At 31.8% G+C, this 72,089-nt stretch overlaps 6 protein-coding genes and 1 pseudogene across 12 annotated transcripts; 2 read left to right on the forward strand and 5 right to left on the reverse strand.

Annotated features, from left to right (window-relative positions):
• Positions 1 to 7,161: 7,161 nt before the first annotated feature.
• Positions 7,162 to 8,005, reverse strand: LOC101268436 (CST complex subunit STN1). Its single transcript, XM_004231079.5, has one exon. It carries the CDS (start codon positions 7,868 to 7,870, stop codon positions 7,376 to 7,378), a length of 495 nt encoding a protein of 164 aa, XP_004231127.1. The 5' UTR covers positions 7,871 to 8,005; the 3' UTR covers positions 7,162 to 7,375.
• Positions 8,006 to 9,339: 1,334 nt separating this feature from the next.
• LOC101263846 (uncharacterized) lies at positions 9,340 to 12,430 on the reverse strand. The gene is made up of 3 exons (XM_004229636.5): positions 12,158 to 12,430; positions 10,630 to 10,938; positions 9,340 to 9,696 (listed from the first exon to the last, which is right to left on the reverse strand). The coding sequence occupies exons 1-3, from the start codon at positions 12,319 to 12,321 to the stop codon at positions 9,639 to 9,641; spliced, it is 531 nt and encodes a 176-aa protein (XP_004229684.1). The 5' UTR covers positions 12,322 to 12,430; the 3' UTR covers positions 9,340 to 9,638.
• A 2,014-nt stretch (positions 12,431 to 14,444) lies between these two features.
• LOC101264154 (probable glycerol-3-phosphate dehydrogenase [NAD(+)] 1, cytosolic) lies at positions 14,445 to 19,183 on the reverse strand. Its single transcript, XM_004229637.5, has 6 exons — positions 18,667 to 19,183; positions 17,760 to 18,591; positions 16,029 to 16,250; positions 15,182 to 15,429; positions 14,829 to 14,968; positions 14,445 to 14,742 (listed from the first exon to the last, which is right to left on the reverse strand). The coding sequence occupies exons 2-6, from the start codon at positions 18,421 to 18,423 to the stop codon at positions 14,622 to 14,624; spliced, it is 1,395 nt and encodes a 464-aa protein (XP_004229685.1). The 5' UTR covers positions 18,424 to 18,591; positions 18,667 to 19,183; the 3' UTR covers positions 14,445 to 14,621.
• A 9,869-nt stretch (positions 19,184 to 29,052) lies between these two features.
• On the reverse strand, positions 29,053 to 31,033 carry CKX2 (cytokinin oxidase/dehydrogenase-like 2). The gene is made up of 5 exons (NM_001257980.1): positions 30,406 to 31,033; positions 30,186 to 30,313; positions 29,827 to 30,087; positions 29,469 to 29,731; positions 29,053 to 29,374 (listed from the first exon to the last, which is right to left on the reverse strand). The coding sequence occupies exons 1-5, from the start codon at positions 31,031 to 31,033 to the stop codon at positions 29,053 to 29,055; spliced, it is 1,602 nt and encodes a 533-aa protein (NP_001244909.1).
• An 18,547-nt stretch (positions 31,034 to 49,580) lies between these two features.
• TAO2 (aldehyde oxidase) lies at positions 49,581 to 59,855 on the forward strand. Of its 6 annotated transcripts, none has more exons than XM_069288256.1 (11): positions 49,654 to 50,007; positions 50,192 to 50,472; positions 51,386 to 53,050; positions 54,333 to 54,592; positions 54,702 to 54,911; positions 55,256 to 55,474; positions 55,610 to 56,572; positions 58,185 to 58,280; positions 58,750 to 58,848; positions 58,998 to 59,187; positions 59,432 to 59,855. In XM_069288256.1, exons 2-11 carry the CDS (start codon positions 50,322 to 50,324, stop codon positions 59,680 to 59,682), a joined length of 4,104 nt encoding a protein of 1,367 aa, XP_069144357.1. In that variant the 5' UTR covers positions 49,654 to 50,007; positions 50,192 to 50,321; the 3' UTR covers positions 59,683 to 59,855.
• Positions 59,856 to 63,030: 3,175 nt separating this feature from the next.
• Positions 63,031 to 63,536, reverse strand: LOC138339542 (uncharacterized). Its single transcript, XM_069291332.1, has 2 exons — positions 63,392 to 63,536; positions 63,031 to 63,197 (listed from the first exon to the last, which is right to left on the reverse strand). The coding sequence occupies exons 1-2, from the start codon at positions 63,534 to 63,536 to the stop codon at positions 63,031 to 63,033; spliced, it is 312 nt and encodes a 103-aa protein (XP_069147433.1).
• A 197-nt stretch (positions 63,537 to 63,733) lies between these two features.
• Positions 63,734 to 71,690, forward strand: TAO4 (aldehyde oxidase-like; annotated as a pseudogene). Its single transcript, NR_144631.1, has 10 exons — positions 63,734 to 63,968; positions 64,834 to 66,498; positions 67,016 to 67,274; positions 67,377 to 67,586; positions 67,928 to 68,146; positions 68,271 to 69,232; positions 70,144 to 70,269; positions 70,738 to 70,836; positions 70,964 to 71,153; positions 71,398 to 71,690. The product of NR_144631.1 is annotated as an aldehyde oxidase-like (transcript).
• The last annotated feature ends 399 nt before the right edge of the window (positions 71,691 to 72,089 follow it).

The raw sequence follows: 72,089 nt of genomic DNA on the forward strand, positions 1-72,089 counted from the left end.
TTATATGTATTGGACTAAAAACACAATTATTATTAAAATATATAAATCAAACCCATCGATAAACCGTGTAAATTTCCCTTAACTTTAAAAGAGAAATTATTCTCTATTAGAATTTTTTCCCTTTTTCAAAGTTGGAACTCAAGACTAGTAATCTACTGTATTTTTGTTTTCTAGAAAAAAGCTACAATGTTTAATTAATCCATCACATATATGTTTTGGGAATATTTTGTAGGTTGAATCTCCACAAACTAGGTTACTCAGAATATCCTTTTATTTCAACATGTCTGGATATAGAAGCTTCCTCTGCCGGCCTTCCCAAATAATTTCAAAAAAACGAAAAGAAACCAAACATGAAACATCAAATGAAGAAGACCTAAACAAGACATGCAATAAAAGTCTACACTTTTTATTAAAAAAACTCCCTCCGTCCACAAATGTTTGACATGTATACTTAAAATGTATGTCTAAGATTTTAAATTGTAAATTTAAACAATCAAGAAATATTTAGTTATATTTCTGCCCTTAATAATTACTTCATTTTTTCAATTAAAAATTTACGTAGACTTTTGATATTCTTGCTATAGTAAAATTATATTAATCAAATTACACTTTGTAGTGCATGACCTTACTTTGACAAACAATTATGGACGGAGCTAGGGAGTAATACGTACGAAGAAAACCATGAGTACATATATATATATATATACTCGATCCAATTCTTTTATTATTCAGTGTATGAGTAGTTGATCAGGATATTTACATATTAACCATTACATTACATGGATGCAGGCATAGCAATCGCCGCTATAATTTTTGGTTGTACTGTTTTTTCTTTCTTATCATATTTAGTCCGTAATTGGAACTTACGCAGAAAAAAAGATCAATCTCAAAGCAGTACAAGAGACGGGAACATGGTTGTTTTAGCTGGTGCTGGTGTTGCCGTTGCTGCAGCAAACAGCAACAGTACTACTGACGACGATGAGCGTAAGCGTCCTGAGGTGAGTATTGACCTAGGAGCTGCTGCTGAGGCAACTGCGAACGCTTCACAAGGTTGTTGCTGTGGTGGCGGTGGTTGTGGTGGTGGTTGTGGCGGTTGTGGTGGAGATTAAAATTCTAATAATATCATCTTATTATTTTTTTTTAATTTATGTGAACAGTTCATGAAAAATAATACTCCTACTAGGTTTTTAAAAAAAATAAGTTGTAGACAATATTTGATGGCGATACAAAATTAGATTAATTGTCTCAATTTCTATATCACTCACATTCAGTTGAGGAACTTTATATATATATATATAAAACAGTTGCTGGGTTGGCTTAACTAGATAGAAAGAAATTAAAGCAAAATGACTTGGGGGTTTAATTTTTAGAAAAATTATCTAACTATATATTCCTTTTTTCTTACTTTTTATTATTCTCTATTATTTTAAAAAATTATACAAAGTTCATATTTTCTTCATTCTTTTTTATTGTTTCAGATATATCACTCTAAACAATTATTTCACACCTAAAATTACTCCATCGTTTCAAGCATTATGATAAATTAAAATTTCATCATGCACAAAAATATCGTGTTCAAATATTAACCTTAATTTATTGAAACATAAATTAGTATTTATCATGTTCATATGTATTCTACTACCAGATATATACATTCAAACTGACTCAACTAGAAGATTATGTATTTATAGACATAATCAAATATTATTATTGATACATACACATTAATGTTTTATAACAATATTAGATTGTATCATATTCATAGTTATGTACATGACACAAAATTGATAAAGTAATAGGTTTATTATTTTTTTTTTATTTTTTGTTGTTAATCTTTTCTTGATACATTTGAGTTTGGTCTATTTTCATATCTAAATGTCTCAAGAAAATATATATGTTCATCATGTATTAGTTATTATTTTGCGATTCTTTTGAAATCGTAGCGGTTTGAGAGAGAATTAAGAGAAAGAAAGTTTATAATTTGAATTGTTTGAATTTGATATGATTTTTTAGAGAGTGACAACAATCTGATTTGCACGATTTGGAAAACTAACATTAAATTTTGTGCTGATTTTCCTTTTTAAACTCAAACAGATAAGTTGTCTAACGTTAAAAATTATGTATCCAGATGAATAAGATGTATCCAAATGCACAAATTTAAAGAGATTTTTATAAATGAAAAGAAAATAGAATAGATAATTTTCTCCTTAAACTATATTGGATTACTAAAATTTATATTTAATTCTTTTTGTAACCTTTTTTATTTGTTCTAAATATGCTATGTACTACTAAATTCGTAGAGAAATTTTGGGAGAAAATATAATAACGTTTTACTTTAATGTGAGATCATCGTAATAATGGTGTCTGCTTATAAAAGATTATAATTTGCCTTTGAATGCTTTCTATAAGATTGTAAGAATTATCACCAGGGGCATACAAGTCAGAAATGATGATTCAAATTAAATCGAAAATAAAAATTTAATTGTGGTTACGTTTGATTGATTTGGCGATTAAAAAAAAAGCAATCACTTTTGGTTTAGTTTGATATTAGAAGAAAAAATATTATTTACATATAATCTACTTTGTTGATATGTTTTTAGTTAGTTTATAGTTTCAATTTTATATATTTTATTTTAAATTTGGGCTTGTAAATTTTATATATATATAATATATATATATATATAGCTAAAAAATATTATCTATAATTATTTATAATCTACTTTGATATATTTTTAGTTAGTTTATAATTTTCAATGTTTATATATTTTATTTCAAATTTGGACTTGTAAACATTTTATTTTGTACTAAGATCCGAAGTTATTGTTATATTATTATAGTTTTCCAAATTTGGAGTTAACAATTTACTTTGTTAAGGACATATCTAAATCAATAGATGGAAGGAGGGCATTTTTGAACCAATTCTAATAGGTTAAGAGAATTTTGAGCATTTTCACTTTATCTTATTAATTTAACATAATGAACAACGTTGATATTTCAGAAAAATATATTTTGTACTCATGTGAATTTTATAGTCTTTTCGAAAATTTCGATTCACTTAACATTTTTTAAGTTTAATTTATCACACAGCTAAGTGAAAAAATATTTGATCGCCCGTATAGTTGTAAAAAATCAAAAAATTTGAAAAAAGAAACTACTAAAGCCAAAACCGAAAAAACCAACTTTATATGGTTTGATTTGGTTTTTAGATTTAACAAACCAACATAATTAATTTAGATTTTTTTAAATAAAAAACCAAACGGAATCGACCTATGTACACCCTTAATTACAGATATTTCAATATCAAATACTTGACCAAAATTTTATTATTTTAACTTTATAAAATTACTATTCAAATTTTCATATTTGCCAACTATTAAATAAATTTCATAAGTGTTTAGTTGACATCGTTGAGTTTGGAACCCTGAACAGGCTCGTTCCTCCCGATAAAATAGAAGGACAGCCGGTGTTGAAGCTCCGCTCTCCTTTGGATATCAGGAAGGAGAGGGCGTTCTAATTCTATCTGTTATTATCCCCCTCAAGCTGAGCTGAGCGGAAGCGAACGGAAGCTTGGAACTGAGGTAACCGTGCTGTCGGCTCGGAAGAGGCTTGGTGAGAATATCAGCCGGTTGTTCTTCAGTGGGTACATACTGCACAGTCATGGTGCCGGCATGAACTTCATCGCGAACAAAGAGACAATCGGTATCAACATGCTTCATTCTGGTGGAGATCTTTTTCGGGAATGATTTCGTTCACGGTGTCGAGGGCTGTGATGATGGTGGAGACCTCGTCTAAATACTCCGCCATAGTTTTCGTGCCTTTGGTAATTGTGTGGAGACAATCACGCAATTGAAAAATATGAGAGTGGGAAATTGATGCATAGCGTGTTACGAGGGCCGTCCACGGGGCTGAAGCAGTTGTGTAGGATCGGACGTGTTTCTGAACCGTGGGAGAGATGACCGCAATCAAACATGATCGGATCTGGCCATCCACGGCTTTCCAAGCGGCATGGGCCGGATTGGTTTTTTCTGATTTGTCCGTGGCGATGATGACTGCCGACGGCGGTTCTGTGCTTCCATCGACGTATTTGAGAAGGTAATTGGCCTCAAGGGCTGTAAGAACGGTGATTTTCCATGTAGGATAATTTATGTCTGATAATTTTTCGGGAATCAGGGCATGAAGATGTCTGAGAAGGAGTTTAACGCCAGAAGGAAGTGAATCGAGAGGATCCACCTCGGTTGTCATGACTGTCGCCGCCCAAGAGAAGAGAGGGAACGATCAGTGCCCTAAAGAGAGAGAAAAAAAACCTAGAGAAAAGAAGATCTAGGTTTTCTGGCTCTGATACCATGTGAAATTAGGTCTTACGCCTAACTCACACCCCAAAAGCTAGCTCAAAGGGAGGAGGATTGCCCAAGCCTTATAAGGAGTCCACCCATCTCATTAATCACCGATGTGGGACTTTTGTCATTATTTAACACCCCACCTCATGCCCAGTGCTTAGCATCTGGTGCGTGGGCAATTTTAATTTTGGGGACCCCAACATCGGGTGAGACGGGCCCTGCTCTGATACCATGAAGGAATATTGATTGTATTGAAGTGTTAACCTAATAAGGGAATACATGGGAGATATATATAGGAGATATAGAAAGGAGTACTAATCCTAATAGGACTAGGATTAAGGAGTACTAATCCTAATAGGACTAGAATTAGTACATAGTAAATACTAATATTATTTAATACTATTTATTTAATACTATCTGTTATTATTACCCAATAAATCTTGTGTATCGTCAAAACTCATCAAGTCCAACAAATAACTACTTCAAAAATTAGTAGACATATAGATGTCTTTGTCATGACAAATGACTTATGATTCAACTATGTATATATCATAAACAAGTCTCCATTAAATATTCAATCGACCATTTTTTTAATTAATTTTTTTATCCTCCCCAGGAGCTCTCATCATAGGATTCTCTGGTACGAAATGAGTCACTTCAAATAGGTTGATTGCTCCGACCAAGAATACGATTAATCCAGCATAGGCTACATGGCTCGAATTCGCAACCTTCGAATTAGAAGTGAGTGGTGCTTACCATTGGAGCAACTCCCTCTTATCCAATTGACCATATTTCATGTTAGCGATTCAAATGTTTAAAAAGTTTAATCTTTTGTGTCTTTATCGACCATTCATCACATGCGAAACTTCGTGATATTTGTATTCTCTATTTCTTGAAGAAAAAAAAAATTCATTAGCTAGAAAGCTAAATTTGGTATATCAAGTGTGAAATGATTTGATTTAAATAGCTTTTTAGTAAAATCAAAGTCATATTTATGATTACAAGGTATAAAGTATCATAATTATTTATGAAAAATATCATATGTTCAAATAATAAAATTTGTGAATACAATTTAATTAGGAAAATTGTATATAATAAGTAACTAGTAATTCAAATTAAATATTATAACCACACTGTAATTTAATAGTACCATGTAGCAAACTGCTTGTCTGTCGCTTCTATCCCTCAAACTCTCGCTCGCCACTCTCTCTTTTACTCCCCTCTCTCGCTTTTATACAAACATAAATATATAAAATATGTTTGTGTTTGTATAAAGCGAGAGAAAATTATATATATGTATATATTTTCGTTCCCCTCTTCTAGACCTTGCTTGCCTCTCTCGCTTATACAAACAGAAACAAAATATATAAATTGCATTTCTGTTTGAATAAAGCGAGAGAAAATTGATTGTATATACACATGCAAATACATGTATCTTCGTCCCATACACTTGTAATTATACTGTAAAAATATTCCCTTGCCCAATTTTCTTTTTTCTTTCTCTTTTCTCGTTTTATACACACACAAATTGTACAACTGATCTTTTGGGTACAACTGCTTTTCTTTTGTATATGTATAGCGAATTATACAATTGGTTTCTTTATATATGTATAGCGAATTATAACAACTATTTTTTTTGTATATGTATCACGAAATATACATATTTATGTTTGCTATGGAGGGCAATTATGCAAAGTATAGTTATAACATACAAATATAATTTTTATGTTTGCTATATGTGAAAAGTTACTCTTTAATTATCTACTCAATTTTGTTATTTTTAGTAACAATAAATATTAACTTTTTTCACTTTTACCTTATAAAATATCATATATATATATATATATATATATATATATATATATATATATATGATATTCTGAGTTTTGAATCTGCCTTTGAGCATGAAGCCTATTGAAAGAGAATTCACTCCTTAGAAATGAAGGATTTTTGTTCATCGCACTGTAAGAAATAGAAGCTTCCTCTGCCGGCTTTGCTTGATGGTAATTTATTTAGGATTAAGGTCACAATAAGCCAAACTTGAAATATAAAATGGAACACTAAAATAACATATCAAACCTTCGAAAGTCACATGATCATCTACTTTTTGTACGAGGAAAATAAGTATACATATATATATACTTAATCCCATATTCAGTGAAACACTTGATCAGATAGTAAGAATATGGGTGCAAGCATTGCTATTGCCATAGCATTTATGATTAGTATTGTTTTTTGTTTCTTATCTTGTTTAGTCCGTAGAAGGAATTTACAGCGAAAAAATGCTCTGTCTCAAAGCAGAACAAGAGAAGGGAACATGGTTGTTTTAGCAGGAGCCACTGCTGGTGTTGCTGGTGCTACTGTTGCTGCAAACAGCAATGGTACTACTGACGATGAACGTAAGCGTGATGAGATAAGTATTGACCTAGGAGCTGCTGCTGAGGCAACTGTTAACGCTTCACAAGGTTGTTGCTGTGGTGGTGGTTGCGGTGGAGATTAAAGACCTTCTCATCACCTTCTTATAATCACTCAATTTTATCTACTATATATCATGTCTGAATTTTTAAACGCCCTTCAACTTGATGCAAATTATTAGTTTTGTTTTAGAACTATTGGCAATCTTAATAACACTATCTACTTGATTAATTAAACTTAGATATATCCCTGATCTACTATATGACTTAGAAATGGTCTCCAATTCTTGCACGAGCATGAAAGTCTTAATAAAAAGCCGAGAAAATGGTTCAAAGCATCCCTAAACTTGACGAAAATTTCAGGGTGTATTTCACTCATGTTACAAGATCTAAGTTCAAGTAAAAGAGTGTTTTTAAAACTGTCAATAGTTTAGAAATGAAACTAATTACTCGTGTCAAATATAATATGTTTTCCATACTTTTAAAGTACATATACCTAGTTATTTCACTGTGATATAATATGAATAAAGATTGAAATTAACATGTAATTAGTTTTTCTTCTTCTAATTCTTATTCTAGCTCGTCTCATGTTTAATCATTTTGCATAATGGACACAATTTGATGTCATGTTGAAGGATCGACTAAAACTTTGTCATAACAATTTCGTGCCAACCTTAAGCAATCTAGCCAATGAAGAATCTGTGAGTTGGGATCTCTTTCAATAACAACATCAGAAACAGTAATCTGAAGATTACCTCTGTAGCTACTCATCTTCCCGCGAACTCGAGCAATAACCCCAAGCTGGACTTGAGAAGCAAAATCGGCCGCCATTTGGGCAATAAGTCGAACATTTGATGGGCAACGACGGGAGAAGTAACGCGAACTCTCATGGTTGAGCCATAGGATACAAGGGATGCAACCAGTGCCATCGTCAATATCGAATTTCATAAATCGATTCGCCTTCAAATCTCTGCTGACCACAATACCCACCGTCTCTGCGCGGGAGAGACGTCTCCCCTTGCGAGAAAAAATGGTGGGCTCCTGGGGGATTGATTGCACAGAGAGAAAATCGAAGGCCAATAGCTTGACGTGTGTATTCACAAGCTGTAAAGCATCCATTAATGGAGTCCGTCTACGATGGAGGTTTTTGCCCTCACTACTACTCCCACTGTATGCTAAATCATACAATTAATAGGAAACTTTTTGTTGATATAGTTTTGTGATTACCACATTAGCTAAGGAACTCAAAACTTGGTTTCAAATTTTAATTTTGACTTTTAACTTTTATAATGTACAAATACACAATTTAACTATCCAACTTTTAACTAAATAAACACATGAGTCGACACGATACACGTAGAACACCACGTAAGATAAAAAATAGCATGTAGGACATATGTGTCTATTTGTTCAACTTTATACAAGTTTAAGTGTTTATTTATGCACATCCAAAATTAAAAACATAAATTTGATTTGAAATCAAGTTAAAAGATCATATTATGTATTATGCCTATTATAAACTACAAATTCCAAATGATAGAAATATATTGGTATATTTAAAAGTTGAATTTGGCACAGAAATTGGAGATTTCACAAGTTAATTTGTATGTATTTTTATTTTGAGAGAGTTGTTTGGTAGTTCACAATTGTTTTGTCATATTAATGTAATGCACACACCTCAAGAAAAATTTAATACAAGAAGTAATTTGACTAATATAACTCTACTATATTAAAAATATCAAAAGTCTACATACCTTTAAAATTAAACTACACTATCATTAAGGAAAAATTTGAAAAAAGGTGTCTAATTGTTTCTTGATTATTTAAATTGACAATTAATCTTCGACCTCTATTTTTAGCTTGATTATTTAAATTGACAATTAATCTTCGACGTCTATTTTTAGCTTGATTATCTAAATGGACAATTAATTTTCGACATCTATTTTTAGCGATTGTGGACGGAGGGACTACTAAATAAATCAATATAAATTTGAAACAAAAATTATTTAACATTTACAAATTAAAAAGGTAAATATATCATTTGGATATATATATATATGTGTATATGTTGCTACGACCTTTAACACAACATGATTATCTAGGACCTTTTAACACAATCTAAGGGTCGCTTGGTTGGAAACAACATCAATTATACTGTGATATGCTAGTCCGAAATAAATTATTTCATCATGTATCTAATAACAAAGGTATTCTATTATTAATCCAAAGATTACATGATAGCAGCAAGGAGAGGCAGGATAACAATATTGCTTGGCTTGTCATGGCACAAGAGACTTTTCTGGTTATCGTTTGGGCAGTCATGTTTGATGATAATCACAACCATTATGATTCATGCTAATGTTACAATTATGTTTCCAAGGGCTATATAATGGGGGTCTCAAAACAGGTACCAAAGAGATGTGTTGAGACCAGAGACATTTTTAGCAGTGTCTATTACTTGGCTCTTCCTCCCACCTTCGACATCTTGCTTGCTAGTGGCCACCGCTGCATCCGGCTAAGAAATTTAATACACTAATAATCAAAGAGTGCAATAATCAAACAAATCTTGTGAAATACAAGGCTGAATGCAGCTGTAAACAGGGTTATTCAATTCAATATAATGCTTCACTATCTCAGATGATGTCTTGCAAGTACATATTTCGAGAACCAATCAACACACTAATAATGTATGGTCGCAGAAATTCTGTACAAAAAGTAGTCCATCACTTCAAACACAACCAGAACGGCTGATAGCCATCCTAGTATCAACATAACCAAATATCTTACAACATTTCTGTCAATTTCTTACTAAAATCTGATACAGAATCCACTGAAATTAAACTACAGTTAGGTCAACAGTGACTTCATTCTCTTACTCTGTGTGCAACTAAGACGAGGTCTTCTTCCGAAATAGCTTGCTGATGTCTTCTGTAACAATATTGCTCCTGCACAATTTCATTAAAGCATCTATTAGCCATCATAATTATAAACATATGTTACTTGCAGAAAATAAAAAATATGACTCCCTAGTTAGCTTTAGGAATCTTCTATTAAAGGATGATTACATCATATAATTCACAAGTGCTTTATCCACTTTTGGCATTAGAAAGACTATTTGTCAGGTATTACCTCAGCTATACAATACTATCCTCTAATGGAAATTTTAATCCTGAATTGTACAACTTATTCCCGTTTCTGTGGAGTTCACAGTCAATTCTTTATAATACGCACAACAAGGCAATTGCAGAAAATAGGCCTCCTATGTGCTCAAGCCTGCATTAGATTTTAGTCGTAACGACGGATTGGTGTTTTCTTTTCTTACCAAATACAAAGAATTGAGGAGTGTTCTCCTAATTCCAGCTAAGATGCACAGTATTTATGCCATAATACCAAAAGAAATTATTTGTGATGCTAATATTAGTAATGTCTGATTTATTACGAGTATAACACCTGAATGCCTTGACAAATAAAGGTAACAATTACAGAAAAATATTATGCAGCACAGAAGACTGAATTTCTTTTTTTTCTTCAATAATTACAGAAAGAATAATTACTATTATCATTGTTTCTCTTTTTGATAACTAAGCAAAGTGTTAAAAACAAGTTGAATTTCTAATTGACATGGTTGAAATGAAATAAATATAAGTTGGCCCAGTACCTAGAAGTTGGCCCAGTACCTTTGTTACATATGAGAAAGAATTCCTTATACACAAACCACCCAATAAGAGAATTGGACATTCAACTTCAGGAGGATTCGGCAAAACATATTAAGGACAAACACAAACAGTACAGAAAGTGATACATGATATGATTTGCATAAATAGACGAACTTAATACAGAACATGCAACAAGTATCAAAATTTCAGTATACAACTGACCTTCCGGTAAGTTGAGGTGGGAGCAAAAGACCACCTCCTGTTTCAGGGACATTCTTCATGTTAGGCAAAGTTCCTTTAGGAATCTTACTGCGTGGATAAGTGGATGCTGATACATTTATATCCCGCTTCCTTGTTGCATTTTCAGCCATGGCTGCTGCAACTCGGGAAGAATGGTCAGTATTGAGTCCAAGATGGCCTGGCATTGTAGGTGAATTTAATAGAAGTGATGCATCAGGGAGTTTCAGTTTAGAGGACTCCGATAAATTTGACAAGTGTAATGCTTCTTTATTCAATGATGAACTAGTCCTCCTGCATATGCAATAAAATATAATTGAAGCATGGCCATATAACAAATCATCCTATTACCAAAAGTTCCTCATCTAAATGTAATCCATAGTTTTCAGTTTTCACTAGATCATAAAATGTGAAGAAATAAGATTGTATGCTTCGACTAATAACCAAGCAACATACTTATATTTATAATTGAGTTGCATGTCAGATCTTCAGATATTTTCCCATTTCAAACTAAGCAAATTTATTAATGATTGAATAGTCCAAGCACATACAAGTCAACAGCTTTATAGCACACTACTGCATTGACCAGTCTCCAGTATTCGCTTGGGATATTCTCAGCCAACAGAAGTCATTCTTTTTAACACATAATCTACACTTCACTATTACCTTCGAAGTGCTCTTGGGTGTCCAAACTCCAAATTCCACTAAACTAACAAATCCCCTGCTAGCAAACTTATACCAGTCGTCCCTGTCCCATAATCTCTCCACCTTCTATAGAAATTTTGTGCTATGTGGGACAATACTCAGATTCGCTTTATTCTAGAAAATGCAGGAATATGGGATTGTTTTATCAGTAGGGGATGGGGGATGATAACTCGGAAAATATGCCTTGTATAAATGAAGGCTAGAATCATTCTCTTAACCCTGTCCATCCATCTTCTTTTCCCTACTCCGACATCCTGCCCGTCCTCATCCCTTTGACCTGGCAAACTGGCAGTCCCTCTCCTTATAAATCATTCAATTAAGAAATGCTCCATCACTATAGCATTGAGCAAGAACACTTCCTTATTCCAAGCAATGTCAAAGGACTTGCTGCTTCAATTTACCAAAAATCGTTATAATGTAACACTTGTTCATCAGTTCACGATAGTATTCTTTTTCATAGCTCATCGAGTATAAAAAGTTCACTTTTTTTTTTGGTTCTACAATTTCCACCCCTTTATTATCAAACCACAATCCAAGCCCTGGAACACTACATTAAAAAAACAAAAAAAACATTACCCATTACGTAAAACAACTAAAACCCACAAATTCTCTTCAAAATCCAAGTCGTAGAACACTAGAAAAAAGAAAAAACTTAACCCATTAGACAAAAGAACTAAAACCCACAAATTCTCCCTCAAATAGGGATGATCTTTTAATGGAGAACAAAACCCTAGTGAAGAAGACCCAAATAGAAAAACTAACTGGCTGTAAAGGATACTAATTTCATTCATAAAGAAAAGAAAGTTACTGGTTTTGAGGCTGAGGAAGATGGCGATTGTCGTTTGTGGTTGGTAATGGATCCAAAGGGGGACGAGGGGTGAGTTCTTCCGCTTTGCTGAGTTGTTTGTTTTCTTGGGGTTGTTCGTGAAGCTCTTCTTCTTCGTCAGAGGATGCATAATCAACCAAAGACATCTCCTGTATTTTTTCCGATCCTTTCTCCAAACTCTTCCGACTGACGATTTGTCAAAGTATCTCAAGTTTTAATATTTGGAAATTTTAAAAAAAAATATAAATTATCCCTAGTTTTTATATTTTATATAAAAAAAATATATATTTACCATTTATTAATTTCAATGAATATTTGTTTATTATCTTCTTCGAAAAAGTATTAGTTCTACTTTGAGGGATAAAATTGAGAAAAAGAAACAATTTGTGTCTAATGGATTATAATTGTAATTGAATTAGTGACAAATTTGTATCGTCTTACCCATATTGTTATTTTATTATTATTGATTTATATCAGTTATATTATAAGGTTATTAGAAAATGATCGTATAAACTTAAAGATATTTTTAATAATTATTAAAATTTATAAATCATATTTTTCGAAATAGTTTATGATTTGCTAAGAATATTTGAGAACTTGGGGTGAAACCTTAGCTAGGTTTTAATTTATCTTCTCATTTGTAAGTTTATGTTTACTTTTTCTTATTTTAATTAATTTCTCTCCAATAACTATTTTAAATTAATTATCATTAATCATATATTATTATAAGCATGAAACTCAAAACTTAAAAGTTGAATTACTATTTTGTCCCTCTAATAAATTAAAACTTTTATAATTTTCATATATATAATCTTCTTATTCTCATTCCCTAATCTTGACCTTTCAAATTTCTAACACAAATGTAAATAAAATAAAAATGAGTAATTATTCCTTATAGACAAGAAATTAGAGTAAATTCATGTATCTTTAAAATTAAATTTCATCTCTATCTTTTTTATATTTATTTTAACAAAGTAGATTCATGTATCTTTAAAATTAAATTTCATCTCTATCTTTTTTATATTTATTTTAACAATAATTCATGTGACTTTTCATGTTTCCAAAATTTTGTTCTATAAATTTAACTTTTTCAAGAAAAACTTTTATTTATCACTCCTATAATTCTTGTGTGTAGGAACTCTAAACATGTGAAATAATGTCACAATTTGATGTGAAAGTTGTGAGATTCCCTTCTGCAGTCACGAGAATAGACAAGAATTCAATTACTGAAGCATCGGAGCTTGATGTGTTAGTTCTATACTTATTTGTAGTAAGAATTATAATAAGATTTTTTTGTCTTTTTTCCTATAGTTGAATTCTTGTTTTATTAGCAAATTGCTCTAAATTCATATTTGTATTTTGTATGTTCGAATGTTCAGTTTCACTATGGAGACAAAAATAAAATAAAATGTCTAATTATCTTGCTCATCTGTATCTTTTTTTTTTTGCTTCGTACTTATAATTTTACATATACATTAATTTTCATCTTTAAGAATGAATGTGATAAAATAGGATGTTTACTCTTTTCTTTTCTTTTTATGGAAAAAAAAAGGTGAAACATATAATATTAGATTAATTGTGGATAAGTTATGTATGAAGAGAAAATTAAATTTTATATAAAAATAGTAGTTATTCATAAATATTCTGATTTTCAAAATATAAATAATAAGACTTTTTACATCATAGTTTTAAATATTTATAGTTAACTAATTAGTTTAAAGTGTTTGTGAATAAAAATTTAATACAATACTTTAAACACATTCATTATAATTATCAGGAGATTCAAAGGGCAAAGTAAAAAATTGAAAGGTTTTGTTTTCCTTTCATTCAAAGTTAATCTTACACTATTTCAACATTATTCTACCAATAAAACGGAACTATCGAGAGATTTAATTTAGATAGTTGTTATTTTTCCTTTTTGCTTTGTAAACTTATTTTTGAATTATAAACGAAGTTTATTTTATTAATTTTTCATATTATTATTTCGATGCATTCACTAGGGGACAGAAAATTGGAGTGTCACAATTAGTAGTTAAACAAAATAAGAAATCTCAATTAGACATATTTTATTATTTAGTAATATTATCTTTTAAAAAATAATATATTCATGGGTTACACGCTCAAAGCGCGTGCTCAGAAACTAGTCATTATAAAAGTATTTATAACTTGATCAATTACCTTTTCATATATATATATATATATATATGATATAGTTCTTGGTTAAATTCATTTGAGAACTCTTCTTGTTTCTTCCCAAAAAAACAAAAAGAAGTGTGAAAGATTGAATAAATTGAAGAAGATGGTACAACATGAATTCTCATGCTACAAGATAGCTCGTCCAATTGTCTAAAGGACCATGTTACAAAATTGATTGAACATACAACACCTAATCTCGAAAGCAACTGTCAAATGAAGAAATGGAATAGTAGGTGATGCTGGTGTGCTTCTACTGCCCAAGTAATGAAGGTCTATAGATGGCATGGCTTTGTGCAATCTCAATACGATCACGTGGATCATTCATAGTTTCGTCTCTCAGGGCCTGAAGAATCGCCTCTGATGAAACCTCCCTGTAGTTCCAATGGCAACAACAGTTGGATTAATTACTTTCTTACTTATAAAGGGGGAAGCAGGGCCAGAAGTTTATGAGGTGTACCTCATTATTAGTATTTTGTACAATGTCTTCAATAAAGGACAAAGTTCAACAGGAGCTACATGTTTGTTTTCATCAGGATGAAAAATATTTAAACTGGACTGACTAAGTAGCTCATAGAAGGCTTTTACTGCTGAAACTCCCTGCACAAATCGATACAGGTTAGCGTTTTCACATGGTACGCAGCTCAAGTTTTGTATTTTGCAATGTTATAGAGAGAGCAATTTCAAGGTGCATGTCTGATCCTCAAAAACCTATCGACTTATTAAGTTAGAAAGAGTAAATTATCATTAGGAATCTATTTTCAGCCACATGCTCATAGCTAGTTACTGTAAGCTAAGCATTATAGAATGTACCTGTATCATCCCCTTTCCCTTGATGCTGTCACCCATTTCAAGGTTTATTTCCCCTTTGGCCAACTTTTGGCCGTACCAAGCATTACGACCTTTCAACAGGGTCACATATGTATCAGCCAGAAGTGGACCTGCAAGCTTCTCGGGTCCTTCAGCCAGGAGATGTGTAATGAATATCATCTCAGATGTACAATGTGCGAAGTACACTGACTTGCTTGTGGCACTTTCATTGGTAAGAGCTGCTACCATACCTATCGAGTAGAAAATAGTGTCAACATGTGGTTTTATATGTAACTAAGCAACAGAGTCTAACACCTAATGCAAATCTTTCAACTATGATGTTCCAATAAAGATCAAACTATTGCATCATACTGCCATAACCAGGGGACATAGAGCATTTATAATGTTATTCATGATATCATGCAGTATGAAAAAAGTCTCAGCCACATTGTGGATGCCCTGGCATCCTTAATAAATTTACTAATGAGAATTCTCTGGGAATTACTCTGATTTCAAATTGACAAGAAACTCAGGAATTTGGTTCTTAACTTTCCCCGAGACTCTGATATGCTCATGTGAGTTCAAGTATTTGACTAAAGATGTCACAATGCTTAAACTGTGGGAAGCTGCAATTTATCACCACCACAATGCTGAAAGCTCCTAAGCTCCAAAATAAGAAGGAAGGAAACAAAGAACGATAGTGGAAATAACGAGATGATCGTAGTGCACACTCAGTCGAGCCCAGAGACAACTCGATGAGCCAATTCTAAAAAATCTATGCACTATGCATTTTTTAACAGATGATACGTAAATTAAAACATTGCACCAGGAAAAAAAAAAGAGATTGTACCAGCTCCAATGGCGTATACATTCTTTAGACCACCCATGACCTCATGAGTTACCAGGTCACCATTGTCCCATACGATAAAATGTGGCTGCCTCAAAAATCTCGCTAGTGCTTTCCGCCACTTCTCAGCTCCACATATCCGGGCATTGGCATATTCTCTGTTATAAATTTCTGATGCAATATTAGGTCCACCAAGATACAAGATGTTTTCTATTGGAACTCCAGCTGCAAATAATAGGTGTCACATGAGCAACAAGTAACACTAATAAAGAACTTAACGATCATATATTTTTGAAGTTCAAATTCAACCATATACGTCATAGCCTTGTCGTTTTAGCTATCAACGGTACAGAATGGTTGAAGAACCAAAGTGACTTGATCAGGTTGTAAATAAATAATATTTGCATATCCAAGGACTTCAAAATACAATTATATACACACACAGGAAGTAAAGATAAATTAATATATCTCAACATTAAATCTAACTGGATATTAACAAGAGAAAATAACACAATCAAACAAATCCCACAATTGGGGTCTAGGGGAGAAGACAACACAATCATTGCAAAAAATGGGAAAACGTGCATACAAGTACTTACATGTGATCTAAGTAGTTAGAGCAGAATCTAAACCTTTGAAACTCTTCCATTAGGATCATATATATACCCCAATACAGATTTTAACTCAGAAATAAATGTCTGCTCTTTAGGATGAAGTAAAGGCATGAACCATGCTTATGTTCCTAAATCTTTCTATAGTGACCTCTCAACCAATCAGTTAAGAAGAATTAAGTGTAATGAGAACAATAAAGGTCAAGAACTCCATTTTATTTTGTTTTCCATAACCGAGACATCTATGAGGGCAAGTGATAAACAGGTTTAAACTCGATAATCATAGACCTGCCCCTCTACCCTTCTCCACCTAAATATCAGCTTTTGTCTGTGACAAAGTTCGAACCTGTGCCATGTGCTTGACCCACAGATCACTTGTTTCAGTCTTAGCACTAGACTAAAGCTCTGGATGCATAAAAGTCAAGAATCATAACAAAGGTTATACTAAGCAACTATTATTAAGCATCCATTCTTTTTTCCATCAAGGTGTTGCTGAAAGGCGAACTGCTCATTATGCTTGCAGTACTTGGCAAAAGTCACTTAAAAGAATATTTTTATACCAAAAACAAAAAAACACATCTGATATACCATATTACTCATTCTGCCGCCACATAAGGATGAATAGTTTTTCTTTGACTATTTAAAATTATGACCATGACAACTATTTGACTCATCAAACCTGAAATTTGATGCTCCCTCTAGTTCCATTTATACTGGCTGAGTTGTATAGAAGTAAATTAATCAAGAATTGTTTTCTAACTAAGTTTGTTGGAAGCTATTAATTCAAGTTAACATCAGAAACAAACGTGTAGAATTCTTTTTAAGTCTCTAAAGATTCATTTATCAAATACTCCTAGGAACAGTCATTAATTTCACAACTCCAAATAGAAAAGAAGCTATCAGAAAGTAGAAGAGGCAAGATTGCCCTTGTTGCAAACAGGAAAAATAAAATCATTTCTTCCATTTAACCATGTCAGCTCCCAAGAACTTCAACTTAAAAACCATAATAGAAATTGAGTCAGCTGCAGTAAATTTCGCACCAACAAAATTATAAACAACGCAATGGAAATGTAAAGTACAAGTCTGGAAAAATAACTCAACAGTATGGAAAAAAGTCTCTTACTTGCTTTGTTAATCATTTGTGTTGGGGTAACAATCCGGGGTTCAGGTCCTAGTTCAGCCTCTATGCCCTTTGCCAAAGATATAATGACTGGAACAGTAATACGTTCCTTCCAGTACCGACTAATTTCTTGAAATACATCCCTGGTTTCTGTTGATGGCAAACCATTGATAACAATATCAGCATCCCACACAGCCTCCTGCAAATTAGTGACTACCTTTAAAGGGCAAAGTGGCGTATCAATCATATTCGAACAAAAGCCATCTTTCAAAATCTCATCAGCATGTAGTGTCCTATCACCTAATCTTGCCTCAACATACTTCAAGTATGCACACCGTCTTATCAACCTCCTCAACACATCCTCCCTTGAATTGATCACCTCAAATAAATGCTCTGCAGTAGCTTTATCAACATCTCTTCCAGCTCTCCTCCATATTCTTATTTGTACCTTCTCTCGAAGATTACCATACGCATCCTGCAACATTGCTACAAAAACACTACCCCATGCTCCTGCTCCAACACCTACAATTCTCAACGGATCACCATCCGCTTTACCAAAAATTCGACGTAGCTCATCGACTTTCTCCTCCACAGAAGAACCATTAGTACTTTGAATCAACCCATTCGGGTAAACATGACTCATTACTCCTTCCTCAGATCCAACCATCTTATTTTCTATCAAATTTCAAACTACTCCCAATACACCAACAACCCAATCTATCAATCAATTGCAAATACACAAACTACAACTCTTCTCAACCTTTTAAAGCAAATGCATAAACAAGAAGCAGTAATGTTCCACCAATTTCGCCAACATACAAGATCTAGCACTCTCCTGGAAATAAATCAACCCCTAATTTCGTAATTATATCAAAATACTCAAAATGAAGAAAAGTATACAGCTTTATACCTGGGTTTTCAAGAAAATGAAGACAGCCTTATCAAAATCAAATCTTTGGCACTTATGACCAGAATTGTGTGTTACTGAAGCATTCAAGAACTACAACAAAACTAATAAATGGACGATTTTTTCACATGGGTTTCATCAGAAAACATGGATAATTACACCTAGATGGGTTATTCTTGAATCAGAGTAATAAAAAAAACTTTGAAACCTCCGTCACAACTTTAGGTAAACAACCCAAAAGTTGTTAATAGTGGAAAAGAAGGCGGCAACAGGTATTGGGGTTCGAAGTTTGTAGTATATAAATAAATGTTCAACCAAAACCGATCCAGATGAAGAATCTAGCGAGCTCACGCCTTTCAAGAAATGAGTTGGCAAAAACAAAAAAAATAAATTGGCAAAGTGTGAAAAATATGGATTTGGCAAGTGTGAATGAAGTCAGTGTCTTTGCCCTCTACTTGTTTTCTTACTTTTCAACAACCTGGGAAAACTTCTCATAATTCGGTGAATTTTTTGGTTGACTGACTTGGTTTGGCTTTTTTAATTATTAAATTAAAATATTTGTGTAAAATTTTTAAATTTATAAATCAAATTAAATTAATAGAATTTGAATTTTTTTGAATTCTTCAATCTCGAGTTGATTTGGATTTTTCAAATATCAAACAAATCAATTCAAATATAGCTGGATTTTTTTTCCAATATCAAACCACTAGTCGGGGTCTTGATTCGATTTATAATTTGGTTCGATTTTGTACACACGTAAGGTTGAGATTGATTATGTTATTTTAAAATTATAAGGTAGGATTGTTTTCTTTAAATAAAGTCAAAAAGAATGATACTTTTTTTAGCATGTTTCAAATATAATTATTTCTTTCTGTTTTTGTTAATATTTTAATTTTAACTTTTTAAGTGGCATGCTTAAGGCTACAAGATTAAAGTACAAATTAGTATTTGACATAACTTTGATTTAGGATCACGTGATTCAAAAGTCTTCTTTGTTTTTTTAAACTCCGTGTCAAGTCAAAGTAAATCATTCTTTGTGAAATGGACGGATTAATGTTTTAGAGGAAAATGGTCGAATAGATAGATAAATCGTATTGGGTTATGGTTATTTAATGATTTTATAAAAAAATATATTGGTTCAATATTAATTTTTTAATATTGAGTTAACCAATAGCTAATTAAAAATTAAAATTTAGTCATATAGAAATATCAAACAAAAAATATTAATATATCACTATATTAGACTTTAACTATAAGGACTCTAGACAACTAAAACTACTTAACTACCCTTTAAGTTTTACTTTTTAATATTACTTTAGTCTTAAAAAAGAAATATTATTTTAGTCTTTAGGTTCACAACATCAAAACTTAAAAAACTAATAATAGCGAAGACTAGGGTTTACAACAATGACAGGGTTAGGCGATAACTGCGTTGTGAATTATGAGTATTTGCTATACTTTAACTACACTATAAGCAAAATTTTTGTACGAAATGTGGAATTTGATTCTCTTTTCTTTTTCTTTTTTTTTTTGCGTCAAATTATTGGACAAGTCTTACATTTATTTTGAAAATATTTTTATTAGTTAAATCGAAAATCATATCGTTAAAGAGAAAAAAATGATAAATCCATAACAAATTTCTTGTTGAATTGGTAATCAATTTAGTGTATTTAAAAATTGAAAACTAATAAACACCGAAATGGTAATACTTAAATCGTACAATACCGATCGATAGACACTCATATCTAAAACCATGTGAAATGAACAAAACTGTCATCTATTTATTTTTTGATTAAGAGATGACCTTGCCGGCAATAATTTAATCCAAAAATGCCTTATTATTATTTAATGTGTCAAAAACACTGATTTTTTCAAATAAATGTAGTTATATATTTTTTAACACTTTTTTTCTAATAATATATTACCCTACTTCATTCAGAAAAAAATAAAAATTAAGAAATTTCTTATTTTATTATAATTATTTTTTTATGAATAAAAATTAATATTGAATATACTATGATATTATATATATCACATATATTATCCCTCAAAAGGGTACATGAAATAATTCTATTTTAATTGATAAAATGAGATTAAGAAGAAAAAAATTATTTCATGCATTTGTTAAAGTGGTTTTAAATAAAAAAAAATAAAATAAGAATAGGGTTCTTTAATAATATTTTAAATAGGAAGAAGATATATTTTAAAAAGAAAAAAATAATATATTTATTCGAAAAATACACTTTTGATCCGTTTAGTAACTATAGGTGCATTTTTGGATCAATTAATTGACTACGAGGGGCATTTTTAAATCAAAATATCGACGATAAGCATATTTTTGAGTCAAACTATAAGGAAAAGGCATTATGTCAATATAAGTTACTTCAAGATTATTGTTTTATCCACAATAGAAATAACTTATTTGTTCTAATTATTAATTATTCGATAAATTATCTCAAACTTTATAACACAAACGATTGAAGGGTACAAAAAATATACTATCTCCGTCCCTAATTACTTGTCTATTTTTCCTTTTATAGTTGTTTCTAATTACATGTCCATTTTGATAAATCAAGAAAGGATAATTTTCTTTTACTTATTATACTCACAATTAAATGACTAATTATTTTTAAAAATATAGAACTTTTCATCCACTTCATAATTAATAGGGGTAAAATGATAAACTCACTACGTCATTAATTATTTTCTTAATAGGTGTGTCAATTCAAAAGTAGAGAAGTAAAAAAAAACAGAAGGAGTATTTTAATATTATCTTTTTTTATTCATTAGGGTAATTTGATTCAGGAATAAAGTTTTGAAGAAATGATATACGTAGGATTATACTACTATTGAAATTAGTAATTGCTGAATTATTTAATAGTAGCAGCGTTTTATTGAATTAAAATTGGGATATGCTGAGTATAATCTATAATGTGTGTTTGATAATATATATTCTTGTCATCTATGATCAAATTTGAATCAGAGGCGGACCCACATGGTGTCCGCCCGTTACAAAATATATATATCTATGTAGAAATTAATTGGTATTTGTATAAAATTAACATAAAGCACCTAATGAATAAATGATTTAGTTGGTCCAATGGTTCTTGGATGGGTACTTAAGACTTTTTAGTGTTGTTGGTACCAAGGTTCGAATCTCATTGTTAACACATATTTTTTATATTTTCAATTTAGAGCACCCACAACCTTAAATTCCTAGATCCGCCACTGATTTGACTGTCTATATATGTATTATTTCTAACAACAAATCTAACATAATTATTTAACACTTTTTTTTATTTTCTTTTATCAGAAAAGGGTCAAAAATATTTTTTAAACTATTCGAAATAACTTAAATATATACTTGAACTATATTTCGGCTCATATATACCCTTCCCCTCAAACTATAGGGTAAAAAATACCTTCTCATTACCACGATCTATTAAAAACCACTTGGATGACATTTGGATACCACATGGAATGCCACCTAAGCCAATAGAGTTCCACTCATGCCACGTAGAAAATAAACTTATCCCTAATTTTCCTAATTTTCTCTATTTTCCTTAGAATTTAGAAACGATTTCACTGAAGAACATAGAACCCCTTTTCCTTAGAACTCATGTATTTTGTGAAATCGTTCTAAGGAAATGGAGAAATGAGGAAAAGGGGTTCTATGTTCTGCAGTTAAAACGTTTCTAAACTCTACGGAAAATGGAGAAAATTGGGGGAAATTAGGGGTCAGTTGACTAGTCTACGTGACATGAGTGGAACTTTAGTGGATCATGTAGCATGTCATGTGACATCCACATTGACCCTATAGTTTGACGGTATATTTGAGCCGAAATATACTTCAAGGATATATTTGAGTTAGTTCTGATAATTTAAGGATATATTTTACCTTTTTTCCGTTCTTTTATATATGCGTATGAAAAAAACATAAGATGCGGAAAAAAGTATACATTTTTATCTAAAAATCATTTAATACTAAATACTCTTGTGGAAAAAAAAAAGGCATAATGCAAATATGCTCTTTCACTTGAACTAAACTCATATTTATACTCTTCAACTTTAAATGTGCACAATAGACACTTAAATTTGTATAAAAATGAACAATCAATACACACGTCCTACGTGACATCTAACATAGAAATTTGCATCCTGCGCGGTATCCTACATGCATTATGCCATGCAGAATTCATGTGCCTACTTACTCAGCTTTATACGTGTTTAATTGTCTATTTGAGCACATCCAAAATTGAAAGATGTAAAATATGAAACAAGGCCAATTTAATGAGTATATTTATGTATTTATACCGAAAAAATCAATAGGTGTTAGTTTTCTTAGTTAAATGGGGTGATCTAAATAGGGCACCCATGACATGTTTACTAGTAGAACCAATTGGTAATGGACCTAATATTGGAGTATTTTGGGCTTTCTCTTCAATTATAACAAGTTGCACCACCAAAAGTGGGTTAAGCCCAAGAAACTTCTAGTTGGTCATAACATCATGAATGCCAATTATCTTTGGTTCACTCAAATTCCTTTGAGCTTTTTGTGTCCCATATTATTGGTGTCATTATATGTCAAATTACCCAATCTGAAACAAAAAAAAGGGGTATGATTTCTCAACAACACCATAAAAAATACATTCGAGAAATTTAAAATAACGATGACTGGCATACACCATATCTTTGTTTTTTTCCTGCTCATCGGCACAAAGGCGAATCTAGAATTTCTAAAGTATAAGCGCCTCACTCAAAAGACTTAGACATTATATCAACGGCACAAAGGAGAATTTAGAATTTCTAAAGTATAAGCACCCATTCAAAAGACTTAGACATTATATCAAGTGTATCATTAAATTCTTTTGTAGCATGATGCCAACCAATAATATTAGATCAATTATAGAAAAATATGTAAATTAATTGACAAAGAGATCATAGATTCATGTGCCCCACAATTTCAGAACAAATTCACCCCTAGGCACCCTGATATAATGACATTGTATATCAAGTGTATCATTCAATTTCTTTGTTGCATGATGCAACAAATAATATTAGATCAATTTTAAAAACATATGTAAATAAAACACTTAAATTGATGAAGAGATCATAGATTCACATGCTCCAAAATTTTTATAGCAAATTCACTCGAAAGCACCCCCGATATACATGGCACGGGGTTCATTCAAATTACTATTTCATATTCGAAACATAAATTTATAGGTAAAAATTAATTAAAATACCAACTAGTATTAGATATGAATCCATAATAATTAGAAGTATAACAATTCAATGCTACGAATTGTTTTTGCGCCAATGAACAAGAAAAAAATAATTCTTTAACCTTGGATTTGTCATTATTATTAATAATAATTTGACTGATCCCACTAAATTTAAATTATGAATTCGTTTTTATTGCTATCCTAATTTTTGTTTGAAAATATTCCTCAAGTAGAAAAAATCACCCTACGACTTAAAATAAATTTTATTTCAAACACCCGTTGTCACTCCAGAAGCATTAATTATCTTATTTTATACATAGAAATATTTTTTCTATACATATATTTCAATATAATGTTTCGACGAAAAAGTTTAGCTAAACATTCTTTTATCATATTATGCATAATATATAATTTTCCAATGAAGAAGTTTAACAAATTAAAACTTTTTTTATTACATTTGTTAGGATCAAGCGGTCAAGGTAGGATGTTGGCGTTATCCAACACATACCTCAAGCAAGTTGCTCTAGCGAATCGAACTCACGACCTTGACTTTGATAAACTTGTTAGGATCAAGCGCTTACCAACATATCAAAAGTTATAGCTAATCGCAAAGACGTAATTTATGAAAAAATAATGCGGTTAAGCAAATTTATACTACTTAATTACTCATCATAGCTACAATTTGCTATAATTACCATCACGACTAACATTATACATTAATTACGTGGGCTGACTTCGTGTTTGTCTAATTAACCGCATTTGTATATTTATAATTAGCCACATTTGTATAATTCACAGCTCACAATTCTTTATTGAGCAACTTTCACATATAGCAGACACAAAAATTATATTTGTACACTATAACTATAGTTTGCATAATTGCACTCCATAACAAACTTTGCTATGCTATTTTCGCTACATATATACAAAAGGCAGTGGCTATTTCTCTATACATATATACAAAAGAAACAATTGTATAATTCGCTGGCTCCTCTTCAGATTTATATAATTTCGCTGGCATACCATTTGTATAGAGTGCTATAAATTGTTGACATCCTTCAATTCAATTTTATGTGTTTGTATATCTGTATAAAATTTGAATTTGTATACAGTTGAATCGAAATAAAACGTTTATACATCAAATATCGGTATCTCTCTAGCTTTATACAAATATAAATTATACGTTGTATTTTTTATAATTTGTGTTTGTGTAAAGAGACAAAGAGAGAAAAACAAAAGAAGACTGGGTAGGAAAATATTTGTATTGTATAATTATAAGTATATAGGACAAAGATATATGTATTTGCATGTATATATACAATTTTCTCTTGCTTTATACAAACAGGAATACAATTTATACATTTATATTTGTATAAAACGAGATAGGCGAGGGGGGATATCGAATGAGAGAGGGAAAGCGTGGCGAGCAAGAGTTTAAGGGAGAGAGGCAACTGACAACATCTTTGCTACGGGCACAATTAAATCAAACCTAGTTATAACATTTAATTTGAATTAATAGTTTGCCATTATATACAATTTTCCCTTTATTTGATTTGTATTTGTATATGGCGATGATTTCTTTGGGTTTTTTCAAATTTATCATCATATACCTTCAATCTGTTTTGTGTAGAACTTTTTAAAGTTTGTATAAACGTGTACTTTTTGGATTTTGTATCATATAATTTATATAATGTAATTTGTATAATATATTTTGTGTAATTATTTAAAGTCCATATGTTTATGTTTGTATCAATTCATTATTTCGAGTTTTTTTTATATTTGTATAATTCCATACTTTATATTACCCAATTATACAAAACCATATGAATCATACAATAAGATGTGAATTATACAAATTATTGTCCTCCCTCGCTCGCCTCTCTCCCCCCTTTCCCAATCTCTCTTGCCAGAATGTACAAATATGTATGTATAATATATAACTATCTAACCAATATACCAATATATATATGTAATCTCTCTCCCACTCTGCGTCCTCTCTTGCTCGCCTCTCTCCTCCCTCTTCCAGTCTCGCTCACCACTCTCCTCCCTATAACCTATAGCTACAAATCGTAATTAACAAACTACAGAGTGTAATTATGGTTTTTTTGAGTGGCTAAATATGCAAAAATTTCTCTTTTAATTCTTAACTAAGTCCATTAAACAAACGTCATGTTTGATCATGAGTCTCATTCATGCTACTCTATCCCCTCATGGGCCTTGTTATATGCAGAATATTGGTGTTACCCAATACATTACATTTATGTAGCTCCACCCTGATCATTAGGAGTAGTTGGAACTTGGTTGTCATAAGCGACGAATCTAGTGTAAACATTACACTATAAGAATTATTTTTTAGTGTATATATACAAATTTTAAATCTCATCAAGATAAGATTAAAAGTTAATTTAATGATTTCGAAGCTATAAAATTTAAGTTAAAATTCTATATTTTCAAACTCTCTCTTAATAAAAATCTTAAATGTGCCACGTATAACGATTGGAATCTCGACCAGATGTAATAGTCATTTTTGTGATAATGGTGTTCGTTCATATATATATGATATATATATATATATATATTCCTTATTCATGTATTTTCCTTTTATGGTTTAAAGTTGTACTCTTTTTTCAAACTTGTTCACATGCATTTCAATGCCTACCTTTCATGCCACCGCCCAATTCATGCAAAGATCCTATCTTCTCATTTTGACCGACCCTTCACATTATCAACCAACAAATACTAAGGAATATATATTTGGTATATGAGAAAAAAACATTTTTCCGTGTTTGGTTGAAAAGAATATTTTCATAAATAATTTTTTTTAAAAAAATTGTATTTTTAATGGAAGCAGAGAAAACAAGTTTGATAGGTGATTTTTAAGCTTATCGTCTCCTCTCTATCCATTAACGTCCCCCTAGCCACCCCCACTCCTCACCCCATTGCACGCTCATAATATTTCGTTAGCTTACATACATTACTAAACATTCATTATTCTCCCATGGAAACTTTTTATTGAAACTTTTTAGGGGTTATATTCCTATAGATATATATATTTTAATTGAATGTGTGACAAAAACCAAAGAAAAAAATAGTAATATATAGTGTTTTCATACGGAAAAATAAGAAAGTTGTTTCTCAGTATTTCAGTGAGAATTTATGTTTCATCATGCATTTTTTCAGTGCATTGAAAAATCATGTTTTATAGCATAAATTTTTCATTAATCATACCGGATGGAAAATCTATGTTTCTAATAGTGATATAAATGCACTTGAGATGCTTCGTTTTTACTTATTTATCGAAACACTAAAACTAAGTAAAAAATTCACTTATTTTTTAGATAAAAGATTTTCTATTGTACCAAACACATCCTTAAATGTCAATTCCAAACAAGTTAGAATTTAGTAATATGGTCGTTTTTAGTCTTATCTAATAACATTGGTATTCAGAGTTCATTTTTATAACCATTGAATTTGTTCAATCAGGTTCATCATTATATACTAGTCAACACTGTTTTATGAGTGGCGCCCAATTTACGAATATCTGATTTTATTGTTATTTAACAAAGTATGGAATATTTCATCTGCTTATCATCATTGCATATACGGATTGTCATGTTAGATAATCAGTATCGTGGAAGCAAATGGGTGGACTTGATCGGATTGAAAATATATTGAGATCCTCAGGTGATAGAAGAACGGAGCGTTCGTAAAAAAGGATTCATATGGTCGGTCTCAACTTCTTAAAATCAAGTTTATATATATATAGTCAAAAAGGTTCATTATTTTTTATGTTTGTACCATACGCGTAAGGGAATCCAATTGAACCCCCTTATCAAGAACTAGCAATGCCTTATTAATGAGGATTGATATGATCGAGTGAGTATCTAGGCTTGTTTGATATTGAGGCATTGTTGTTATCGTTATTATAAATCAAACTCTGGCTTCATTGACCCTAAGAATTTTTGCTATACTTGAGTATTATACAACAAATGATTCTGATCTTTTTCTAGAAGATTATTATAACTAATTTTTGAAAAATCAGTTAGCTTTGGTGGTTCTGATCAGAACAAGTCTTTATGCTTTATAACCATTCCTTTTTGATTGAACAAGGGAATATTATTACTGTTCATAAATAGAACCTTGCATTATGAATATAAATGTCAACATGTTTACAACGCACTCGAAGTTTTGTTTGGATATGTAATTGAATTTTTAAGTTGTATTGTTTGCTCATAAAAAATTCATAAGATAGTGAAAATTATCAAATTCATAGTATTTATCGATCGAACTTTAGTTCAATAAAAAAGTAAAACTGAACAAGATCTGTAGCATAGAGCTCTTACTTTTTATTGAAAAGTCATGTTCATCAATAATAGTTTACAGGTTGTATAACTAAAAGTGACAAAAAAAGAACTAAAAAGTAAATAATAGTCGCAAAAAAGTTTATGGCTCTTTTGGGACAATAATATCATAGACTTGTGATTTTCTTCTCTTGCTTTCTTGTGATCAGAAGCAAGAAAGCAAGAACAAATTAACTAAAAATCAAGAACAAAAAATGATGTTAATTATGATTTTATTGCTCTGCAATATATAGTAATATAGATATAATAATTCGAACCCTTTCAGCCAAATTCTTCTTATTAACTAATCGTTGTTTCATCTCGTGATTGTGCTTCTCAAGTTATTGTTGTATATGATGAAATCATGTAGGTTAAAGTCCTGTTTTAATGAAATGACTGTCACAGAGTTAAGCACTGTGATGTGTTATCGTTCTAATGAATGCTTGATTTTCGCGGTTATTATTGAATTGTCTTCTTGATTTTGCTGCATAAGTAACATTCTTATAGTATCAGAAAAATCAAAACAGGAGATACAATACCATGAGTATTAATGAAAGAATTCATACATTTGTGTCAATATTTTTCTCCTATTGCATCTTGATACATTACTTTCTTTTTGCCTAATAGTGCTACTGAATCTAGCTAGCCTTCTCTTAAACTTACATGTGCAGAAAAGGCATAAGAAGTAGTATATGAAGTTAATAGCTATTATTCACATTTTACATTGGCTACAACAAAGTAGAATTCATTTTCTATTCGATCGTGCTTCATATTTACCTAACGTAGAATTAGTTGTTGCTATCAGTTTCAAATAACAACATTTGTTATGAAACTGATATTGCTTTTTGGAAGATATTCTGTCCAGGAGCAAGCATGGCTAAAGGGTCATAAACAGACTTCCTCTGTACAAAAACATCCCATTTTGGACCAAAGTGTTTCCTCCATTGTTCCTGTGTTGTGTAATGAGGCAAATATTGCTTCACTCCAAGGTGTGACACCTCACAGAAGTCTAAAATTCTTTTGTTCTGAGTTAAAACATGTTGTAAACTGTCCGTTCCGCTAGATGAAGGATTTGCATGGGATAAAAAGGCTACAAGATAGATAATATCTTCATCTGGACAAACAAATGAAGTCCTGTTATCCACCCTGAAAAAAATTTAAAAATAAAAAAAGTAAACATGTCAATTCATTGTACAAGAAGTAGTAGATTTTTTATGTACACGCGGAACGTTAAAATTACTTTGATTTATGAATTGGATAGACAAGAACAGGTCCATTGTTTGTATCACTTAGTATGTTGCCAAAAACTTCATTAGCAAAGTGTTGTATTTTGCTTTTAGGGACTAGAAGATTGAGCCATGGATGTGGAAGATCCCAAAGTCCTTTCGATCGAAGTATTAGCTCTGATGCATGAACTCTGTCTAAAAAATCTATGTATGGAACTTCTGACATGAAAAGTGTTGATGGAATATAACTTAGTTGGGATAATAAGTCTTCAATTTCCTGTGTAAAAACAACAACCAGCATTTTATATGTGAGAGTTGTTTCGTATAAAAAAAAAAAATCAGCCCTGTTTCAAGTATATGAACATGTCTTACCTGATTTACTGTATCGAAATTTTCGGGGTATAAATTTTTGGTTAGTTCAAGGCAATAGAGTGTTCTTCCATCTGATACAAAGTGGCTTGCTTGAACAGGATCTTGAGGGTCAAAAGATGTTCTCCAGTTATTCAGTAAACCTGTTTTGTTCTTAATCACAAGTCCTTCTATGTAATCGAATGTTTTCAATGCAGATATCAAACGCTCTTGATCTCTAGCAAATGCGGAGAAATCAGAGTACAACACTCTTATCCATTTCACCTGTTGAAAAAAACGAAACAACAACATGTTCAATAATAATAATAATAAAACTCGAAAAAACACAATAGCTTCAAACTCTTATGATATTTATAGTTTACCATTTTCGGGGCTCTTTCGAGTGAGATTCTTGCTTTAGTTATTATGCCAAACTGACCAAGTCCTCCAAGAACAGCATGAAAGAGGTCAGCATTCTGTTCTTGTGAACAAATTAGTACTTCTCCTTTTCCTGCAATGAATCCAATATTCATCATCTGTCGAATTAGGTCACGTGCTGAAATTTCGATATTTTGTTGAAAATCAATTTAGTTTTAGCAAAACCTGTTACAACTTCCAGCTGGTGGACATTACTGATTTGAGGGCCGTGACGAAATGCCTGTCCACTGATGCCAGCATTAGACAGAGTACCTCCAACAGTAAGATGTAGATAATCAGTCCAGGATTTAGGTGCTAATCCATATCTCAATGTCTCATGCAATATGTTTATCCACAATTCACCAGCTGAGACATCAACATAAGGGAATTTCACTCCATTGTAGTAAACTTGCATTTCTTGATCCTGCTGCAATGATTCCATATTGATTATAACTCCTCCGCGCGTTTGGGCCTGGCCTTGAAGAGAATGACCGTGGCCTCTTGCTGCCACGGTCAGTTCTGAGGCCGGGCCCATTTGCCAGACATGTGTTACTATCTCTGAAATGTCAGTAACAGATTTCGGGTGTACTACTGCTAAAGGATGTGAGTGAATTTGATTCCCGAAATCTCGGGATGCAAATTCATTGTTTTCAAAAGTTATATAGCCTTGTAAATGAAGAGCCTTCAATGAAGACAAGACACTAGAGAAACAAACTTCTGGCTTCATAACTATACATATTAGTACCAAAATTGTAAAGCTTCTTACCAACAAAACGTTCGTTTTTCGAGTTAATACTAAGCTTTGGCATGTCATCTTTTCAATTAAAAAAAAAAAAATGGAAGAAAAGATTTTTTTTTTTTGTGTGTGTGTGTGAAGAATGAAGAATTGAGGAGGAAATTTAAAGATTATATGAGTGGTAGAGTCAACTTATATTGAGTGGTAAAGAAACCGTATGAAGACTGACTACTTTTAAGTGGAAGAATTTGAAGGATTTTTTCTTTTTAGTTCCCTTTTGTTTGGGTATCTTTAGTTTAGTAGTGTTAATAAATATAATATAAGACTATAGTCTATATATAATTAAAAAAAAATAAAAAAGCCAGCCAGCCATCACATATATATGACAAGTTGAATAGAAAAAGTCATAAGAAAAAAGAAAGATTTCCTCAATCTTTGAACTTTTCTTAACAGTTGCTTTTTTCATCAAACATATTATTTTAGCATTTATGATTAAGGATAAGTTTTTCCATGTATGGGGTTAATACCTTTGGTTACTTACTAGTGGCATACCCGTTTGTTGTTGAAAGGCAAACATTGCGTATCCCTATTTAGATTGAATGAAAAGGACACTGCACAAGGTATGGATGGCATCTAATGTGTCCTCAAACAACGGCCGAGCCAGACTTTTCATGTTCGAAATATAATAAAAAGTAAAAACACATTGGAAGGCTAAATTAAATATATATGCGCTACAGTAAATAGTGTATCTTCCATATATAGCTAACTTAATTATAGGAGTAGATTCTTGATTGATTTTCTTGATTTAGTTTGCTTAGTTGATGTTGTAAATCTTTGTTTTTCAACAATAATATATTTATTTATATAAATATATTGTCTTCACGTATAGATAGTGTAATTTTTTATCGAATACTTGATCCTTTCTAGTTCCGTCCCTGGTCCACAAAGATACGTTTAAGTTTCAAGAAAATGCATGTTTTTTTGTATATCAAAGAGGGAAAAAAAAGTTAAGTATGACTTGTTTTTTTAGTGTTTGGGACCTATTAAAAGGGGGGCCTACTAGTCATGTGCTATAAAGAAAACACAAAAAAGAAATGTTCTTTTTGCTGCAAATAAATATAGTATTTGATGCCTAAGTACCCAACAAATGGACAAACAAAGAATCATTTCATTCGATTTGTGTTCGTAGATTTGCCCCAAAAAAAGTAAAATAAAATTTTGTACTAGATAAAATCAATTTGTTTATGCTGATCTTTTATACTTTTTTAAATGGATAACTTGGATTAATTTTTCTTTTTAAATCTTTGGATCCTTTTTTACAGGCCAGAGAATCAAAATGAGATAATTGCAATAAAAATATGGATTCTTTTGTTACCTTTAAAAACGTTACATTTATTGCTTTTATGAACTGAGTCCAGCAGCAGGGTTAGATTCAGAGATATGGTTTCTTATATTTGTGGGATTATTTTGTCTTTGCATTGTAGGCCAATGAAATGTATGGAACATCCGTGAAGCTATCATCATTTCAATCTTGAATATAATATGTTATTATGTATATAAATTTGGAAACCCAACTAGATATATTCACTTTTTATGTGTTTAACCTTCGTAGGCAAAAGTTATCTCATATTCATGCTAGTGAAATATAAGAAAACAAATGAAATCATATCATTGAATCATTTAACTACCACGGATTAGGATAATTGGGATAATGATAAGAAGGATCAAAGTGATTTTAAGATAATATTTTGATTGATGCTATAAAATATTCATATAGAAAAAAAAAAGAATTGAATTCGATATAAACATCAAATCATATTAATTTGTTATAATTTGGTGATAAATTATAAAAATACACAACAATTGGATAGTTAGAGATAATAATTTCTTTCTTAAAATTCTAAAAATGGAGTTAAGTCCTAAGGTTTGGAGTAAGGGGGTAGACCATAACGAAGACACATGTTAGTGTCTCACATCACTTATTGTGTGTATGAGGTATATAATATAAGTACTTTTTAATGCTCGAGCTTATAAAATTAAATGAAAAATTGATACATACTTTTTTTTGATAATTTGATTGTGTAAAAAGAAAAATATATACTTGAATATATATGTAACTTAAACTCTAATTTAATCAGATTGTTCCATAGTTTAGCTTCATTATCGAGTAGAATTATATCTTAATTTCTTATTTTGCGATGAAAATAAAAAATGGCTCGAAAATTTCATTCAAAAATTTATTCTAATTAATCTTTCGCCAACAAAACATCGCAAGTTTGGAAAATGTTAATTACATCAATTACAGTTTCTACCTACCATATATAGTTATTGAGTCAATCAGCGTTGGATCCACAATATAGTGTCACGTAGGACGAAAAAGGAAAAAAATTATTAATAAAATAAGTTTAAGGGCTAATATAACCTTAGTATAATATAAGTGTGTCTCTGGGATTTTGGAGTAGATTTTGAAGTGAGTACTTATGCATTATCTCATTTCATAATATTAATTAATATAAGATCTTTTTTATTTGTATTTACTATATGTGTAATACTTACCATGTTTAATATTTTACAATATAATTTTCTTATAACCTTATAAGGAGATAATCTTCTTTATTCTAAAGTAATATAAATAGGGATTTAGGCTAGCTCATATCATCAAAATTGCTAATTGCTTTTCACTACTTTTTTCAATTAGTTACCAACCCAGTTAATTTTTTTTATGTGGGACTACTAAAGTTTTTTTTTTTAAAAAAAACACCAAAATGATTCATATTTGTAATAGAATAAAAAGCATGTTAACCTAAAAAGAAACCTCATCAATGTAGATCTCCATAAATCCAGTTTGCATATTATAATAATTTTTTAAAAAGAGCATAGTATTGTTACTATATTCCAAAATAGATTGCACTCAATTTATTGAGATTATGAGAATAGTAAGATCTCTATGAATTAAGTGTGAGATGGAAGAGAATTGTAGCTAGTAAATAAATAACCTAATCCTATCAATAATTATAATTAGTAGAATAAACCTAATCCTTAGTGCAATATTTGCTTTCTAGAAGAACAAAACCGACCATTAATAAAGAAATAATAAAGATGTTAAAAAGGAATTTAAAGGAGAATGTTTAATTACATTAGAGCAATCTTTATCACACGTATTGCTCGAGTCCCACCCGTGGTGATTTGTTTTGAGCATAGAAATAATTAATCTTAATTAGCATAAACAGAGAAACTAAACATAGCAAAAACAATGGGCTACCAACAATTCGAGGAGGAAACAAATTGTCTATTTGTTATATTCAGGATGAAGACATGCAATATCGTTTTCTTAGAGCTATTATTGAAGATTGTATGCAGGATAAGGGGATTGCATTCGGTTTTTTGGTTTGGTTTGGTTTTATACTATTCGGTTTAGATTTTCTATTTTCAGTTTTGAAGAAGTGTAATCCAATCGAAATCAAAATAAATTTCGTTTGATTTTTCTTTTTTTGATTTTGTATGTCAATAATTAGAAACATAACAAAGTTATATTCGCAATTTTTAAAAGATTATATATATATTTATAATTCGATTTTTCAATTTTTCAATTTTCCTTTTTCTAAATGTGAAACCAAAACAAAAAATAAAACAAAGTAAATTATAAAATTAAAATCAAATAAAAAATCCGAGTTAATTTGATTTGATTTTTTGATTCAATCGAAGTAGTACACACCAATATATATTTTTATTATAAATATACATTTAGAGAAAGGCGAACCAATATGCCAACTTCTAGCAAAGAAGGGCACAATCATGAAGATTATAAATCTAACAAAGTGCGCTTAAAAATATGGAGTTTTTTATTTTATTTTATAATATACACTTAAACCACATTGTTTTTGAAGATTATAAACTTTTAAATTAGTCTGTTTTGTTATATCCAAAAGAATTAATTAATACATGTTACAAGAATAAATAAATGGTCGATATAAATAATAAAAGAAATTATGACATGAATTATATGATTTATATGACATTATTATTGTAAGACCGTGAGTATACAAGGGTACACTTGATAAGTCTTTCAACGTTAAAAGACAGTCGTTTACATGAAAAAAGAAAAGAAAAAAAAAGAGTTAAATGTGGGATGTGTTGATAGAATATAAATTTAAGCTAGCAAAAAATATTTTAGAGTAGTAGAATGCTATATTTTTTGTTATTGTTAAAAAAATTTCTATTATCTATAGTGAGAAGAATGTTGTGATGTTATGTAAAAATATAATTACGTGAAAAAAACACTTACTTTTTATAGTGATTTACATGTAGTTTTTGAGGTACAGAGGTTGAAACACTTTGATCTAATATTTAGGTATATATTGTATAATTTTTAAATAAAACTAGTGTATTTAAATACCACACAGAAAATATATACTACAAATAAACATAGCTAATAATTTAAAAAAATTAAAATGAAACAAAAGGGATGTATACAAAATTCATCCGCACTAGAAAAATTTCGTTGCACAGAATTAATCATAAGGTTTATTTTTAATTTTTTTTATGTATATACTATTAACTCATATTAAGTACACTATAAATTTAACTATAAATAATTTAACAAGTTTGAAAAATAATAAAAATAATTTTCTATTAATTTGTTAAAATGAGAAAAATAAAAGCAATTTGTGGAAGTTATAAAAATGAACATGATCTAAGTCACGAGTCACGACATATAGGTACATTTCGAGACATATTTAAGCAATTTAGTGGGTTATTTTTATATAATTTAATTCTAAATAGAAATACAATAATCATATATATCGTAAGATAATAAAATTTATTATATTACATCAAATTACAATATATCACAATATATCTCTGCATCGCATCAAATCATCGATTGTCACAAGATTCCATCAAATCACAAATATAGTTACATTGCATCAAAATATTTAATAAACCTACCAACTTCTTCAAACTATGAAATATCTTTACATTATATCAAACCACCTAATGCCATTAAATTCAAACATCTAATTTTCTTTTTTTAAGGTGATTACGATTTGAAAGAATACAAATTTTTTATAATTTTTAATTCTTGCATGTTCAAACAAATATAATTTAAATTTAAGATCTCACATTTTAATTTTATTTTTAGGACAAGGTATAAGTAATTATAACATTGCTTAGCCTATTTTGTTGGTCGATAGATTCTATATAACCAGAAGAGATATCTCGAAAATTCGATTAAGATGTACCCTTTTATGTGCTAGAAATACGCTACTAACTAACAACATCTCAATCACGAAGAAATTAAGAGAGAGAAATTAGAGAAAGAACAAAATTATATCCGCATCAACTATTGTCAATAAAATATTATTGTTTCTTTATTTTTTTGTGTCACTTTAAAATTTGTTTTAAACTAGACGGGAATGTTTAGTTATAGGGGAATGACACCTAGGGTTTCCACATAAGTGTGATGATGATGTTGGCATTGGTGAATTTAAAGGAATGATAGCTCAAGTAGTAGGCAATCCACCACTAAGCCGGCCGTGTTTTGTTCAATAGCCACGTTAGGACCCTTAAACATACCCCCTATTACTTGCTCATCATCACAATATTTAAAGATATGATTGTCCAACCCTTGTTGCTATGACACCAATATCATTTTTTTAACATTTCTCAAAACCTATGTGATTACAACTAATCAAGCTTTTCTTATCATGTTCCCCTTAGCCCCACTTTTTTTTCATTCCACTTTAATCAATGTTTCCTTTGTCTTCCTTCTATCTAATTTTATCAACATATATTCTCCCAAATGGTCATTGCCTTCTCGTTTATTTTCGTTTTGTAATCATGCTAATTATTTTAATTGACGTATAGTCTCAAATTCAATTACGATAACAAAAGACATGACGTTCTACTTGTAATAGAATTTGAACTGATTATAAAGTATTCAGACGTTTTACATTATGCTGTCATTATTTTTTATGATTTTTTCTTTCTCAAATCTTTATCTATGTCATAATAAAGGGATCCTAGAAATAAATGTTAGTTAGTATGCCACGTGTCGAATTGTTTCTTTAATTTTATGTTAGGATTAATCTGGGAGTTGTGTATCAACTATTACAATGATAAAAACATATAGAAAACTCAAATGGTCGGTTAGTGTGAGATAAAAAAGAGGATTAAGAAAAGAAGGATTAGTGATTCTCTACATAAAAGAAAATACTGCCTAATTTTCATCATCAGAAAGGGAAAAAGGGAAACAGAAAGAGCACACTAGTCAACTATATATCTGTTTTAATTTCTTAGTGCAATAATTAAAGTAAAATTAATCGAATTACAATTGACCTCTAAAATTTCTATTCAATTATTTTATACTAATTAATTTTTAATCCCTTAACGAAGAAGAAGTAGGCGTCATTGCTTAGCAAAGAGTTTACTATTGTGGTTTGAGGGGCACAGCTACATCGGCGGAAATAATATCATTAGAATTCAATGATTCGAGGAAAAAAGGAAAAATGTATCCTCAAATTATCGTAAATGGTATGCAGATATCATTCGTTATATTTTTGAGATATTAGTGTCCATGCTATTAAAAGATTAGAGCATATATGTTGTTCACTCTAACAGAAGACTAAATAGGGACACATGACACAATCTTATTTGTTGATCTGATATTCAATAAATGTCGGGTCGGTGAATAAGATTATGACACATGTATGTCTATTAGTCCAAATCGTATATATGCTCTAATTTTTGGACGGCAGAGACATCAATATTCCAAAAGTATAACGGAGGATATTTGCATACCATTTACGATAATTCGATTTGTCCTTTTCCCATGATTTAATTAAACTTTATATATTTTATTATCTTCAAAAATTCGTATAAAAAATTGACCCACATATTTAAGTAGGATTACGATATAACTTGACAAATCAAATCTCTTAAATATGTATAATAGATTTGATTCAATTCCGATAGCTCAATAGAGAAAATATCAATCCAGTTAATCAATATAAGATGACTCAAGAGTGAAATTTTTATATATAGCAATACACTGCAATAAAAATGATCATTAACAGCATTTAATTTTTAATTACCGCTAAATATATATTTTTAGCGGCTATTGTCACTCTTTGTATATGTCCTTAAAGCCTTTAGTGACATTGGTTCTAACGACACTTAACTAATGCAGGTAAAGACTTTAGCACTCTTTATTAGTTTCAATATATAATGCCGCTAAAAGTTATTTTCGTTGTAGTGATAATTTCGTTCATAATCATGAAATATAACCCAAAAAAATTGTATTTACAAAAAAATAACGATAATTTGTTTCAAAATATAATGTATTCATGCGCAAGTGAAATACATTGTACTCATATCACTGCAATTTCACTATATAACACTTGTAGTTTATAAAATATATTTGTACCAATGCCAATAATCATTCTAAGTCCCACATGAAAATACTTGTATGTCGTTGTATTTTATGAGACACTTATATTTCTGGCTAGAAATGAAAAGATACATGTATTGAGTATATATTTTTGCTACTAAATTCGAACTCTCTTTATGTATCATATAAAACCTTTTCTAAAGTGTCACTATTTTGAATAAATTTATATGAGCTATGTTTATTGTGTCACGTAGTTATTCCATGATTTAGCAATCCTTGTTGACCCTTCAACCTTAAAAAACTAGAGTGTGGATCATATAATATAAAGGTTGAGGGGGTCAATATTGAGAAGAGGTTTAACTCTGATACTATTTCAAAAAAAAAACTCATTAACTCTAAAAACTAATTACCTTGTCTAACTATTTTTTGTCTCGATATATTTCTACTAAGGAAAACTCTATGACATTATTGTGGAGATCGGAGTTTTATTCGTAGAATTGAAGATTTAAGTTAATGACTATTTTTTAATTAAAGCTAAGTTGAAAAATAATTATTATGTGATATTTTTCTTTATGAAAGAAGAATTAGTCAAAACTATTAGAGAAGAGACATAATTAACACCTTAGCTAACACCATGTAATGTTATGACAATTCATTTCTTCGTCCAATTTATGACAATTTAACCCTACCTATTGTATGGTATAAAATTGATCTTGTCTAGATGAGCAATCGATATGACGACACATGGCCAGTGTTTTTTTTTTTGGGGGGGGGGGGGGGGGAGATGGGGGGATATTAATCAAAGTTACAAACCTATATAATCATGTTTATTGTTAATGTTAATAAAATGATAAGCCCCCTCAAACTTAAATCTCCTCCCATACTCATTATAATTGATCAACTCCAAACATACATTATAAGTGGTGCATAGTGAGTTTGAATATTTCAGTGTGCGATTCGAAATTAATTGAGGGTTCGATATAAATTTGAAGAAATTAAAAATAAAAAAAAATTTGAACATCCTAAGTGGTTGAATATCAATTTGTGTGCGTTATTAACTTATTATTATTATTCTCAGCCCTTGTTCTGAATTAATTAATGAAATATCTTTGAAAAAAAACAAAAATGAAACTGAATTCTTTTGATATATAAAATTATGTATTGTCTCACCGTTCATGGTGCTCACTAGACAAGTTATGCATTAGTCACTGTTATTCTTAGGTATAACACCATTATGTTTTTTTGTGTGTGTGTATATTCAAGTTAGGATGTCCATTCTTTATGTATTAATGCATGTATCTTAACACCGTCATTATGAAATTTTTGAAAATAAAAATAATTATTTTAGCCAAATGGACCCTTTAAATATTGTATGTTATTTATAATGTAGCCGAATCTCTTTTCTTATTCTTGAGATTAATTATGACTTTATAAATGTTAAAGATTTGTAACAACTTATGAGTTATGAGGACGTGTTTATTTTATATATTTTTTAAAAAAAACAGATACTAATTCTCTATCCACGCCTTGTCTTTTTCACTTTTAAAATTAGAAAATTGAATTTAAGTAAACCAATTATATTACATAGTTTCAGAGTTATCATCTGGTTGGCTCATTGTTTATACTTGTAGGTCCACGTCCACGTTCACACATAAGTTCAAAATTGAATTAATGTGAATGAGAGCATTTGATACGCATTTTTTTTCGATAATTTAAATTTTTATAAAAGATAACTATATGTATAATATTGAAATAAACAGAAAGATTTTGTGGAGTTCAATTCGAAACGACTATAAAAAATGTTTGTATCATTAAAGTATCGTAAAGATGATTAATTACTATTGCGAAATCTATACATAAACATAAAGATAAAATTTATGAATGAAAATTTTGGGCATATATACGAACCTTCTATTTGACTAAGCAAGCTATTAGAGACAAAAAGGTAGCAATCTAAAGCCTCCATCTTGTCTGTGTAGTGCTCTTTTTCTTTTGATATATATAGTTGACTCATAGTCAACCACTATAAAACCTTAGAACTTATTAATTACCGCACATTTTGAATCATCAACCTTATATTATAATATAAAAATAAAACATTCATTAAGGAGCATTGTAATATAATACTCAAATATATTTTGTATACCAACAAACAGAAACCGTCGGTAACATTTTGCACAAATTAATTAAAGTGGATTATTAGGCACTAAACAACTACTAAAGAAAAAGTCTAAACACTAATTAACGTTATATTGTTAAGGTAACAATAATAATTGATTTTCATAATCATAAGTTCAATGCAACGTTACTGATTGGCTTGATATTTCAACAGTCACGTCTAGATAGGGGCGGAGCTAGTAACCCCTACAGGTTGGATATTAAATTTAGAACTCAGTTAATACATTTAAAATCGTCAATATAAATTATAATTGAAATCTAAATCTCGCCTCCATGTATAGAGAAAGCTTTTAATTGATTTTGATTTTTTTTGTTTAATGTCTGAAGTTCATATTGAAGCATCGATTAAATCTGAACGAAAACGAGAAGAGGAAAGACAAAATCATTAGTACATGCATGAAAAAGGAAGAGTGATCAAAACCATTTGCTAATATATTTGAGTGAACCATTAGTCAACAATGAAGGCTTTAAATGGTGGGCACTTGTTGATTCTCAGCCATCAAAATTCAAAGGTACCATAGAAAAGGAACAATATTTTGTATGTAGTAATTAATATATGCTTATTGGATACGTTTTCAGGGTTTTTTCCCTTTTAATTCTTATCTATTAAAATTGTCATGACCTAATTTATGGCCATAACGGACACCCTGAAAGATTAGATCCCTAACACGAAAAATCACATGTATTATAGAGTGTAGCTAACTAACTACTTATATTAAAATTGTATATCCGTTTATCGTCTTAGTTTAGATTTTAAATATTTATCGCAATAAATATGATTAAATACAAAGTTACAAATAAAGTGAATTCCTTTTTTTTATTTTCATGGTCAAATGCCAACGTAATGTTATAATTCACTGCCAACATATGAACTTTTATTTTCCTTTACACACGAATATTTTTTTTTAATTATTATTATTATTATTATTATTACATAAAAAGAAAACGTGATATTACATTTTAATCGTAGGAGTATTATTCAAGAAACGAAACACATTTTATTTAATCACGATATACTAATAGTTTTAAAAAAATCTAATTATAGAAAAATATGCATGATTTGTAGTACTTTTTTATATATATAATTCTAAACGACAATATTTAGTCAAATGTCAAAGATTTGATGAACGAAATGAGATAAGTTGATGAACATATGATAAACACGCTATTCAATTTTAGGTCACGACAACAACATATATAAATAGGTGCGTTGGTGGTCCAACGATTAATTGGATGTAGTGAAATTCACCAAATAATTCTTATAAAGCTAAATAATTGAAAGGGAGATGACTAATAGACTATACATACAATATTAAAAAAGAACAAGTTAAAATTGACGGACAAAGTTGATTTTTCAGAAAAAATCTATATATTATTGATTTTACCTTTATTGCTTTCGTAAAACTGACGGATAAGGTTTAGTTAAAACTGATCTTGTCCATCAATTTTTGTAAAAGATAAAATAGCAAAAAATTGAAGGACTACGTTGTTTTTCTTTGAAAAATAATTTTAAGAAAATGAAAATTAGCACTTGTTTTTGTGTGAAAATACCTGACTGAAAAGATCGATTTCCTTAAAGTCTATTGATTTTTTAGAATAACAAAATTGACAAAACATAATCGATTTTTAGTAGTGATAATTCCTTGATGTGAACATGGTCATTGGTCGAGGATTTTAAAGAAACAACATGAAAGATTTGCTTGAGTTTTTGTTATTTCATTCGTGAAAGCGAAGATGTCTAATTACCACTAATTAATTGGGAAATGTTACTATCAAAGACAATTTATTGTCATCCATGGATTGAATTTCCACTACACAATTTCTAGTCAAACATATAAAACACATTGGCCTAATTATCAAATGTGGTCATGGCACATGTCTATATATTATCTTCATTTTAGGACGCAACCAAACTGATCATTTGCATTGACTACTAAGTAATACGATACGATACGATAAAATGAAAAAAAAAGTTTAATTAATATATAGTGGAAAGATTACGAGTCATCATCGATTACCTATTCTAAATCACACACTAGTCCTTCATTAGTACAAGCAATAGTGACCTTTCACGTCCTAATCATCAAAAAGTGTATAATTTTACTTGTAAACGCGATCTCTTTTCTTCAACATAAAACTTTTGACTAACTTGTGATTGAGACAATATCGAAAGTAGTTGTATTGTTGATAAGGTCGATCGAGCAATAATATTGTAAGCTAAATCAACCCCTTAGCTAGCTTGCGCACCCTTCATGACCCTGGATGGATTGAATATAAACGTATATGTTTATAAGAACGATCGTTTGAACGAAATTAAGGCTATCAATCGATCTCATAATATTTATATAAAATCCAATTTAACATCTAATCGAAATCATCACGTCATTTGAACTAGCATGGCAAGTTGGCAACTCTCTTTGTTGTTAGAGTCATTTTTGGACCTTATATTATTATTATTATGACTATATTATTGGGCCTTCATGATTGTGTTGTTAACAAAAAAGGAGAAGGTCGTTGATAGAAAAGGAATATAGTTAACTACAATTTGTTTTATTTCATTTTGTTTTTTTTTCATCCCTTACGTGGATTACATGAGATTCTGTGTTTTTTTCCTAAAAAAGAAAAACGTTTTGGTCAGTCAATTATTACTTTTTTCGAATTATCATTTGAGTGGTAGGAAGAATTTAATGGTCATGGCGGCGCTCTAGCTTGTCAAATATTTGTTTTATTTGAGGTCAAGATTTTTATTAAAATTGTTCATACAGTATGAATTAATGTGAAAACCAAGACACTGCATGAATTTATTGATGAAAAATTATGTGGCTTACCTAGCTCAATCCCTTTGTTAAGGGAAAATTATGAAACAAGATCAAAATGAATATATATATATATATATATATATATATATATATATATATATATATATATATATGGAAACAACTATAGCTTTAAAAAAACAAAAAATCACTACATGTTTTTTTAGCAAATTCTCTCTCTCTCCCATCGATAAGAAGAAATGTAATCAAATTTTATGTGTATTAATTGTATTCAATCAAATATCGCTGAGAGTTTTGTATTTTATATCAATTATATTTAAAAAAATTATTTGTGTATCAATTGTATAGGTATCCATATGAATACAATATGCATTCACCATCTCGATCAAATGCATTATGCGCCAATTGTATCCGATTAAAGAGATGTGTATTTGTTGTATTTCGAATACATTTGATATAGAAAACAAAATGGTTTTGCATTAATAAATACAGAATACAATGCAAAATAAATAGAAAAAACAATCCTCTCTCCTCCCTCTCTCGATCTCGCACACCTCTCTCCACTCTCTCTCGATCTTGCTCCCCTATCTCATTCTTACTTCCTCTCTCGAATGTCTCTCTCCTCCTAATATGTATTTATTTTGATACAAATCAATTTATATTTACATTTTTTTGTGAAGTCCGTGAATAAATACAACGAATACAAAATGTGTAGCAAACCAAAGTATAAATGCGAATTGTAATTATTGAAAATATAGCTAATGAGTCCTATTTAAGACTTAATGTTTGCTATATATTTTTGAAAGTTTATCATTCTTTAATTATCTTTTGGTAGTTTTTAAAAAAAATACTAAATGTAGTTTGCAGTTTTGTAGCATATATACGAAAATATAATCAGAGTGATTTATTATATTGGGATTGTTTCAAATATTGTATAATATAGTAATCAGTTTACGATAAATATAGCCATGTTTATTACTATCATAAAAACTAGTCAAAGTCATAGAATAGTATACTTCAACTATACGTTATGTTACACTCAAAAGGTTGAACATAACTTACTTATACATGAGATATACATTTACTATACATTATAATATATTCAAAAAGTTTACTATAGTTTAACTATATATGAAGCTAAGTAACACTGACCATTCAATTTCAACAAACTCAAAATCTTCTCTAGTTAGTCCCAAATTTTAGATATGAAATTTTCTCAATATATTAAATCTTTTGATATATAATTTACTTAAAACAATTTATATTTTCGCTTACACCAAATTTTAGAAAAGGAGGAGGAAGAAAAAGAAAGATGAATTGGCAAATGTTACTATCAAAGGCAATTTATTCTCCTCCATGAATTGAATCTCCACTACACAATTTCTGGTCAAAACATATATACACGTTGGCCTAATTATCAAATGTGTATCTATTTTCTTCACTTTAGGACGCAACAAAACTGATCATTTTGAATTGATTACAAAGGGATACGATACGATAAATGGGGGAAAAAAATTAATTAATATATGGTGGAAATTAGGTATTCTAAATCACACACTAGTCCTTCATTAATACAAGCAAATTGCTTGAAGCAACTAGTAATCATTGACGTCCTAATCATCAAAAAAATTCAAAAAATTCTACTCGTAAGCACGATCCCTTTTCATGAATTCTACACTGAACTTTTGACTAGCTTGTGATTATCGAAAATAGTTGTATTATTAATATGATCGAGCAATAATATTGATAGCTAAATCAACCCTAGCGCGTCCTTCATGTCCCTCGATGGATATTGAATGTGCACCTATGTGTATAACAAGGATCACAGGAACAAAATTAAGACTATCGATCATTCTCACAATACTTAATAAAATCCAATTTAACATGTTATAGACATCATCACGTTATTAATTTGAACTAGCATGGCAAGTTGGCAACTCTCTTTGTTGTTAAGAGTCATTTTTTGGACCTTATATTATTATCATTATTATTATGACTATATTATTGGATTATGTTGTTAACAAATTAATATATTATGTTGATAGAAAAGGAATATAGTTAACTACAATTTGTTTTTTTTTTTATTTTATTTTTCATTCCTAACGTGGATTACATGAGATAAACGTTATAGTCAGTCAATTATTAAGTTATGTACTTTTTTCGAATTATCATTTGAGTGCTTAGAAGAATATAATGGTCATGCCGGCGCTGTAGCTAGTCCAAGAAAGAAGATTTTTTAATCTTGTGATTCTAAATTAAAGTTATGTCAAATGTATCAAAATGCTCTTTAATCTTGTGGTCTTAAACATGCCACGTGGAAAGATAAAGCTAGAATGTTGCCAAAAAAGGAAAGGGGTCATACTTTTTTAAACAAACTAAAAAAAAATAGTGTCAATTCTTTTTTAAACGGAGGGAGTAATACATTTGACCACAATTCTCTAGTCATATTTTATGGTAGTTTAAAAAACATACCTAATACAGTGATCGTTTGCAGTTTATATATATATATATAGAGAGAGAGAGAGAGAATAAAGTAGTTAGTTTACGATAAATATAATCATGTTTTTATTTATATAAAAAATAGCCAAAAGTTATAGAAAGTATACATTATGATATATTTCAAAGCTGTATATAACTTACTTATACATGAGATGTATATAGACTGTACATTATGAATTTATGATATACTAAAAAAACTGAACATAGTTTAACTATACATGAAGTATATATTTACTATTCAATTTTGATCAACTCAAAATCTCATCTAATCAGTCTCAAATTTTAGATACGAAATACTTTCTATGAGTTAAGTTTTTTTGATATATAATTTTCTTGATCAATACTGAGGTGAGAAAGCAATGATGGGGAGCAAATAGAATTAAATGTCCTGATAGTCCATATCATAAACGATGAGTGTTTGTCCTTGATCTATGCAGATTAGGAGTGCGATTTACATCCACGGTATGATTGGAACATTTTTTTAAAAAAAAAAGACGATGAAGAAGAGAGAGGAAGAAAGAGAAGAAGCAGAAAAAGAAGAAGTAGGAGGAAAGATGAAGACACATCATGACCATTTTTTTGGAAAAAAATAGATTTGGGTGACCTTTTTAGGTAATTTAAATAAATGGGTTAAAAAATGGTAAGTAAATTTTATGGGCTAATATTATGTATATTTTATGGGCAAAGGACATAAATCACATACTTTTAAGATAAAATTTTCATTTGTTCCTTGTAAATTTATAACTACAAAAATTCCTCAAAACTGATACAATGATATAAGCGCAGATACATTAATATGATGTGTGAGATACATTAATTTGATACGGCCGATACATTAATTTGATGCGCTGATACATTAATCTGATGTGTGAAAATGAGGAATTTTGATCATTTGTAAAACTAATAGGGAATAATGATGATAAGAGAACTCAAAAATCCTATTATATATGTGCGGTCCGCGAATACACTTATTGTATGTATGAATATCTTATATTTCACTATTAGTATAAGCATAAATATAATATAGTAGAGATGTTTTATACGTATGAATATACTTATTATGGATGTGAATATGATGTGTTTCACTTTCATCATGCTCATGAATATATACATGTACATAGTATATTTCCGCTCTGTTTTGAAATCAATTTTTTTTGTTATATTTCAAAAACTATATATTCTCAGAGGTTCTCCCATCTGAATATAAAATTTCCTTTTTTTTAATCCAATTTTCAAATACACTTTTAACTCAAATTAATGTATGATTTGCAGCGAAAGCAAAACAGGACTTTTTCCGCAAAAAATAGGGGAAAAGGGGAGATCCTACGATGTATACCACATAGAATAGACACGGTGTATATCGGTTCATAATCTCAATGTATAATTCATGTATATTAATTCATATTCAATGGTGGAGTAAAATTTTTTCGAAGATTAGTATATATTTTTCTCAAATATATTAATAATGTATGGAATTAAATATACATTCATAATAACTATTCCTCTGTAACGGCATCCACCAAATCGCCTTTCGCTTAAGGGGGATCCGTCCTTGTTCATATCCCAAGGTATATAATCCATGTATATATGTGATATACACGCGTGTTCTCACACACACATATATGTGTGTGTGTAATTTCCACAATTATTTTTAAATGTGGATATTTATGTGTAATTTCCACAATTATTTTTAGTAATACTCACACCTTAACTATTTCTTCATTTATCTCTCATTCTCAAAAGTTAATGTCATGAATGATATATGTGAAGTTATTTAGTTAATTGCAAGTGAATAAGAGAAAGAATTAAGTCATATCTCTTGAGACTTGAGTTGTCTATATATCTCATGTTTTTATGTTTCTTGTCTACAATATATATTTGTAATTTAAATTTTTTTTAGCTTAATTTTATAATTATCAACGTAACTCTAACCATTTTTTTTAATCATACGTGAAACCTTTGAAATATTACAAGTTCGAATAAGTTATGGGACAATCTCTTAGGAGACTTCTCTGTCAATAGTTCCATGGCATGTATAATTATATATTTACTCCTACTATTAAATTACGCTAGTCATAGGTTCCCTATTGCACTTGGAGAAGGAAATTGAAGTGTTATGATTCCAAATTATTGTTTTTTTTTCAGAATTGATTCTTTTAAAAAAAAAAACTTACATAATTAGATATATTTCACTTGGAATATATATATATATGTATATGTATATGTATATATATATATATACACACTATTATTATCTATAATTTTAAAATATTACATATTTTATCACTAATTAAGAGTTTTCTACGTATCTTACATTTAGAAACATGGATTTTTGCTACCGGATACACAAAAATAGAAAGAGAGGCAAGCGAGATTCGTATGTATCCAAGATATATGTGAATCACACTAGATGCATGCATTTATATGTATCTGGAGTGATTTACATGTATTTGAGATACCTAATACGTGGAAAAGTGATGAGCGAGATGAAAAAGAGGCGGGGGAGGCCAAAGAGATATATTACGTGTTGTAGATACATGTGATCTACGTGAATGCAATATATCTAGAACAAATTGCACTTAAATTGAACCCCATGTATTCGAGATACAAGTATTTGGACATATCTGGAGATACCAAAAATCTGATAAGATATGTAATATTATAAATTTGAATTTATCTAAGTGATTATCTTCTAAGCTAATGAAATTTTTTTCGAAGTTAATGAGTGCACGTGCATCTCACGTGGAAGAGTTTGCCTCTGGACTCGATGAACTACTAGAAACATTCAAGGAAGAGCAGCCCTCAATTACTGGGGTTTATTTAGTAGCTTATTAGAATTATGCAATATAGCAATTAGTTATGACTATGAGTGATGGTATTGACTTAAAATAAAATAAAAAAAAAGATCTCCACAATAAATCCTTTAGATGAAAGACACAAGTCATAAATAAGAATTAAAGATTGAGTTTTCATTATCCATAATAATATCCTACCTATGATAAAAATAACAAACGTTTCCTTTATTTACACTCGAATAGTTTAACAACTCCACAATTCTAGGCCTAACTAAAATATTTGGAAAATAGTATTTTTCTCTAACAATAAAAATTTAAAATAAAAACTTTTAAAAATAATTTTCTAATGTAAGTTAAGTTCTGAAATCTAGTCGAGCAAGTAATTAGAGGGCTTACGAACTATTCAATATTACCTGTTTTAATAATTTAATAAATGTGTATCTATTTTTTCTTCAAAAAATGTTATATTTTTATTTAGTACATATGTTTTAATAACATGTTTAAGCTGTAAAATTTAAAAGTGTATTTTGTAATGCATACACATTTTTCATTACCATATAACCCTTCTAACATGTTTTTTTTTTTAAAAAAATTTCGTGCCTAGTTAATCATGACAAATAACATAAAATGACCGTGCTACAATCCCTATTTATTAATGTGTTACTTCTTCTTTAATACATTTAAGAAAGAAATACATTTTTTATATTGAATTTTAAAATTTTAATATCATATCTACTCTAATTTAAATTTAAGATAGTGAGAGAAGTGCATTTTGATACATTTTCAAGTAAAGACTAATCTTCATTCTACCCTAGGTGGCAGTTGGCGATAATTTTTTTTTTCATTTTTCTATCAAATTTGTTTGATATTTCATATTCATATAAGAATCTTATTATTTTGAATTTGCTCAGTAAAACTCCATTATTATTAAGACTAAAATTGCTATCTACTAAAAAGTTTTCTATAGCTAAAACTCGAACATCTTTCACTGTATCATATCGTCATCAATATATATATTATCGAATAAAGTCTTTAAAGCAAATAAAAAAGTGTTAAAAAATTATTGGCCATCCTTTTCATATCCTCTTCCGAAAATAAAAACAGAGATATTCTATAAGTGTAATAGACTCGATGAGACATCAGTAGTCTTTCAAATTTAATTAAATCAAAGCAAGATTAAAATTTTAACCTGGTCGTCGGACACTACAGTTTCGTATGGTGTTGTTGCAGTAGACCATATTGTGTATTTGGACACCCAATTCAATTCAAAGATTCTTGCTTTTTTCTTTCAGTTCTGATATTTTTTAGCTGAGGAAGTATGAAAAACTATTTTGATAAAGGATTTGTGTCTATTTAATTGCTTCACAGTTTCAGCTAGCAAAGAATCTTGATCTCAGAAGTTCTTTGTGCTAAAAAGTAAGTATTTGGACACCCAATTCAAGTTCAAGATTCTTGATTTTTCTGTCAGTTCTGTTATTTTCCACCTGAGGAAGTAGAAAAGAAGTTGAAAAAGATTAAGTTTTTGAGACAGGGTTTGACTAAAGTTAAGTGTTTCAGCTAACCAAGAATCTTGATTTAAGAAGCTTTTTGTGTTGAACAGTAAATATTTGGAGACCAAAATCAATTCAAGGTTCATGCTTTTTCTTTCAGTTGGGATATTGTTCAGCTCAGGAAGTAGAAAAAAGATAAGATTTTGATAAAGGGACTATGTGAAAGGGGCTATTATATTAATGGAGGAAAGACAGAAAAAAGGGGGTTCATTGGTTTTTGCAGTTAATGGAGAGAGGTTTGAGTTGCCATGTGTTGATCCTTCTACAACTTTGCTTCAGTTCTTGCGCTCTCAGACTTTTTTCAAGAGTCCTAAACTTGGTTGTGGTGAAGGTAATTGTCCTTTTCTTATACCAACTATGTTACATGTATACTATGTTTTTTTTTAAAAAAAATAATCCTCATATTCGGGCCCGTTACCTTTCATAAGGTATCAAATAACTTTATCCATCAAGAAATTGACAAAAGAAATTGCCTAGTATTTTTGCCTCTGATGAGTTAGAAGATGAGACCTCATGGTTTTTGGCCGACCTGTAGTGTAACTATATGTTTGTTTTGGTGCAAATACACAAGGAATGTCTGTAGATTTAGTTAAAGTGATGTTCTTATGGAAAATCTTTCTTTTGCTTTCTTTCTGTGGTTTTTTACTGTAATTTCCGTATTCACTAGTCATCCTGCAGAAAGTTTATGCCAACTTATTAGGAATTACATTGAGGTTTTTGGCTCCTGTCGATTTTAAAATACTACTCCTAAGTGTTTTGTGACAGCAGAAGAGTGTGGTGGGACAGTAAAGGTTCTTTCATCTATAACCAGAAGTCTTGAGTTAGAGTCTTGAGAATGGGGTTCTCTATAGTACAGAGCGGTATAATGGATTAGTCAAGCCATTGGATTTTAGATGCTTGAAGGTTTACATGCAATGAAATTTTCCATTTACATCAACCGATTTCTCTTTAACTGTGGCTGCAAGCTTTTTTTTTTCCTTTTCTCCATATAAAGTAAATGTAGTTTTTAGTTTCCTAATGAACTACTTTATGTAATTCATTTTCCTTTTTCTTCTGGTTAACTGGGAGTTAAAACAATCAGTTTTCAAGATCAAACCCAAGACATAATGATCCTTTTCCGTGTTTTATGTCTTTAGACTATATGGTATCATCTCTTTACCTTCCATCTTAATCTGATTCTGTATTTGTGTAACAAATTCTCTAGTTGGGTTCAGAAAGAAGCTAACTAATTTGTATGGTTATAGGTGGTTGTGGGGCTTGTGTTGTTCTGGTATCGAAGTATGATCCAAAGCTTAAAAAGGTTGAAGATTTTAGCGTAAGTTCATGCCTTACACTTCTTTGCAGTTTAAATGGTTTTTCAATTACTACAAGTGAAGGTCTTGGGAACACCAGAGATGGTTTCCACTCTATTCATGAAAGGATTGCCGGTTTCCATGCTTCTCAATGCGGCTTTTGCACTCCCGGCATGTGTATGTCATTTTTCTCCGCTCTTGTCAATGCCGATAAAGGAAACAAGCCAGATCCTCCACCGGGATTCTCTAAGCTTACTTCGTCCGAAGCTGAAAAGGCAATAGAAGGAAACCTTTGTCGGTGCACTGGATACCGGCCCATTGCTGATGCCTGCAAGACTTTTGCTGCTGATATTGATATAGAGGATTTAGGATTCAATGCTTTTTGGAAAAACGGAGATTCCAAGCAAATGAAAGTAAGTAAATTACCTCCCTATGATCCAACTAAGAACTTCAATACATATCCCGAGTTCTTGAAAAGTGAATCCACCACGAATTTAGACTCTTTAAGGTACTCTTGGTATACTCCTGTTTCCATTGAGGATCTACAGAGCTTGTTGAACTCCAACGTGACAGAAAATGGTGCAAGCTTTAAACTAGTCGTTGGTAATACTGGAACAGGTTATTATAAAGAAACTCAGCGATATGATCATTACATTGATCTAAGGTACATTCCCGAACTCTCGATCATCAAAAGAGATCAGGCAGGCATCGACATTGGATCAACTGTGACAATCTATAAACTCATTTCATTCCTGAAAGAGGAAAGTAAAATCAATTTCGGTTCATATGGGAAGTTGGTGTCCGATAAACTGGCTTACCACATGGAGAAGATTGCTTCACCATTTGTTAGAAATTCTGCTAGTGTGGGAGGAAATTTGGTTATGGCACAGAAGAATGGTTTTCCTTCAGATATAGCTACATTATTTCTTGGGCTTTGTGCTACTGTTAGCTTGATGACTCGTCATGGACTTGTAAAGCTCACATGGGAGGAGTTATTGTTGAAACCACCACTGGACTCGAGAATTGTGCTTCTAAGTGTTTCGATCCCATTTAAGAAAGATCAAAATTCTAAATTTTTATTTGAAACTTATCGAGCTGCTCCACGACCTCATGGAAATGCATTGGCATATGTTAATGCTGCTTTCCAGGCTGATGTTTCTCTCTGCCAGAACGGCTTCTTGATAAACTATATCCGGTTGGCATTTGGTGCTTATGGCACAAAACACGCAACAAGGGCTAAAATGATAGAGAGATATCTAACCGGGAAAATGTTAAACATACAAGTTTTATATGGAGCTCTTAAATTAGTCAAACTAGCAGTTGTACCAGAAGATGGCACTTCACATCCTGAGTACAGATCAAGCTTAGCTGTCAGTTATGTTTTTGAGTTCCTTTATCCCTTCACTGATGCTCATTCTGCCCTTTCTGGTGGTTTATTCAATGGAATTAATGATACCTCAGTCGAAAAGGTTTTGAAAAGTAGTAAAGATGGTTGCATTAGTCAGGGGAGAAAACAAACACTACTCTCTTCTGCTAAGCAGGTTGTGGAATCAAGTACCGAGTACTATCCAGTAGGTGAACCGATGAAGAAGGTCGGAGCTGCCATGCAAGCTGCTGGTTTGTTTTACCTTTTAATATTTTGTTTCATGTTGTGATTCTTTCCATTTTTCCAGCTTTGATTCTAATTTTCAGGATTTTGCTGAATGCCTCTCAAAATGAGTGTCTTTACTTTATATTGAGAAGTATACGCATTACACATCCCTAAAGATCAGCTATTCAATCCCTCTTAATCGGCCATTCAAATCCCTCCAAATTTGCTATGCTATACCTCTCTATCACAATATTTATTCTCTATGATTACTACATCAAATCTCTATCATTTCACTTATTTACAACACTATATACAATAATTTACTATTAATTCATCATGCTAACACTAATGACCTTTCGAGAAATGAGGGTTATGCACAAGGTACAATCATTAAGTTTTTAGTTAATTCTGTTCTAAAAGGACAACTCAGTGCATAAGGCATTCCGTGTTCACACAGTATCAGGAAGGGCCACGCCCCAAGATGTGTGATGTAGGCAGTTTAGCCTAATTAGGCTGATTCCACGATTCAAACCCATGACCTATATCACCATTGCTCCAAGGATCTCTTCTAGTTAATTCAGTTAAACCATGCATTTTATCTGTCTAGATGAATGAATTATCTTATACATTTTCTATATTTTCATTCTCTAAATCCGCTTATGTTTTTTGTATATTCTGTAAATGCAATTTCTATAGAAATTTTACTTTGAGAGGGTGTGATGTTTCTCATACTAAATGACAAATTTATGAGGAGTGTTTAAGAAACTTTTTTGCTGAAACCAATGGAAAATTGCTTGAGATTCTCGTACTTATGAGAAACCTCGTTTAGAGTGCTTGTGAATAGTAGAAATGTGGAAACTTGTCCCTTCCCAAGTCTTTTGTTTCTTAAGGTATGCTCTGGACGTTCCATGTTTATACTTGCGCTTTATATTCCTATGTCGCTCGGACTGTTCAATGTATCGTTGGATGTGTGTCAGATCCTCCGAAATCTACGCATTTTTTGAGGTTTCGACATGGGTACGGCAACATTTTTGGAGGGTCCAAGCAACATAATTATTTTCTGTTGAATTGGTAACAGATATCTAAAGTGAAAATAAACAACTGAAGAACAACAAGTACAGAAGGGAAAAGCATTCTTGAGCTTTCGATTGAAGTTTCCTTTCTCTGAAAATGGTTCAGTATTTTCTAGATCAGTTGTTTTGGTCATTTCTTCACCTCTGTTTGCCTTCTTGTCATGTATTCTCCTTCCCCCACTTAATGATTTTATTTTTCTTACACAAGTGCGCTGGTTTATATACTATTTTCCAGGTGAAGCTGTTTATGTAGATGACATCCCTTCACCGCCAAACTGCCTGTATGGAGCATTTATATACAGTACGAAAGCATTAGCAGGTGTAAAGGGAATCCAGCTCGAATCGAATCAATTAACAGATGGAGTCGCCGCCGTTATTACTTTTAAAGATATCCCAATCGGAGGGGCAAATATAGGAGCTACTAGATTTTCTGATCCCGAGCCCTTATTTGCAGATGATCTCGTCCGATATGCTGGCGACAGAATTGCAATTGTGGTGGGCACTCCTTCTGCTGGAATTGTGTTATATGAAACATTATTTTTCACACATTAATCCAGAGGAACTATTTGCTTATGTTGTTTGATATGGTGGTCGAATTACACAGGTTGCTGACAGTCAGAGGTCTGCTGACGTGGCTGCAAGAACAGCCCTTGTTGAATACGACACTGCAAATGTAGATTCGCCCATTTTAACCGTTGAGGAAGCTGTTGAGAAATCTAGCTTTATCCAAATCCCGCCGTTTCTATATCCAAAACAGGTCGGTGATTTCTCGAAAGGAATGGCTGAAGCTGATCACAAGATTCTCTCAGCTGAGGTACTTTATATTTCTGTACTGTTCACATTTTTTAATGGTTTCCTGTGTTGGATATATCTCTTCCTAACAACTTAGGCTTTTAGATTAGATGATCACACAAATTCAACATGATATCAGATGCAGAAGCCCTAGGATCTAATCGCACCACCTCCACACCCATTACTAAAAAGAACTTCCACATGCCACGTTCATGAAAAAAATCAAGAGTGCACGTGATTGAGATGGTCACACAATTCAACATCCTAAATTTTGATTCCTGGATGGTGATCTAGAATGTCTTAACTGTAGATGTATGCTAAAGGTTCAATTTTATTACTTATTGGATTCTGAACAATCATTTCCAGGTAAGACTTGGTTCTGAGTACTATTTTTATATGGAGACACAGACTGCTCTTGCAATTCCAGACGAAGACAACTGCATGGTTGTTTATACTTCAAGTCAGTGCCCTGAGAGCGCACATCGTGTGATTGCCACTTGTCTTGGTGTTCCTACACACAATATCCGTGTAATTACAAGAAGGGTCGGAGGTGGTTTTGGGGGCAAGGGAGTCAGAGCAATGCCTGTGAGTATATAGAATAAATAATAATAAGGAATTCACAATCTACATATTTGTGCTTCGGGACATTTTAATAGCTTATCTTCTGTAGTGTTTTTAAGATTTTCTGACTCTGAACTTAAAGTTTATGTATGGTTTTAGGTCTCCACAGCCTGTGCACTTGCAGCATACAAGTTAAGGCGACCTGTCAGGATATATGTCAACAGGAACACTGACATGATAATGACAGGAGGAAGACACCCAATGAAAGTAACATATAGTGTAGGATTCAAGTCGAGCGGAAAGATCACAGCATTACATCTTGATCTATTGATAAATGCTGGGATCTCAGAAGATGTAAGCCCTATCCTACCATTAAGTGTGATAAAAGCACTAAAGAAATATGATTGGGGTGCCCTATCTTTTGATGTAAAACTATGCAAGACAAATCTTACCAGCAAATCGACTATGCGGGGCCCTGGGGAGGTGCAAGGATCTTACATTGCTGAAGCTATAATCGAACATGTATCGAGTTCACTATTGTTGGAGGTGGACTTGGTCAGAAATAAAAATGCCCATACATTTGAAAGCCTCAATTTTTTCTATGGTAACATTGTATCGGTAGGAGAATATACACTGCCTAGTATCATGGATAAGTTGGCTGTGTCCTCGAGCTTTTTCAAACGAAGAGAGATGATCAAACAGTTTAACCAGAAAAATACATGGAAAAAAAGGGGTATTTCTCGAGTGCCAATCGTGCATGAAGTTTCGCAACGATCGACCCCGGGGAAAGTCAGTATTCTGCAAGATGGATCGATTGTTGTAGAGGTTGGAGGGATTGAAATTGGCCAAGGGCTATGGACAAAGGTGAAACAGATGACTGCCTATGCTCTTGGTTTAATTGAAAGTAGTTGGGCCGAAGACCTTGTGGAGAAAGTAAGAGTCATACAAGCAGACACCTTAAGCATAGTGCAAGGTGGGTTGACGGCAGGGAGCACTACATCGGAATCAAGCTGTGAAGCTGTTAGACTTTGCTGTAATGTCTTGGTTGAAAGACTGACTCCTTTGAAGAATCAGTTGCAGGAACAAAATGTCTCTGTTGACTGGCCAACACTGATTCGACAGGTTTGCTTTCCCACTATATTACTACCTCAGTTTTTTCTGAAATTTCAAATCCGCAAGTCACACTGTCACAGTCAGTTACGTCCGGTTTTCTGGGATGGTTCTTGCAATCATAGTTAATGCGTATACTTTGAGACATCCTGAAAGATACTATGCACTGAGGTTATTCCTAGGATCTTGGTTCCTAGAGTCATATTAGAACATAAAGTAAATAACACTTAATTTATCGTGAAAAAAAAACCAGGACCTACACCTCATAGGATTTTACCAAACTTCAATAACTTCAAAGAGCAACTTTAGATTACTCTATAATCAAAGCAACTAACTCTAGTACCTCAGCTCAATAGTTCACTCAAATTGTTCAACAATTAACTATAATTGAATACTCTACTCTCTGAGGAGCCAAATCTACTTGGTACAATTCTCTAACGATTAACTATATAACCGTTTTCTCTCCTCTCCACGAAGTCAAACCACTTCGACTTGTTCTTTATTCTAAGAATTATAACAACTCAATAATAAACCTAGAACAAATCAACAAAGACTTATAACCCTAGACTTTAACTGATCATATATCTTCAACATTCAATAGTTCAGACTCGAACAAAACTCATTGATCATACTTCAAAATTCAATAGTTCAGACTCGAACACAACTCATTAACCCAGTTCCAGTGTTGCTATGAAGAAATACAGCTTTGCTCCAATGACTATTGCTCTCAAGATGATGACTTTCTTGAATATGCAATAGGTGCACTTTCAACGCTCTTCATGTCATATATATACTGGAGATTTGCCATGCCCTAGTTTATCACGATCTAGGACTCTTACTTCGAATAGGAATTATCTTCTTATAAGGAAATCCTTCCTTAAAAAGGAGTTTCATACTATAAGAAAACTTTGACCGATTTCCTTCCTTGAAAAGGTTTCATTCACGTTTGGGACCTAGTTCACCTCATAGAGTACACATAAGACAACAAGTAGTGAACTAGGTTAACTTCATCAATCATCAAAGCTGATTATGTTTCTCCTATTTCCCAACAATTTTCCCCTTTTTGAAGATGATCAACAATACATCATAGTTAACTTTGTCAAACATCAAAGTGCAATGCAATCATCAAAACTACAAATGTCATATTCTCTTATTCCCCAACATATCCTCTTTTCTGTCAATGTAGTATCAACAATGATTACCTTTTCCTTAACATGTGGTCACGTCCTAACAGAAGTTGTGATACCCAAGATGCTAAATTTAAATTAGTCAGAAGATAAAATACTGGAAAGTACTAGTTGACTATGTTGCTCGGGCTCTTCAAAAAATGTGGACGGGTGCAGGTCAGATCCTTCAAAAGCAATGTATTTTTGGTCGATCCGACACTGGTGTCAGCATTTTAGGAATGTCCGAGCAACATAGCTAGTTGAATTAAGTTGGTTCCACCAGTCACTGTAATTTTCTTAGTGTTGAATTCAATTTGAAGACCATAACTGAGTTCTTCACTTAAAAAAGAATTAATTGCACAATGTAGCTTTGGAACCATATTGAACTAAATCCAGTAGCCACTCTTGCTCGTGTTTTGTTATCTGAGTTTACAGTGCTCACCCCCTTCTCTTTGCAGGCACAAATGCAATCAGTACACTTAGCAGCACATTCTTATTATGTACCAGAATCTAGTTCCAAGAATTATTTGAACTTCGGCGCTGCTGTCAGTGAGGTAAGCTTATTATTTCTGTCGCTTGTTCTGGTTCTTTCAGCTTATTATTTCTGTCGCTTGTTCTGGTTCTTTCATCTATCTCTTAGTAATGTTCCCTGCTTTAGTCTGCTATTTTTAAGTATACCTCCCCATTTAATAGATAGAGATTATCACCAAGATTTCACGAGCCACTGCCAAATGCATTCCAGTTTCAAGCGCTGAGATCGAATTGATACATTAATACTGATTCAATCTGAGCTCTCTTATTGAGAATGTCAGCCTTGAAGAGGACTTGCACCTCCATTCTCTTTAGCAATATATTTTGATATCTACCATTTTACCACAAAGACATCTTGAAAGTGAAAATATTTAATGATTTTCAATTTTTAATATATATGAGTGCACAACACTTGATGAGAAACTTTGATTATGGTTAATTTTGCAGCCAATATCTTCATATGGCTTAGTAAACAAAAAGCTCTTTTTGCAGGTGGAGATTGATATTTTGACTGGAGAGACTACTATTTTGCAATCGGATATTATTTATGACTGCGGGCAGAGCTTGAATCCAGCCATTGATTTGGGACAGGTTTCTTTCTTCATTATGGATTTTAGATTATGTAACTAGAATTCGTTATATCATGCATTCGAGCTGTTATTTGAACTTCAGAACTATTTAGTTCTTGATCACAAGATTGTTCTAAATAGTGGGAATTTCTTTTTCCCGATTCGTTGCAGATTGAAGGGGCATTTGTTCAAGGAATTGGATTTTTCATGCATGAAGAATATCTTACAAACGAAGACGGGTTAATGGTCTCAAATAGCACTTGGACGTACAAGATCCCGACTATTGACACCATACCTCAGAATTTCAATGTCCATGTGGTAAACAGTGGACATCACAAAAAGCGTGTTCTCTCGTCCAAAGGTATAATTTCATTTCCTTTGCTGTTCCTTTGGTCAAACAAGTTCTTTGCTTGTTCATTTATGACTGCAGATGTCATGAAAAATTCTTATACTCATTCTTCACTTCAAAATGTCTCTTTTGATCAACATGGTATATGTATGTTCATTCATAGACAGTGGTGGATAAAGAATGAGTTTCACATGAACCTAGATCCGTCTTTGTATGTACAAACTGTTTGAATCTTAATATGCATGCTTTTTTGCAGCATCTGGTGAACCACCGTTGCTGCTGGCAGTTAGTGTCCATTGTGCAACACGAGCAGCGGTTAAAGCAGCACGTGAACAGCTCAAACAATGGGACAAGCTTGACGGGTCTGTTTCAGAATTCTATCTGGACGTCCCTGCCATATTACCTGTTGTGAAGACACAGTGTGGCCTGGATTATGTGGAGAAATACTTGGAAACTTTGGTGGCTCAGAAATCTAACTATACTTGCATCAACATGGATCTCAAATGATACTGAACTTAAAGAGTTGGTTTTTGTGGAGTCCATATCAAAACAGCAAATTCGCTATTTTGCTTCAAGTCACTATTTCTTTTTCCAATTTAATACGATTTACTATTTGATTCAATTTTCAATTCTACTATATTCAACCTCTAAATCAAAATAATATACCCCATTTAATTTTATTTGTTATCCATCTGCATATATAATTAAATAAACAATAGTAAATTCAAAAGTTCTCTTATTTTTTTCAATAGCATATAAAAAAATTGAAACATATAAAATTGTTATTTCCCTCAAATAAAACCGTCCGCTTATGCTGCCACGTCCTAAATATATTTTCTTTTTGAAAAGAGTCAAATAAGTAGGTACGAAAATTATTTGCCTGTCCCCTTCAAATCTTCTGACCTTGGAATTTTCTGAAAAGATTAGACTGTATGAAACTTCAAAAGTATTTTAATGAATTATTGATACTCTATCGTGTCAATTTATATTACTTTAATTTAAACAATTTTAAAAGAATGATATATTATTATATTTAGTAGTAATAATTTAATTAAATAATTTATAATTATATAAATATTTATAACTTATTTTGATAAATATTAATATTATCACGCATTTTAATATCATTAAAAAATTAAAATATTAAGCATAGTAATTAGTAGGCATGAAGTGGCGAAAGTAAAACATAATTATTTCATTCTTTGTATCTTATGTAATCACAAAGTCGCGTTCTCTAGATTATCTCCTACTAATTACCTATTAATCCTCAAATGATTATCCACATTTTTCACATTGTCAATTACTTTATCAAGATCTAACAAATTCAACGAGAAGGGATAAACTATCAATCATTTCTGGATAAATTCGAAGAAGAAGATAAGAGAGAAATACTTTATATTATAAGGCTAATTATCTTTTTTAGTTCATACATATATCAAATGAAGTTTAAGGTAGATAACTTACTCGTTATTCCTAGCTTTTATATTCTTGAATTACTTAAGCATCCTCATTTGTAATATCATCATAGTGAGGATTATAAATTCTGTTATGATCATAGAATACCTAGTTTTTTTTTAATTTTTATTTTCGTCATGCTTGTTAACTAGTAGAGACTTGTTATCTAATTAGGAATAGTAAAGTAAGACCTAACCCCCTTACTGTTAGGATCGAAAGGTGTAATGCGGAAGCTAGCAAAACAAATCTTAAAAGACCACGAGTAAGAAGACAAACAAGAAATATACCAAAAGACACAAAGATTTAACGTGGTTCGGTCAACCGACCTACGTCTACGAAGGAGGTCCAATTCACTATAAATATGAGAGTACAAAATATAGAGCAGAAATAACCTCAACCAATTCACTCAAAATACATGGGAGGTTTACACAAGTGATAACGTATTAAGCTTGTGTCCACAAATTTCCCCCTAACCAAAACTTTCAAAACCCTTAAAACTACATTATGAATGTTGATTAAGTTATAAGGAACATCACTCTATTTATAGAGTCCTAAACCTTTTCCTGCATAAAAAGGACTAGTCAATCCAAAATCTTTTAGCACTCTTATTAGTGTCAATATTTAATGCCACTAAAAGTTACTTTAATTATAGTGACTTGTACTTATTATTATTGATATTTTTTATTTTTAATAAAAAATCACTAGACGCTCTATCTAGTGGTAAATTTACTAAAAAAAAATAAATCATTTTTGACATTTATTCGTGGAAGAAATTCTACACTTGTATAGAACATATTTTTTCTGTGTTGAATAGTTGAATAGAGAGATAAATATGAAAAGTGAATATTCTTTTATTTCATTTTTTCATTTTATTTTTTAAACTGTAATATATTATTATCCCTGGGATATACATCAATGGTAAGTTTTAGAAATCCTTCTTTTTTTAAAAAAAAATTCATGTCAAATCAGACCATGAATATTTAACCATTGTGCATGTAGCATACACTTGTGTATAAAAGCAAGCATTTTTAGACACCCAAATCAAATCAAGATTCTTGCTTTTCTTTCAGCTGTGATATTTCTCAGCTGACAAATTAGAAGAAAAAAAAAAGAGTAGAAAAAGATATGACTTTGATCAAAGTCAATTGAAGTGCTTGAGTATATTTTGCAGCTAAAGACAAGATTTTGTTACATTGATTTGATGGAGGAAAAACAGAAAAAAGGGACTTCATTGGTTTTTGCAGTTAATGGAGAGAGGTTTGAGTTGCCATGTATTGATCCTTCTACAACTTTGCTTCATTTCTTGCGCTCTCAGACTTGTTTCAACAGTCCTAAACTTGGTTGCGGCGAAGGTAATTCTCCTTTTCCTGTATATAAGTACTGCGACTTGACATGAAGTTTAAGAAGAAAAATAAAAATCTTTTTGAATGTGTGCTCTAAATGTGTCATTAATTTTTTTTGGGACCGACTAAAACACAATGTGATCATATAAATTGGGATAGAGGTAGTTTGTGTTTCTTAATAACTGTTGTGTCCGGGGAGGATACCTCGACTTAATTTCATTGGTACTAGCTACCCCTTATCAAGTATCATGTAACTTTGTCAATTAAGAGTTTGAGACATTATGATTATTAACCGAACAATATGGTTTGTTGTTCGTATGAATCCACAACGAGTTAAGGGACCAGGTCCTTGACTAATCAATATCTAAGAACAAAGAGTAAGAATCTATACAACAGAATATAAGTAACACAAGATTTTTATGTGGAAACCTTGTTGCTCAAAAAAGAAAAAGAATAACCACCTGTCACGAGAATTTTACTAACAACTTCACTTAACACAAGGTTTACAAATTCTTGCATCCTCGGAAGTAAACAATCCCTTACCTCTTATTACAACTCTATTACAAGACTAGTGTAACAATTCTATTACACTCCTACTATACATGCCAACTAACTCTAGGTGATATAGATTTCAACAACTCGAATCTAAAATGGAGTAGGTTTACAATATTTAGCACACGAACCAAAACCTAACAACTAGGAATAAAAGAACAACCTCGATTGATAAGAGCAGGTCCCTTGTAGTTTGAGGTCCTCATGTTATAAAAACTGAGACAAGTTATATGTTAAAACAAAAACAACATTTTTCAATGTTGAAACAGCTAGGCTTTGCTCTTTGTCAAGTCTCTTTATTAATGAAAGAGAGACAATGGGCAAAACCTTAACCTCTTCTCATTGATCAAGGTGTACAAGGACTCTACTGTCCTGTTGCTGTAATGCCAGCAAGGCTGACTCAATAACATTGGAGGCCTAAAGCGAAATTTAAGAAAGGAGTCCTAATATTTTTTTTTCTTGCATATATACTTTAATTTAAAATCTACTTTTTTAGCTGTTTTAATTATTCCTTTACAAAAGATAATATAGCTATTTTATTCGATCTCTCTTGTGACATTATCGATCTTAAAGTAGATTTAATTAATTTTAATTTCAAAAAACTTCTTTCGATTGAGGCAACGGTTACAGGAACTGTTAGCATTATGCTATAAGCAATATGTGTATTTGGAATGAATCAAGTCTTTTTATTTGATTTAGTATTTCTATTAAATCATTATCTTCTACTTATTATTTTCCTTAACACATTTAATTCAAAGAACAAATCTAAATCATCAATATCAGAATAAATATCACGTGTTAAAAAAAATTCAAGGTTAAGACAATATCGTTTAAATTCTCATTATCTAGTTATCTCAATATTTTACCACTAAATAAGAAATTAAAAATATTTTCATATGCTTCAATTCGTTCAAATCTATTTTGAAGTGAAAATGTAGTTTGATCTACTCTCTCTATATAATAATCAACTATAAAAGATTCTTCAAGAGATTTTGTGATTTCGCTATCCATATTTTCATCATATTATTTCTTACGAAATTCAAATTTATTTTCATCCCATATGCGATTTTCTTGATAAAAATCATAACATAGCATCATATATTTTTTATTTAAAAAATAGCATATATGAGTAATTATTTTTTTAAAATGAAGCTCCTAAAATATATGGGGCCGTGGCCTAGGGGTGGGTTGTTGTGGCGCGGATTTAACTCGTCTCCATTACTTATTCTCTCAATTTCCTAAAGTACACACTTGAAAGCCATCTATCATAATTTTAAACTGAAGGGAAGATTTCATCTTTAATTTTGAATTATGACACAAAACTAATGGGGAGATTTCATCTTTAGTTTTGAATCAAAGTGTGCCGCACTGTGCAGACACGATATGCTTAACATCTGTGTTGTTTGACTTTATTTGTGAAAAAGCATTAGAGGCCTTCATCAGGTGTGTCAATCATCCAAATCAGTTTTACAGCATTATAGCATGTTTGTTTGGTGCTAATACGAAAGGAATATTAAAAAAGTGTGGATTTAGTTAAATTGGTTATCTCATGGAAAATCTTCCTTTTTCTCAGTTTCTGTTATTTTTTCTGGGAATTGATAACTTTACTGTACTTCTCTCATTTACTATTCATCTTGAACACATAATATTTTGATCAACTTATTAGGAATTCCTTTTAGTTTTTTCGGCTCCCGTGTATAACCACAGAAGGGACCCTTCGGGATGGCCCAGTGGTTTGGGCTTGAGAATTCCATGTTGGAGATCTCAAGTTCGAAACCCCTAAGGGGTTTACTTTCTGGTCAAGCTCGTCGCACCGGATTTGCCTAGTGCGGGTTACTTCTCTCCTAAGTGATTTGCAAGTTATTGTATAGGAGCGGAAGCTGCACCCAAAGAATAGCGGCTGCAGGGTTCTTTCAGCTCCAAATAGAGGTCTCCAGTTCGAGTCTTGACTATGGGATCATCTTATAATGGATTAGTCAGGCCATTGGATTCTAATTTCTTGAGGGTTTTCAGGCAATGAAATCTTTCAAATAAAAAATAAATGGTTTCTCTTAATTTGTGGTTGCGAGTTTTTATTTTCTTTTCTCATATAAAGTTAATGGAGTTTTTAGTTTCAAATGAACTAATTTATGTAATTCATCTTCCTATTTCTTCTGGTTGATTGGGAGTTAAAACAATCAGTTCTCAACACTCGAACCTGAGATGTAATGATCATTTTGCTTGTTTGCTGACTTTAGACTAATGTATTTGTGTAACACCTTCTCAATTTGTGGTTCGGAACGAAGTTGACTTATTTGTATGGTTACAGGTGGTTGTGGGGCTTGTGTCGTTCTGGTATCAAAGTATGATCCAAAGCTTAAAAAGGTTGAAGATCTTAGCGTAAGTTCATGCCTTACACTTCTTTGCAGTTTAAATGGTTTTTCAATTACTACAAGTGAAGGTCTTGGGAACACCAGAGATGGTTTCCACTCTATTCATGAAAGGATTGCCGGTTTCCATGCTTCTCAATGCGGCTTTTGCACTCCCGGCATGTGTATGTCATTTTTCTCCGCTCTTGTCAACGCCGATAAAGGAAACAAGCCAGATCCTCCACCGGGATTCTCTAAGCTTAATTCGTCCGAAGCTGAAAAGGCCATAGTAGGGAACCTTTGTCGGTGTACTGGATACCGGCCCATTGCTTATGCCTGCAAGTCTTTTGCTGCTGATATTGATATAGAGGATTTGGGGCTCAATTCTTTTTGGAAAAACGGAGATTCCAAGGAAATGAAAGTAAGTAAATTACCTCCCTATGATCCAAACAAGAATTTAAGTACATATCCCAAGTTCTTGAAAAGTGAATCTGCCACGATTTTGGACTCCTCAAGGTACCCTTGGTACAGTCCTGTTTCCATTGAGGAGCTACGGAGCTTGTTGTACTCCAATGTGACGGAAATTGGTACAAGCTTTAAACTTGTCATTGGTAATACTGGCAGTGGTTATTATAAGGAAACTCAACGATATGATCATTACATTGATCTCAGGCATGTTCCTGAACTCTCAATAATCAAAAGAAATCAAACAGGCATTGAAGTCGGAGCAACTGTGACTGTCTCTACATTCATTTCTTTCTTGAAAGAGGAAAGTAAAATCAATTTTGGTTCATATGGAAAGTTGGTGTCTGATAAACTGGCTTACCACATGGAGAAGATTGCTTCACCATTTGTGAGAAACTCTGCTAGTGTGGGAGGAAATTTGGTTATGGCACAGAAGAATGGTTTTCCTTCAGATATTGCTACATTATTTCTCGGGCTTTGTGCTACTGTTAGCTTGATAACTGGACATGGATTTGAAAACCTCACATGGGAAGAGTTACCATTGAGACCACCACCAGACTCGAGGACTGTACTTCTAACTGTTTCTATCCCATTTAAGAAAGATCAAAATTCTAAATTTTTGTTTGAAGCCTATCGAGCTGCTCCACGACCTTATGGAAATGCATTGGCATATATAAATGCTGCTTTCCGGGCTGATGTTTCTCTCTGCCAGAACAGCTTCAGGATAAACAATATCCGGTTGGCATTTGGTGCTTATGGCACTAAATATGCAACAAGGGCTAAAAAGGTAGAGAAATATCTAACTGGGAAAATGTTAAACGTACATATTTTATATGAAGCACTAAAATTAATCAAACTAGCAGTGGTACCGGAAGATGGCACTTTGCACCCTGAGTACAGATCAAGCTTGGCTGTCAGTTTTGTTTTTGAGTTTCTTTATCCCTTAACTGATGCTCATTCTGTTATTTCTGGTGGCTTACACAATGGAATTAATGACATCTCAGTCGAGGAAGTCTTCAAAAGTAGTAAAGATGGATGCATCAGTCAGGGGAAAAAACAAACACTACTGTTTTCTGCTAAGCAGGTTATGGAATCTAGTACTGAGTACTATCCAGTAGGTGAACCGATGATGAAGGTCGGACCTGCCATGCAAGCTTCTGGTTTGTTCCGCCTTTTAATATTTTATATCGTCTTGTGCTTTTACCCTTTTTTCCGGCTTTGACACTAATGGCTTTTTGAGATATAAGTAGTTATGGACAAAATATACTTATTAAATGCTAGGAGTATTACAATGATTAAGTTTCTTGTTAATTCCGTTTTCAAAAGGGCAGCTCTATGCACAAAGCATCTGGCGTTCACACAGATGCTTTTGAACACATGTGGAAACTTGTCCCTTCTCAAGTCTTTTAGTTTCTTCACAGAAGCACTGTACATTCCATTTCTATGAATGTGATTTATATTGCTACGTTGCTCGGATTGATCAAAGTATCATTGGATGTGTGTAGGATCCTCCAAAATCTATGCATTTTTGGAGGGTTCGAGCAACATGGTATATTTTGTGAAATTGATAACTGATATTTAAAGTGAAAATACACAATTGAAGATAGTTTTAAATGATAACTTTCTGTATGCAACATTCTGAACTTCAAATGCGTTGGTTTATATTCTACTGTCCAGGTGAAGCTGTTTATGTAGATGACATCCCTTCACCACCAAACTGCCTACATGGAGCATTTATCTACAGTAGAAACCGTTAGCTGGTGTAAAAGGAATCCAGCTCAAGTCTAATCAATTAACAAATGGAGTCACCGAGGTTATAACTTGTAAAGATATCCCAAGTGGAGGGGAAAATGTAGGAGTTATTACAAGGTTTGATCCTGAGCCCTTATTTGCAGATGATCTCGTCCGATGCGTAGGTGACAGAATCGCAATTGTGGTGAGTACTTAAAGTTTCCTTCTTCTGCTTTGTGTTCTATGAAATATTAATTTGTCATGCACTTCTATATAGAGGAACTTTGAACTATTCTGAATGACACAGGTTGCTGACAGTCAGAGGTCTGCTGATGTGGCTGCAAGAACGGTCCTTGTTGAATACGATACTGATGATATAGATTCACCCATTTTAACCGTCGAGGATGCTGTTGAAAAATCTAGCTTTATCAAAATCTCACCATTTCTGTATCCAAAACAAGTCGGTGATTTCTCGAAAGGAATGGCTGAAGCTGATCACAAGATTTTCTCTGCTGAGGTATTTTGTATTTCTCTATTGTTCACGTCTGTTATAATGGTTTCCCGTGTTGGAAATATTTCTTTCTTAAATAACAACTTAGGCTTTAAGATGAGATGATGACACACTTCAACATGGTATCTGAGCAGGCAGATGTCCTAGGTTTTTATCTCACCGCTACCCATCATTAAAAAGAATATACACGTAGTTGTCTCATAAAAAGAAAATCCAAACCCGCACGTGAGTGGGCCTGTTGAAGATAATTAATTGGTTCCCGGAAGGTGATCTAGCATGTCTAACTGTAGATGTATGCTAAAGGTTTGAATTTTTTACTTATTGGATTTTTTAACAATCATTTCCAGGTAAGACTTGGTTCCGAGTACTATTTTTATATGGAGACACAGACTGCCCTAGCAATTCCAGATGAAGACAACTGCATGGTTGTTTATACTTCAAGCCAGTGCCCTGAGAGAGCACAATATATGATCGCCACTTGTCTTGGTATTCCTGAACACAGTATCCGTGTAATTACCAGAAGAGTCGGAGGTGGCTTTGGGGGCAAGGCAATCAAATCAATGCCAGTGAGTTTGTGATATAAAATTTACTATCTACATAATTATTTTTGGAACATTATTAGCTTATTTCCTATAGTATTAGTTTATGAAAATTTCTGATTCTGATGTCAAAGTTTATGTATGATTTTAGATCTCTGCAGCCTGTGCACTTGCAGCATACAAGTTAAGGCAACCTGTCAGGATATATGTCAACCGGAACAGTGACATGGTAATGACAGGAGGAAGACACCCAATGAAAGTAACATATAGTGTAGGATTCAAGTCGAGTGGAAAGATCACAGCATTGCATCTTGATCTATTGATAAATGCTGGGATCTCGGACGATGTAAGTCCCACCATACCATTAAATGTGATTAAAGCACTAAAGAAATATGATTGGGTGCCTTATCTTTCGATGTAAAACTATGCAAGACAAGTCTTACTAGCAAATCGGCTATGCGGCCCCCTGGGGAGGTGCAGGGATCTTATATTGCCGAAGCTATAATAGAACATGTATCAAGTTCACTGTCGATGGAGGTGGACTCGGTCAGAAATAAAAATGTTCATACATTTGAAAGTCTTAATTTGGTCTATGATAACATTGTATCAGTAGGAGAATATACAATGCCTAGTATCATGGATAAGTTGGCTGTGTCCTCAAACTTTTTTCAACGTAGCAAGATGATAGAACAGTTCAACCAGAAAAGCACATGGAAGAAAAGGGGTATCTCCCGAGTACCAATCGTGTATTAAGCTATAGAACAATCGAAACCAGGAAAAGTCAGTATTCTGCAAGACGGATCAATTGTTGTAGAGGTAGGAGGGATTGAGATTGGCCAAGGGTTATGGACAAAGGTTAAGCAGATGACTGCCTATTCTCTTGGTTTAATCGAAAGCAGTTGGGCCGAAGAACTTGTGGAGAAAATACGAGTCATACAAGCAGATACCTTAAGCATAGTGCAAGGTGGGTATACAGCTGGGAGCACTACATCGGAATCAAGTTGTGAAGCTGTTAGACTTTGCTGTAATGTCTTGGTTGAAAGGTTGAGTCCTCTTAAGAAAAAGTTACAGGAACAAAATGTCTCTGTTGATTGGCCAACACTGATTCGCCAGGTTTGTTTTCTCACTATATTGCCACCTAATTTTCACATTGTCACAGTCCATAACTTCCGCTTTTCCGGGTTGGTTTTTGCAATCACAGTTAATTTGTATTCTTTGAGATGTCATCTTTGTAGGGAATGCATATCAATGATTACCTAGTTCTTAACATGTCATTGCGTCCTAACAAAACTCATGATTCCAAAGATGCTAAATTTAAATTGGTCACAAGATAAATTCTGGAAAGTATTGTTGAAATCGGTTTAACATACACACAAGCGAATACGAATTTTTTAGTGTTGAATTCAATTTGAAGACCATAACAAAGTGATTCACTTTAAGTCAATGGAGGAAAATGTAGCGACCCGTTGGGTCATTAATTGCGTGTATGTAGCTTGGGAACAATTTGTTAATTTAAATCCATTAGCCACTCTTGCTCATCTTTTAAGTATCTTGTTGGATTTTATTTGCCCTGATTTCTTACCATAAATAGGTTTTCCTTTTAGGAAAAGGTTTTGAATTGACTAATCCTTTTCTTGTAGGAAAAGGTTTAGGACTCTATAAATAGATGAATATTCCTTTTAACTTAATCAGCATTCACAATGTAGTCTTACAGGCTTTGAGAGTTTTGGTTAGAGGGAGAATCTGTGGGTCACAAGCTTGATATGTTATCACTTGTGTGAACCTCCCATGTATTCTGAGTGAATTGGTTGAGGTTGTTTCTCTCTGTATTTTGTACTCTTATATTTATAGTGGATTGCTCATCTCCTTTGTGGACGTAGGTTGATTGACCGAACCACGTTAAATCTTTGTGTCTTTTGATATATTTCTCGTTGTCTTCTTACTCGTGGTCTTTCGAGGTTTGTATTGCTAGCTTCCGCGTTTACACCTGCTTATTTTCGGTCCTAACATATCTGAGTTTGCAGTTCTGTCCCTCCACCCCCTTCTTTTTGCAGGCACAAATGGAATCAGTAAACTTAGCAGCAAATTCTTATTATGTACCAGAATCTGATTTTACGAGTTATTTGAACTTTGGTGCTGCTGTCAGTGAGGTAAACTTGTTGTTTGTCACTTTTTCTGGTTCAGTCATCCATGTTTTGGTAAAGTTCCCAGCTTCAGTCTTCGCTTCATTAAAGTAGACATAGAGAATTAGATCACCAAGATTACACAATCCAATGCCAAATTTTATTCCAATTTCAAGAGCTCGGATCAAATCACTATACTAATACTGATTTGATCCGACCTCTCTTATTGAGAATGAATGAATGATCAACCTTGAAGAGGACTTGGACGTAACCTCCATGTTCTTAAGCATAAGATTTTGAGTCTCCTGTGTCTACCCCGCCTACCATTTCACCACCAAGACATCTTGAAAGTGAATCGTATTCATTGATTATCATTTTTTAATATACTTCAGTGCACAACTCTTGGCCCGGAACTCTGATGTGAACCATTTTACAGCCAATATATTTTCTGCAGAACCTTCATATGGCTCAGTAACCAATAAGGGTCTTCTGCAGGTGGAGATTGATATCCTGACCGGAGAGACTACCATTTTGCAATCTGATATTATTTACGACTGTGGGCAGAGCTTGAATCCAGCCGTTGATATGGGACAGGTGCATCATGCATTCGAGCTGTTAAAATAATGCTGTTATTCAAACTTCAGAACTATTTAATCCTTGATCACTAGATTGTTCTAAATAGGTGGCAATTGTTTTTTTTCTTTCTATTCCTTAATTGCAGATTGAAGGGGCTTTCGTTCAAGGAATCGGATTTTTCATGAACAAAGAGTATCTTACAAACGAAGATGGGTTAATGGTCTCGAATAGTACATGGACATACAAGATCCCAACAATTGACACCATACCTCGAAATTTCAATGTTCATGTGGTAAACAGAGGACACCACGAAAAACGTGTTCTCTCCTCTAAAGGTATAATTCTTTCTTCATCTTCTTTCCTGTCCCTGATTCAAACAAGTTTCTCGAGTTCACTGATTGTTCCTTTTTAACTGAGTATGGCATGAAACATGTTATGGAATGAAAGAGATATGACAGAAGATAAAATAGAAAAGAAAATAAACAAAGCTAATTGTATTGAAAATTTGACTTCAAATCCTGGATCCGTCTTTGTTTATACAAAACCGTTGAATCTTAATATGAATACTTTTTTTCGCAGCATCTGGTGAGCCACCGTTGCTTCTGGTAGTCAGCGTCCATTGTGCAGCACGAGCAGCGGTTAAAGCAGCACGTGAACAGCTCAAACAATGGGACAAGCTTGACGGGTCTGTTTCAGAATTCTATCTGGACGTCCCCGCCATATTACCCGTTGTGAAGACACAACGGTTAAATATTGTTTTTCTTTAAATCTTCTTATTAAAAGAATAAGTTTCTTTTGTTTTTCTGTCAATATCAAACCTCAACGTATATTTTTGATCGTTTAGCAATAAAAATAACGTTGTAAAGATTAAATTAGGTGGAATGTTTCTCTATTAATAATTAGGGCACAAAAGTATTCTCCGTATTATAAAATCAAATACTATGACATTTCTGTGAAAAAAAATTATTATATTACGAGTGTATATAATTTAAATTTAATTCGAAAACGTTATACCTTAATACGTATTAGATAAAAGTGCTTGTTTTTAGAATACAAGAGGTGTTTCCCCGACAAAATCATGATTCAAGAATGTGTAACATAATTTACTCTTTTATGATTTTTCGTCAAGCTTAAATTACTATTTCATTCATTCTAATTTATTTGTTAAGGTTTGAATAAACATGAAGTTTAAGAATAAATTAAGACTTTCGAAGTTTATGGTCATAATTAAACATGTGCTAATATTTGTATGGTATATATTTTTGAAATAT

This window comes from Solanum lycopersicum, chromosome 1 (assembly GCF_036512215.1).
Source record: "Solanum lycopersicum chromosome 1, SLM_r2.1".
NCBI classification, from domain to species: domain Eukaryota; kingdom Viridiplantae; phylum Streptophyta; class Magnoliopsida; order Solanales; family Solanaceae; genus Solanum; species Solanum lycopersicum.

Excerpts from the sequence above, each read along its gene's own strand:
- TAO2 (XM_069288256.1), top strand. The coding sequence starts at position 50,322 with ATGGAGGAAAGACAGAAAAAAGGGGGTTCATTGGTTTTTGCAGTTAAT. Across the intron at positions 54,593-54,701 it reads GCGACAGAATTGCAATTGTG|GTTGCTGACAGTCAGAGGTC; the intron begins GTGGGCACTCCT and ends CGAATTACACAG. Across the intron at positions 56,573-58,184 it reads GGCCAACACTGATTCGACAG|GCACAAATGCAATCAGTACA; the intron begins GTTTGCTTTCCC and ends TTCTCTTTGCAG.
- LOC101264154 (XM_004229637.5), bottom strand. The coding sequence starts at position 18,423 with ATGGTTGGATCTGAGGAAGGAGTAATGAGTCATGTTTACCCGAATGGG. Across the intron at positions 16,251-17,759 it reads ACAAATGATTAACAAAGCAA|CTGGAGTTCCAATAGAAAAC; the intron begins GTAAGAGACTTT and ends TATTATTTGCAG. Across the intron at positions 14,969-15,181 it reads AGGGAAAGGGGATGATACAG|GGAGTTTCAGCAGTAAAAGC; the intron begins GTACATTCTATA and ends CGATTTGTGCAG.
- LOC138339542 (XM_069291332.1), bottom strand. The coding sequence starts at position 63,536 with ATGGATAGCGAAATCACAAAATCTCTTGAAGAATCTTTTATAGTTGAT. Across the intron at positions 63,198-63,391 it reads TTTTAATTTCTTATTTAGTG|TTCCAAATACACATATTGCT; the intron begins GTAAAATATTGA and ends AGACTTGATTCA.
- LOC101268436 (XM_004231079.5), bottom strand. The coding sequence starts at position 7,870 with ATGGATGCTTTACAGCTTGTGAATACACACGTCAAGCTATTGGCCTTC.
- CKX2 (NM_001257980.1), bottom strand. The coding sequence starts at position 31,033 with ATGACATGCCAAAGCTTAGTATTAACTCGAAAAACGAACGTTTTGTTG. Across the intron at positions 30,314-30,405 it reads CCAGCTGGAAGTTGTAACAG|GAAAAGGAGAAGTACTAATT; the intron begins GTTTTGCTAAAA and ends GATTCATTGCAG. Across the intron at positions 30,088-30,185 it reads TCGAAAGAGCCCCGAAAATG|GTGAAATGGATAAGAGTGTT; the intron begins GTAAACTATAAA and ends TTTTTTCAACAG.
- LOC101263846 (XM_004229636.5), bottom strand. The coding sequence starts at position 12,321 with ATGTCTTTGGTTGATTATGCATCCTCTGACGAAGAAGAAGAGCTTCAC. Across the intron at positions 10,939-12,157 it reads CTTCCTCAGCCTCAAAACCA|GAGGACTAGTTCATCATTGA; the intron begins GTAACTTTCTTT and ends TTGCATATGCAG. Across the intron at positions 9,697-10,629 it reads CCACCTCAACTTACCGGAAG|GAGCAATATTGTTACAGAAG; the intron begins GTCAGTTGTATA and ends GAAATTGTGCAG.